Raw genomic sequence first — 67,660 nt, 5'->3', positions numbered from 1 at the left:
AGTCCGCGATTTTGCGAGTGTTCGCGAGTCCGCGATTTCGGGAGTGTTCGCGAGTCCGCGATTTCGCGAGTGTTCGCGAGTCCGCGATTTCGCGAGTGTTCGCGAGTCCGCGATTTCGGGAGTGTTCGCGAGTCCGCGATTTCGGGAGTGTTCGCGAGTCCGCGATTTCGGGAGTGTTCGCGAGTCCGCGATTTCGGGAGTGTTCGCGAGTCCGCGATTTCGGGAGTGTTCGCGAGTCCGCGATTTCGGGAGTGTTCGCGAGTCCGCGATTTCGCGAGTGTTCGCGAGTCCGCGATTTCGCGAGTGTTCGCCAATCCGCGATTTCGCGGGTCTTCGCGAGTCCGCGATTTCGGGAGTTTTTGCGAGTACGCGAGTCCGCGATTTCGGGAGTGTTCGCGAGTCCGCGATTTCGGGAGTGTTCGCGAGTCCGCGATTTTGCGAGTGTTCGCGAGTCCGCGATTTCGGGAGTGTTCGCGAGTCCGCGATTTCGCGAGTGTTCGCGAGTCCGCGATTTCGCGAGTGTTCGCGAGTCCGCGATTTCGGGAGTGTTCGCGAGTCCGCGATTTCGGGAGTGTTCGCGAGTCCGCGATTTCGGGAGTGTTCGCGAGTCCGCGATTTCGGGAGTGTTCGCGAGTCCGCGATTTCGGGAGTGTTCGCGAGTCCGCGATTTCGGGAGTGTTCGCGAGTCCGCGATTTCGCGAGTGTTCGCGAGTCCGCGATTTCGCGAGTGTTCGCCAATCCGCGATTTCGCGGGTCTTCGCGAGTCCGCGATTTCGGGAGTATTCGCGAGTCCGCGATTTCGCGAGTGTTTGCGAGTCCGCGATTTCGCCTGTGTTCGCGAGTCCGCGATTTCGGAAGTGTTCGCGAGTCCGCCATTTCGCGAGTGTTTGCGAGTACGCGAGTCCGCGATTTCGGGAGTTTTCGCGAGTCCGCGATTTCGGGAGTGTTCGCGAGTCCGCGATTTCGCGGGTTGTCGCGAGTCCGCGATTTCGGGAGTGTTCGCGAGTCCGCGATTTCGCGAGTCCGCGATTTCGCGAGAGTTCGCGAGTCCGCGATTTCGCGAGAGTTCGCGAGTCCTCGATTTCGCGGGTGTTCGCGTGTCCGCGATTTCGCGAGTGTTTGCGAGTCCGCGATTTCGCGATTGTTCGCGAGTCCGCGATTTCGGGAGTGTTCGCGAGTCCGCGATTTCGCGAGTGTTCGCGAGTCCGCGATTTCGCGAGTGTTCACAAGTCCGCGATTTCGCGGGTGTTCGCGAGTCCGCGATTTCGGTAGTGTTTGCGAGTCCGCGATTTCGCGAGTCCGTGATTTCGGGAGTCTTCGCGAGTCCGCGAATTCGGGAGTGTTCGCGATTCCGCGATTTCGCGGGTCCGCGATTTCGCGAGTGTTCGCGAGTCCGCGATTTCGGGAGTGTTCGCGAGTCCGCGATTTCGGGAGTGTTCGCGAGTCCGCGATTTCGCGGGTGTTCGCGAGTCCGCGATTTCGCGGGTGTTCGCGAGTCCGCGATTTCGCGAGTGTTCGCGAGTCCGCGATTTCGCGAGTCCGTGATTTCCCGAGTGTTCGCGAGTCCGCGATTTCGCGATTGTTCGCGAGTCCGCGATTTCGGGAGTTTTCGCGAGTCCGCGATTTCCCGAGTGTTTTCGAGTACGCGAGTCCGCGATTTCGGGAGTGTTCGCGAGTCCGCGATTTCGGGAGTGTTCGCGAGTCCGCGATTTCGTGAGTCCGCGATTTCGCGAGTGTTCGCGAGTCCGCGATTTCGCTGGTGTTCGCGAGTCCGCGATTTCGCGAGTGTTTGCGAGTCCGCGATATCGCGATTGTTCGCGAGTCCGCGATTTCGGGATGTTCGCGAGTCCGCGATTTCGCGAGTGTTCGCGAATCCGCGATTGATTTCGAGGGTTTTCGCGAGTCCGCGATTTCGGTAGTGTTCGCGAGTCCGCGAATTCGCGAGTGTTTGCGAGTCCGCGATTTCGCCTGTGTTCGCGAGTCCGCGATTTCGGGAGTGTTCGCGAGTCCGCGATTTCGCGAGTGTTTGCGAGTACGCGAGTCCGCGATTTCGGGAGTTTTCGCGAGTCCGCGATTTCGGGAGTGTTCGCGAGTCCGCGATTTCGCGAGTGTTTGCGAGTCCGCGATTTCGCCTGTGTTCGCGAGTCCGCGATTTCGGGAGTGTTCGCGAGTCCGCGATTTCGCGAGAGTTCGCGAGTCCTCGATTTCGCGGGTGTTCGCGAGTCCGCGATTTCGGGATTGTTCGCGAGTCCGCGATTTCGCGAGTGTTCGCGAGTCCGCGATTTCGCGATTGTTCGCGAGTCCGCGATTTCGCGATTGTTCGCGAGTCCGCGATTTAGGGAGTGTTCGCGAGTCCGCGATTTCGCGAGTGTTCGCGAGTCCGCGATTTCGGGAGTGTTCGCGAGTCCGTTATTTCGCGAGTGTTCACAATTCCGCGATTTCGCGGATGTTCGCGAGTCCGCGATTTCGCGATTGTTCGCGAGTCCGCGATTTCGGGATGTTCGCGAGTCCGCGATTTCGCGAGTGTTTGCGAGTCCGCGATTTCGCCTGTGTTCGCGAGTCCGCGATTTCGGGAGTGTTCGCGAGTCCGCGACTTCGCGAGTGTTTGCGAGTCCGCGATTTCGGGAGTTTTCGCGAGTCCGCGATTTCGGGAGTGTTCGCGAGTCCGCGATTTCGCGAGTGTTTGCGAGTCCGCGATTTCGCCTGTGTTCGCGAGACCGCGATTTCGGGAGTGTTCGCGAGTCCGTTATTTCGCGAGTGTTCACAAGTCCGCGATTTCGCGGGTGTTCGCGAGTCCGCGATTTCGGGAGTGTTCGCGAGTCCGCGATTTCGCGAGTGTTCGCGAATCCGCGATTTCGCGAGTGTTCGCGAGTCCGCGATTTCGGGAGTGTTCGCGAGTCCGCCATTTCGCGAGTGTTTGCGAGTCCGCGATTTCGCGAGTGTTTGCGAGTCCGCGATTTCGGGAGTGTTCGCGAGTCCGCGATTTCGCGAGTGTTTGCGAGTACGCGAGTCCGCGATTTCGGGAGTGTTCGCGAGTCCGCGATTTCGGGAGTGTTCGCGTGTCCGCGATTTCGGGAGTGTTCGCGAGTCCGCGATTCCGTGAGTCCGCGATTTCGCGAGTGTTCGCGAGTCCGCGATTTCGCTGGTGTTCGCGAGTCCGCGATTTCGCGAGTGTTTGCGAGTCCGCGATATCGCGATTGTTCGCGAGTCCGCGATTTCGGGATGTTCGCGAATCCGCGATTTCGCGAGTGTACGCGAATCCGCGATTTCGAGGGTTTTCGCGAGTCCGCGATTTCGGGAGTGTTCGCGAGTCCGAGATTTCGCGAGTGTTTGCGAGTCCGCGATTTCGCCTGTGTTCGCGAGTCCGCGATTTCGGGAGTGTTCGCGAGTCCGCGATTTCGGGAGTGTTCGCGAGTCCGCGATTTCGGGAGTGTTCGCGAGTCCGCGATTTCGGGAGTGTTCGCGAGTCCGCGATTTCGCGAGTGTTCGCCAATCCGCGATTTCGCGGGTCTTCGCGAGTCCGCGATTACGGGAGTATTCGCGAGTCCGCGATTTCGGGAGTGTTTGCGAGTCCGCGATTTCGCGAGTGTTCGCGAATCCGCGATTTCGCGAGTGTTCGCGAGTCCGCGATTTCGGGAGTGTTCGCGAGTCCGCCATTTCGCGAGTGTTTGCGAGTCCGCCATTTCGCGAGTGTTTGCGAGTCCGCGATTTCGCGAGTGTTTGCGAGTCCGCGATTTCGGGAGTGTTCGCGAGTCCGCGATTTCGCGAGTGTTTGCGAGTACGCGAGTCCGCGATTTCGGGAGTGTTCGCGAGTCCGCGATTTCGGGAGTGTTCGCGAGTCCGCGATTTCGGGAGTGTTCGCGAGTCCGCGATTCCGTGAGTCCGCGATTTCGCGAGTGTTCGCGAGTCCGCGATTTCGCTGGTGTTCGCGAGTCCGCGATTTCGCGAGTGTTTGCGAGTCCGCGATTTCGAGGGTTTTCGCGAGTCCGCGATTTCGGGAGTGTTCGCGAGTCCGCGATTTCGCGAGTGTTTGCGAGTCCGCGATTTCGCCTGTGTTCGCGAGTCCGCGATTTCGGGAGTGTTCGCGAGTCCGCGATTTCGCGAGTGTTCGCGAGTCCGCGATTTCGGGAGTGTTCGCGAGTCCGCGATTTCGCGAGTGTTCGCGAGTCCGCGATTTCGCGAGTGTTCGCCAATCCGCGATTTCGCGGGTCTTCGCGAGTCCGCGATTTCGGGAGTATTCGCGAGTCCGCGATTTCGCGAGTGTTTGCGAGTCCGCGATTTCGCCTGTGTTCGCGAGTCCGCGATTTCGGAAGTGTTCGCGAGTCAGCCATTTCGCGAGTGTTTGCGAGTACGCGAGTCCGCGATTTCGGGAGTTTTCGCGAGTCCGCGATTTCGGGAGTGTTCGCGAGTCCGCGATTTCGCGGGTTGTCGCGAGTCCGCGATTTCGGGAGTGTTCGCGAGTCCGCGATTTCGCGAGTCCGCGATTTCGCGAGAGTTCGCGAGTCCTCGATTTCGCGGGTGTTCGCGTGTCCGCGATTTCGCGAGTGTTTGCGAGTCCGCGATTTCGCGATTGTTCCCGAGTCCGCGATTTCGCGGGTTGTCGCGACTCCGCTATTTCGGGAGTGTTCGCGAGTCCGCGATTTCGCGAGTCCGCGATTTCGCGAGTGTTCGCGAGTCCGCGATTTCGCGAGTGTTCACAAGTCCGCGATTTCGCGGGTGTTCGCGAGTCCGCCATTTCGGTAGTGTTTGCGAGTCCGCGGTTTCGCGAGTCCGTGATTTCGGGAGTCTTCGCGAGTCCGCGATTTCGCGGATGTTCGCGAGTCCGCGAATTCGCGGGTCCGCGATTTCGGGAGTGTTCGCGAGTCCGCGATTTCGGGAGTGTTCGCGAGTCCGCGATTTCGGGAGTGTTCGCGTGTCCGCGATTTCGGGAGTGTTCGCGAGTCCGCGATTTCGCGGGTGTTCGCGAGTCCGCGATTTCGCGGGTGTTCGCGAGTCCGCGATTTCGCGAGTGTTCGCGAGTCCGCGATTTCGCGAGTCCGTGATTTCCCGAGTGTTCGCGAGTCCGCGATTTCGCGATTGTTCGCGAGTCCGCGATTTCGGGAGTTTTCGCGAGTCCGCGATTTCCCGAGTGTTTGCGAGTCCGCGATTTCGCGATTGTTCGCCAGTCCGCGATTTCGGGAGTGTTCGCGAGTCCGCGATTTCGGGAGTGTTCGCGAGTCCGCGATTTCGCGAGTGTTTGCGAGTCCGCGATTTCGCCTGTGTTCGCGAGTCCGCGATTTCGGGAGTGTTCGCGAGTCCGCGATTTCGCGAGTGTTTGCGAGTACGCGTGTCCGCGATTTCGGGAGTTTTCGCGAGTCCGCGATTTCGGGAGTGTTCGCGAGTCCGCGATTTCGCGAGTGTTTGCGAGTCCGCGATTTCGCTTGTGTTCGCGAGTCCGCGATTTCGGGAGTGTTCGCGAGTCCGCGATTTCGCGAGAGTTCGCGAGTCCTCGATTTCGCGGGTGTTCGCGTGTCCGCGATTTCGCGAGTGTTTGCGAGTCCGCGATTTCGCGATTGTTCGCGAGTCCGCGATTTCGGGAGTTTTTGCGAGTACGCGAGTCCGCGATTTCGGGAGTGTTCTCGAGTCCGCGATTTCGGGAGTGTTCGCGAGTCCGCGATTTTGCGAGTGTTCGCGAGTCCGCGATTTCGGGAGTGTTCGCGAGTCCGCGATTTCGCGAGTGTTCGCGAGTCCGCGATTTCGGGAGTGTTCGCGAGTCCGCGATTTCGGGAGTGTTCGCGAGTCCGCGATTTCGGGAGTGTTCGCGAGTCCGCGATTTCGGGAGTGTTCGCGAGTCCGCGATTTCGGGAGTGTTCGCGAGTCCGCGATTTCGGGAGTGTTCGCGAGTCCGCGATTTCGCGAGTGTTCGCGAGTCCGCGATTTCGCGAGTGTTCGCGAGTCCGCGATTTCGCGAGTGTTCGCCAATCCGCGATTTCGCGGGTCTTCGCGAGTCCGCGATTTCGGGAGTATTCGCGAGTCCGCGATTTCGCGAGTGTTTGCGAGTCCGCGATTTCGCCTGTGTTCGCGAGTCCGCGATTTCGGAAGTGTTCGCGAGTCCGCCATTTCGCGAGTGTTTGCGAGTACGCGAGTCCGCGATTTCGGGAGTTTTCGCGAGTCCGCGATTTCGGGAGTGTTCGCGAGTCCGCGATTTCGCGGGTTGTCGCGAGTCCGCGATTTCGGGAGTGTTCGCGAGTCCGCGATTTCGCGAGTCCGCGATTTCGCGAGAGTTCGCGAGTCCGCGATTTCGCGAGAGTTCGCGAGTCCTCGATTTCGCGGGTGTTCGCGTGTCCGCGATTTCGCGAGTGTTTGCGAGTCCGCGATTTCGCGATTGTTCGCGAGTCCGCGATTTCGCGGGTTGTCGCGACTCCGCGATTTCGGGAGTGTTCGCGAGTCCGCGATTTCGCGAGTGTTCGCGAGTCCGCGATTTCGCGAGTGTTCACAAGTCCGCGATTTCGCGGGTGTTCGCGAGTCCGCGATTTCGGTAGTGTTTGCGAGTCCGCGATTTCGCGAGTCCGTGATTTCGGGAGTCTTCGCGAGTCCGCGAATTCGGGAGTGTTCGCGATTCCGCGATTTCGCGGGTCCGCGATTTCGCGAGTGTTCGCGAGTCCGCGATTTCGGGAGTGTTCGCGAGTCCGCGATTTCGGGAGTGTTCGCGAGTCCGCGATTTCGCGGGTGTTCGCGAGTCCGCGATTTCGCGGGTGTTCGCGAGTCCGCGATTTCGCGAGTGTTCGCGAGTCCGCGATTTCGCGGGTGTTCGCGAGTCCGCGATTTCGCGGGTGTTCGCGAGTCCGCGATTTCGCGAGTGTTCGCGAGTCCGCGATTTCGCGAGTCCGTGATTTCCCGAGTGTTCGCGAGTCCGCGATTTCGCGATTGTTCGCGAGTCCGCGATTTCGGGAGTTTTCGCGAGTCCGCGATTTCCCGAGTGTTTTCGAGTACGCGAGTCCGCGATTTCGGGAGTGTTCGCGAGTCCGCGATTTCGGGAGTGTTCGCGAGTCCGCGATTTCGTGAGTCCGCGATTTCGCGAGTGTTCGCGAGTCCGCGATTTCGCTGGTGTTCGCGAGTCCGCGATTTCGCGAGTGTTTGCGAGTCCGCGATATCGCGATTGTTCGCGAGTCCGCGATTTCGGGATGTTCGCGAGTCCGCGATTTCGCGAGTGTTCGCGAATCCGCGATTGATTTCGAGGGTTTTCGCGAGTCCGCGATTTCGGTAGTGTTCGCGAGTCCGCGAATTCGCGAGTGTTTGCGAGTCCGCGATTTCGCCTGTGTTCGCGAGTCCGCGATTTCGGGAGTGTTCGCGAGTCCGCGATTTCGCGAGTGTTTGCGAGTACGCGAGTCCGCGATTTCGGGAGTTTTCGCGAGTCCGCGATTTCGGGAGTGTTCGCGAGTCCGCGATTTCGCGAGTGTTTGCGAGTCCGCGATTTCGCCTGTGTTCGCGAGTCCGCGATTTCGGGAGTGTTCGCGAGTCCGCGATTTCGCGAGAGTTCGCGAGTCCTCGATTTCGCGGGTGTTCGCGAGTCCGCGATTTCGGGATTGTTCGCGAGTCCGCGATTTCGCGAGTGTTCGCGAGTCCGCGATTTCGCGATTGTTCGCGAGTCCGCGATTTCGCGATTGTTCGCGAGTCCGCGATTTAGGGAGTGTTCGCGAGTCCGCGATTTCGCGAGTGTTCGCGAGTCCGCGATTTCGGGAGTGTTCGCGAGTCCGCGATTTCGCGAGTGTTCACAATTCCGCGATTTCGCGGATGTTCGCGAGTCCGCGATTTCGCGATTGTTCGCGAGTCCGCGATTACGGGATGTTCGCGAGTCCGCGATTTCGCGAGTGTTTGCGAGTCCGCGATTTCGCCTGTGTTCGCGAGTCCGCGATTTCGGGAGTGTTCGCGAGTCCGCGACTTCGCGAGTGTTTGCGAGTCCGCGATTTCGGGAGTTTTCGCGAGTCCGCGATTTCGGGAGTGTTCGCGAGTCCGCGATTTCGCGAGTGTTTGCGAGTCCGCGATTTCGCCTGTGTTCGCGAGTCCGCGATTTCGGGAGTCCGCGATTTCGCGAGTGTTCGCGAGTCCGCGATTTCGCTGGTGTTCGCGAGTCCGCGATTTCGCGAGTGTTTGCGAGTCCGCGATATCGCGATTGTTCGCGAGTCCGCGATTTCGGGATGTTCGCGAGTCCGCGATTTCGCGAGTGTTCGCGAATCCGCGATTGATTTCGAGGGTTTTCGCGAGTCCGCGATTTCGGTAGTGTTCGCGAGTCCGCGAATTCGCGAGTGTTTGCGAGTCCGCGATTTCGCCTGTGTTCGCGAGTCCGCGATTTCGGGAGTGTTCGCGAGTCCGCGATTTCGCGAGTGTTTGCGAGTACGCGAGTCCGCGATTTCGGGAGTTTTCGCGAGTCCGCGATTTCGGGAGTGTTCGCGAGTCCGCGATTTCGCGAGTGTTTGCGAGTCCGCGATTTCGCCTGTGTTCGCGAGTCCGCGATTTCGGGAGTGTTCGCGAGTCCGCGATTTCGCGAGAGTTCGCGAGTCCTCGATTTCGCGGGTGTTCGCGAGTCCGCGATTTCGGGATTGTTCGCGAGTCCGCGATTTCGCGAGTGTTCGCGAGTCCGCGATTTCGCGATTGTTCGCGAGTCCGCGATTTCGCGATTGTTCGCGAGTCCGCGATTTAGGGAGTGTTCGCGAGTCCGCGATTTCGCGAGTGTTCGCGAGTCCGCGATTTCGGGAGTGTTCGCGAGTCCGCTATTTCGCGAGTGTTCACAATTCCGCGATTTCGCGGATGTTCGCGAGTCCGCGATTTCGCGATTGTTCGCGAGTCCGCGATTTCGGGATGTTCGCGAGTCCGCGATTTCGCGAGTGTTTGCGAGTCCGCGATTTCGCCTGTGTTCGCGAGTCCGCGATTTCGGGAGTGTTCGCGAGTCCGCGACTTCGCGAGTGTTTGCGAGTCCGCGATTTCGGGAGTTTTCGCGAGTCCGCGATTTCGGGAGTGTTCGCGAGTCCGCGATTTCGCGAGTGTTTGCGAGTCCGCGATTTCGCCTGTGTTCGCGAGACCGCGATTTCGGGAGTGTTCGCGAGTCCGTTATTTCGCGAGTGTTCACAAGTCCGCGATTTCGCGGGTGTTCGCGAGTCCGCGATTTCGGGAGTGTTCGCGAGTCCGCGATTTCGCGAGTGTTCGCGAATCCGCGATTTCGCGAGTGTTCGCGAGTCCGCGATTTCGGGAGTGTTCGCGAGTCCGCCATTTCGCGAGTGTTTGCGAGTCCGCGATTTCGCGAGTGTTTGCGAGTCCGCGATTTCGGGAGTGTTCGCGAGTCCGCGATTTCGCGAGTGTTTGCGAGTACGCGAGTCCGCGATTTCGGGAGTGTTCGCGAGTCCGCGATTTCGGGAGTGTTCGCGAGTCCGCGATTTCGGGAGTGTTCGCGAGTCCGCGATTCCGTGAGTCCGCGATTTCGCGAGTGTTCGCGAGTCCGCGATTTCGCTGGTGTTCGCGAGTCCGCGATTTCGCTGGTGTTCGCGAGTCCGCGATTTCGCGAGTGTTTGCGAGTCCGCGATATCGCGATTGTTCGCGAGTCCGCGATTTCGGGATGTTCGCGAATCCGCGATTTCGCGAGTGTACGCGAATCCGCGATTTCGAGGGTTTTCGCGAGTCCGCGATTTCGGGAGTGTTCGCGAGTCCGAGATTTCGCGAGTGTTTGCGAGTCCGCGATTTCGCCTGTGTTCGCGAGTCCGCGATTTCGGGAGTGTTCGCGAGTCCGCGATTTCGGGAGTGTTCGCGAGTCCGCGATTTCGGGAGTGTTAGCGAGTCCGCGATTTCGGGAGTGTTCGCGAGTCCGCGATTTCGCGAGTGTTCGCCAATCCGCGATTTCGCGGGTCTTCGCGAGTCCGCGATTACGGGAGTATTCGCGAGTCCGCGATTTCGGGAGTGTTTGCGAGTCCGCGATTTCGCGAGTGTTCGCGAATCCGCGATTTCGCGAGTGTTCGCGAGTCCGCGATTTCGGGAGTGTTCGCGAGTCCGCCATTTCGCGAGTGTTTGCGAGTCCGCCAATTCGCGAGTGTTTGCGAGTCCGCGATTTCGCGAGTGTTTGCGAGTCCGCGATTTCGGGAGTGTTCGCGAGTCCGCGATTTCGCGAGTGTTTGCGAGTACGCGAGTCCGCGATTTCGGGAGTGTTCGCGAGTCCGCGATTTCGGGAGTGTTCGCGAGTCCGCGATTTCGGGAGTGTTCGCGAGTCCGCGATTCCGTGAGTCCGCGATTTCGCGAGTGTTCGCGAGTCCGCGATTTCGCTGGTGTTCGCGAGTCCGCGATTTCGCGAGTGTTTGCGAGTCCGCGATTTCGAGGGTTTTCGCGAGTCCGCGATTTCGGGAGTGTTCGCGAGTCCGCGATTTCGCGAGTGTTTGCGAGTCCGCGATTTCGCCTGTGTTCGCGAGTCCGCGATTTCGGGAGTGTTCGCGAGTCCGCGATTTCGCGAGTGTTCGCGAGTCCGCGATTTCGGGAGTGTTCGCGAGTCCGCGATTTCGGGAGTGTTCGCGAGTCCGCGATTTCGCGAGTGTTCGCCAATCCGCGATTTCGCGGGTCTTCGCGAGTCCGCGATTTCGGGAGTATTCGCGAGTCCGCGATTTCGGGAGTGTTTGCGAGTCCGCGATTTCGCCTGTGTTCGCGAGTCCGCGATTTCGGAAGTGTTCGCGAGTCCGCCATTTCGCGAGTGTTTGCGAGTACGCGAGTCCGCGATTTCGGGAGTTTTCGCGAGTCCGCGATTTCGGGAGTGTTCGCGAGTCCGCGATTTCGGGAGTGTTCGCGAGTCCGCGATTTCGCGGGTGTTCGCGAGTCCGCGATTTCGCGGGTGTTCGCGAGTCCGCGATTTCGCGAGTGTTCGCGAGTCCACGATTTCGCGAGTCCGTGATTTCCCGAGTGTTCGCGAGTCCACGATTTCGCGATTGTTCGCGAGTCCGCGATTTCGGGAGTTTTCGCGAGTCCGCGATTTCCCGAGTGTTTGCGAGTCCGCGATTTCGCGATTGTTCGCCAGTCCGCGATTTCGGGAGTGTTCGCGAGTCCGCGATTTCGGGAGTGTTCGCGAGTCCGCGATTTCGCGAGTGTTTGCGAGTCCGCGATTTCGCCTGTGTTCGCGAGTCCGCGATTTCGGGAGTGTTCGCGAGTCCGCGATTTCGCGAGTGTTTGCGAGTACGCGTGTCCGCGATTTCGGGAGTTTTCGCGAGTCCGCGATTTCGGGAGTGTTCGCGAGTCCGCGATTTCGCGAGTGTTTGCGAGTCCGCGATTTCGCCTGTGTTCGCGAGTCCGCGATTTCGGGAGTGTTCGCGAGTCCGCGATTTCGCGAGAGTTCGCGAGTCCTCGATTTCGCGGGTGTTCGCGTGTCCGCGATTTCGCGAGTGTTTGCGAGTCCGCGATTTCGCGATTGTTCGCGAGTCCGCGATTTCGGGATTGTTCGCGAGTCCGCGATTTCGCGAGTGTTCGCGAGTCCGCGATTTCGCGATTGTTCGCGAGTCCGCGATTTCGCGATTGTTCGCGAGTCCGCGATTTAGGGAGTGTTCGCGAGTCCGCGATTTCGCGAGTGTTCGCGAGTCCGCGATTTCGGGAGTGTTCGCGAGTCCGTTATTTCGCGAGTGTTCACAAGTCCGCGATTTCGCGGATGTTCGCGAGTCCGCGATTTCGCGATTGTTCGCGAGTCCGCGATTTCGGGATGTTCGCGAGTCCGCGATTTCGCGAGTGTTTGCGAGTCCGCGATTTCGCCTGTGTTCGCGAGTCCGCGATTTCGGGAGTGTTCGCGAGTCCGCGATTTCGGGAGTGTTCGCGAGTCCGCGATTTCGCGAGTGTTTGCGAGTCCGCGATTTCGGGAGTTTTCGCGAGTCCGCGATTTCGGGAGTGTTCGCGAGTCCGCGATTTCGCGAGTGTTTGCGAGTCCGCGATTTCGCCTGTGTTCGCGAGACCGCGATTTCGGGAGTGTTCGCGAGTCCGCGATTTCGCGAGTGTTTGCGAGTACGCGAGTCCGTTATTTCGCGAGTGTTCACAGGTCCGCGATTTCGCGGGTGTTCGCGAGTCCGCGATTTCCGGAGTGTTCGCAAGTCCGCGATTTCGCGAGTGTTCGCGAATCCGCGATTTCGCGAGTGTTCGCGAATCCGCGATTTCGCGAGTGTTCTTGAGTCCGCGATTTCGGGAGTGTTCGCGAGTCCGCGATTTCGCGAGTGTTTGCGAGTCCGCGATTTCGCGAGTGTTTGCGAGTCCGCGATTTCGCCTGTGTTCGCGAGTCTGCGATTTCGGGAGTGTTCGCGAGTCCGCGATTTCGCGAGTGTTTGCGAGTCCGCGATTTCGGGAGTTTTCGCGAGTCCGCGATTTCGCGAGTGTTTGCGAGTCCGCGATTTCGCCTGTGTTCGCGAGTCCGCGATTTCGGGAGTGTTCGCGAGTCCGCGATTTCGCGATTGTTCGCGAGTCCGCGATTTAGGGAGTGTTCGCGAGTCCGCGATTTCGCGAGTGTTCGCGAGTCCGCGATTTCGGGAGTGTTCGCGAGTCCGCGATTTCGCGAGAGTTCGCGAGTCCTCGATTTCGCGGGTGTTCGCGTGTCCGCGATTTCGCGAGTGTTTGCGAGTCCGCGATTTCGCGATTGTTCGCGAGTCCGCGATTTCGGGAGTTTTTGCGAGTACGCGAGTCCGCGATTTCGGGAGTGTTCGCGAGTCCGCGATTTCGGGAGTGTTCGCGAGTCCGCGATTTTGCGAGTGTTCGCGAGTCCGCGATTTCGGGAGTGTTCGCGAGTCCGCGATTTCGCGAGTGTTCGCGAGTCCGCGATTTCGCGAGTGTTCGCGAGTCCGCGATTTCGGGAGTGTTCGCGAGTCCGCGATTTCGGGAGTGTTCGCGAGTCCGCGATTTCGGGAGTGTTCGCGAGTCCGCGATTTCGGGAGTGTTCGCGAGTCCGCGATTTCGCGAGTGTTCGCGAGTCCGCGATTTCGCGAGTGTTCGCCAATCCGCGATTTCGCGGGTCTTCGCGAGTCCGCGATTTCGGGAGTATTCGCGAGTCCGCGATTTCGCGAGTGTTTGCGAGTCCGCGATTTCGCCTGTGTTCGCGAGTCCGCGATTTCGGAAGTGTTCGCGAGTCCGCCATTTCGCGAGTGTTTGCGAGTACGCGAGTCCGCGATTTCGGGAGTTTTCGCGAGTCCGCGATTTCGGGAGTTTTCGCGAGTCCGCGATTTCGGGAGTGTTCGCGAGTCCGCGATTTCGGGAGTTTTCGCGAGTCCGCGATTTCGGGAGTGTTCGCGAGTCCGCGATTTCGCGAGTGTTTGCGAGTCCGCGATTTCGCCTCTGTTCGCGAGTCCGCGATTTCGGGAGTGTTCGCGAGTCCGCGATTTCGCGAGAGTTCGCGAGTCCTCGATTTCGCGGGTGTTCGCGAGTCCGCGATTTCGGGATTGTTCGCGAGTCCGCGATTTCGCGAGTGTTCGCGAGTCCGCGATTTCGCGATTGTTCGCGAGTCCGCGATTTCGCGATTGTTCGCGAGTCCGCGATTTAGGGAGTGTTCGCGAGTCCGCGATTTCGCGAGTGTTCGCGAGTCCGCGATTTCGGGAGTGTTCGCGAGTCCGTTATTTCGCCAGTGTTCACAATTCCGCGATTTCGCGGATGTTCGCGAGTCCGCGATTTCGCGATTGTTCGCGAGTCCGCGATTTCGGGATGTTCGCGAGTCCGCGATTTCGCGAGTGTTTGCGAGTCCGCGATTTCGCCTGTGTTCGCGAGTCCGCGATTTCGGGAGTGTTCGCGAGTCCGCGACTTCGCGAGTGTTTGCGAGTCCGCGATTTCGGGAGTTTTCGCGAGTCCGCGATTTCGGGAGTGTTCGCGAGTCCGCGATTTCGCGAGTGTTTGCGAGTCCGCGATTTCGCCTGTGTTCGCGAGACCGCGATTTCGGGAGTGTTCGCGAGTCCGCGATTTCGCGAGTGTTTGCGAGTACGCGAGTCCGTTATTTCGCGAGTGTTCACAAGTCCGCAATTTCGCGGGTGTTCGCGAGTCCGCGATTTCGGGAGTGTTCGCGAGTCCGCGATTTCGCGAGTGTTCGCGAATCCGCGATTTCGCGAGTGTTCGCGAGTCCGCGATTTCGGGAGTGTTCGCGAGTCCGCGATTTCGCGAGTGTTTGCGAGTCCGCGATTTCGCGAGTGTTTGCGAGTCCGCGATTTCGGGAGTGTTCGCGAGTCCGCGATTTCGCGAGTGTTTGCGAGTACGCGAGTCCGCGATTTCGGGAGTGTTCGCGAGTCCGCGATTTCGGGAGTGTTCGCGAGTCCGCGATTCCGTGAGTCCGCGATTTCGCGAGTGTTCGCGAGTCCGCGATTTCGCTGGTGTTCGCGAGTCCGCGATTTCGCGAGTGTTTGCGAGTCCGCGATATCGCGATTGTTCGCGAGTCCGCGATTTCGGGATGTTCGCGAATCCGCGATTTCGCGAGTGTACGCGAATCCGCGATTTCGAGGGTTTTCGCGAGTCCGCGATTTCGGGAGTGTTCGCGAGTCCGCGATTTCGCGAGTGTTTGCGAGTCCGCGATTTCGCCTGTGTTCGCGAGTCCGCGATTTCGGGAGTGTTCGCGAGACCGCGATTTCGGGAGTGTTCGCGAGTCCGCGATTTCGGGAGTGTTCGCGAGTCCGCGATTTCGGGAGTGTTCGCGAGTCCGCGATTTCGCGAGTGTTCGCCAATCCGCGATTTCGCGGGTCTTCGCGAGTCCGCGATTACGGGAGTATTCGCGAGTCCGCGATTTCGGGAGTGTTTGCGAGTCCGCGATTTCGCGAGTGTTCGCGAATCCGCGATTTCGCGAGTGTTCGCGAGTCCGCGATTTCGGGAGTGTTCGCGAGTCCGCGATTTCGCGAGTGTTTGCGAGTCCGCGATTTCGCGAGTGTTTGCGAGTCCGCGATTTCGGGAGTGTTCGCGAGTCCGCGATTTCGCGAGTGTTTGCGAGTACGCGAGTCCGCGATTTCGGGAGTGTTCGCGAGTCCGCGATTTCGCGAGTGTTTGCGAGTACGCGAGTCCGCGATTTCGGGAGTGTTCGCGAGTCCGCGATTTCGCGAGTGTTTGCGAGTACGCGAGTCCGCGATTTCGGGAGTGTTCGCGAGTCCGCGATTTCGGGAGTGTTCGCGAGTCCGCGATTTCGGGAGTGTTCGCGAGTCCGCGATTCCGTGAGTCCGCGATTTCGCGAGTGTTCGCGAGTCCGCGATTTCGCTGGTGTTCGCGAGTCGGCGATTTCGCGAGTGGTTGCGAGTCCGCGATTTCGAGGGTTTTCGCGAGTCCGCGATTTCGGGAGTGTTCGCGAGTCCGCGATTTCGCGAGTGTTTGCGAGTCCGCGATTTCGCCTGTGTTCGCGAGTCCGCGATTTCGGGAGTGTTCGCGAGTCCGCGATTTCGCGAGTGTTCGCGAGTCCGCGATTTCGGGAGTGTTTGCGAGTCCGCGATTTCGGGAGTGTTCGCGAGTCCGCGATTTCGCGAGTGTTCGCCAATCCGCGATTTCGCGGGTCTTCGCGAGTCCGCGATTTCGGGAGTATTCGCGAGTCCGCGATTTCGGGAGTGTTTGCGAGTCCGCGATTTCGCCTGTGTTCGCGAGTCCGCGATTTCGGAAGTGTTCGCGAGTCCACGATTTCGCGAGTGTTTGCGAGTACGCGAGTCCGCGATTTCGGGAGTTTTCGCGAGTCCGCGATTTCGGGAGTGTTCGCGAGTCCGCGATTTCGGGAGTGTTCGCGAGTCCGCGATTTCGCGGGTGTTCGCGAGTCCGCGATTTCGCGGGTGTTCGCGAGTCCGCGATTTCGCGAGTGTTCGCGAGTCCACGATTTCGCGAGTCCGTGATTTCCCGAGTGTTCGCGAGTCCACGATTTCGCGATTGTTCGCGAGTCCGCGATTTCGGGAGTTTTCGCGAGTCCGCGATTTCCCGAGTGTTTGCGAGTCCGCGATTTCGCGATTGTTCGCCAGTCCGCGATTTCGGGAGTGTTCGCGAGTCCGCGATTTCGGGAGTGTTCGCGAGTCCGCGATTTCGCGAGTGTTTGCGAGTCCGCGATTTCGCCTGTGTTCGCGAGTCCGCGATTTCGGGAGTGTTCGCGAGTCCGCGATTTCGCGAGTGTTTGCGAGTACGCGTGTCCGCGATTTCGGGAGTTTTCGCGAGTCCGCGATTTCGGGAGTGTTCGCGAGTCCGCGATTTCGCGAGTGTTTGCGAGTCCGCGATTTCGCCTGTGTTCGCGAGTCCGCGATTTCGGAAGTGTTCGCGAGTCCGCGATTTCGCGAGAGTTCGCGAGTCCTCGATTTCGCGGGTGTTCGCGTGTCCGCGATTTCGCGAGTGTTTGCGAGTCCGCGATTTCGCGATTGTTCGCGAGTCCGCGATTTCGGGATTGTTCGCGAGTCCGCGATTTCGCGAGTGTTCGCGAGTCCGCGATTTCGCGATTGTTCGCGAGTCCGCGATTTCGCGATTGTTCGCGAGTCCGCGATTTAGGGAGTGTTCGCGAGTCCGCGATTTCGCGAGTGTTCGCGAGTCCGCGATTTCGGGAGTGTTCGCGAGTCCGTTATTTCGCGAGTGTTCACAAGTCCGCGATTTCGCGGATGTTCGCCAGTCCGCGATTTCGCGATTGTTCGCGAGTCCGCGATTTCGGGATGTTCGCGAGTCCGCGATTTCGCGAGTGTTTGCGAGTCCGCGATTTCGCCTGTGTTCGCGAGTCCGCGATTTCGGGAGTGTTCGCGAGTCCGCGATTTCGGGAGTGTTCGCGAGTCCGCGATTTCGCGAGTGTTTGCGAGTCCGCGATTTTGGGAGTTTTCGCGAGTCCGCGATTTCGGGAGTGTTTGCGAGTACGCGAGTCCGTTATTTCGCGAGTGTTCACAGGTCCGCGATTTCGCGGGTGTTCGCGAGTCCGCGATTTCGCGAGTCCGTGATTTCCCGAGTGTTCGCGAGTCCGCGATTTCGCGATTGTTCGCGAGTCCGCGATTTCGGGAGTTTTCGCGAGTCCGCGATTTCGGGAGTCCGCGATTTCGCGAGTGTTCGCGAATCCACGATTTCGTGGGTGTTCGCGAGTCCGCGATTTCGGGAGTGTTTGCGAGTACGCGAGTCCGCGATTTCGCGAGTGTTTGCGAGTCCGCGATTTCGCGATTGTTCGCGAGTCCGCGATTTCGCGATTGTTCGCGAGACCGCGATTTCGGAAGTGTTCGTGAGTCCGCGATTTCGCGAGTGTTTGCGAGTCCGCGATTTCGCGGGTGTTCGCGAGTCCGCGATTTCGCGGGTGTTCGCGAGTCCGCGATTTCGCGAGTCCGTGATTTCCCGAGTGTTCGCGAGTCCGCGATTTCGGGAGTGTTCGCGAGTCCGCGATTTCGGAAGTGTTCGTGAGTCCGCGATTTCGCGAGTGTTTGCGAGTCCGCGATTTCGGGAGTGTTCGCGAGTCCGCGATTTCGCAAGTCCGCGATTTCGGGAGTGTTCGCGAGTCCGCGATTTCGCGAGTGTTTGCGAGTCCGCGATTTCGCGGGTGTTCGCGAGTCCGCGATTTCGCGAGTGTTCCCAAGTCCGCGATTTCGCGGGTGTTCGCGAGTCCGCGATTTCGCGAGTGTTCGCGAGTCCGCGATTTCAGGAGTGTTCGCGAGTCCGCGATTTCGGGAGTGTTCGCGAGTCCGCGATTTCGGGATTGTTCGCGAGTCCGCGATTTCGCGAGTGTTCGCGAGTCCGCGATTTCGCGATTGTTCGCGAGTCCGCGATTTCGCGATTGTTCGCGAGTCCGCGATTTAGGGAGTGTTCGCGAGTCCGCGATTTCGCGAGTGTTCGCGAGTCCGCGATTTCGGGAGTGTTCGCGAGTCCGTTATTTCGCGAGTGTTCACAAGTCCGCGATTTCGCGGATGTTCGCCAGTCCGCGATTTCGCGATTGTTCGCGAGTCCGCGATTTCGGGATGTTCGCGAGTCCGCGATTTCGCGAGTGTTTGCGAGTCCGCGATTTCGCCTGTGTTCGCGAGTCCGCGATTTCGGGAGTGTTCGCGAGTCCGCGATTTCGGGAGTGTTCGCGAGTCCGCGATTTCGCGAGTGTTTGCGAGTCCGCGATTTTGGGAGTTTTCGCGAGTCCGCGATTTCGGGAGTGTTCGCGAGTCCGCGATTTCGCGAGTGTTTGCGAGTCCGCGATTTCGGAAGTGTTCGTGAGTCCGCGATTTCGCGAGTGTTTGCGAGTCCGCGATTTCGCGGGTGTTCGCGAGTCCGCGATTTCGCGAGTCCGTGATTTCCCGAGTGTTCGCGAGTCCGCGATTTCGGGAGTGTTCGCGAGTCCGCGATTTCCCGAGTCCGCGATTTCGCGAGTCCGCTATTTCGCGAGTGTTCGCGAGTCCGCGATTTCGGGAGTCTTCGCGAGTCCGCGATTTCGCGGATGTTCGCGAGTCCGCGAATTCGGGAGTGTTCGCGATTCCGCGATTTCGCGAGTGTTCGCGAGTCCGCGATTTCGGGAGTTTTCGCGAGTCCGCGATTTCGCGAGTGTTTGCGAGTCCGCGATTTCGCGGGTGTTCGCGAGTCCGCGATTTCGCGGGTGTTCGCGAGTCCGCGATTTCGCGAGTGTTCGCGAGTCCGCGATTTTGCGAGTCCGTGATTTCCAGAGTGTTCGCGAGTCCGCGATTTCGCGATTGTTCGCGAGTCCGCGATTTCGGGAGTTTTCGCGAGTCCGCGATTTCGCGGGTGTTCGCGAGTACGCGATTTCGCGAGTCCGTGATTTCCCGAGTGTTCGCGAGTCCGCGATTTCGGGAGTTTTCGCGAGTCCGCGATTTCGGGAGTTTTCGCGAGTCCGTTATTTCGCGAGTGTTCCCAAGTCCGCGATTTCGCGGGTGTTCCCGAGTCCGCGATTTCGCGAGTGTTCGCGAGTCCGCGATTTCAGGAGTGTTCGCGAGTCCGCGATTTCGCGGATGTTCGCGAGTCCGCGATTTCGGGAGTTTTCGCGAGTCCGCGATTTCGCGGGTGTTCGCGAGTACGCGATTTCGCGAGTCCGTGATTTCCCGAGTGTTCGCGAGTCCGCGATTTCGGGAGTTTTCGCGAGTCCGCGATTTCGGGAGTTTTCGCGAGTCCGTTATTTCGCGAGTGTTCCCAAGTCCGCGATTTCGCGGGTGTTCCCGAGTCCGCGATTTCGCGAGTGTTCGCGAGTCCGCGATTTCAGGAGTGTTCGCGAGTCCGCGATTTCGGGAGTGTTTGCGAGTCCGCGATTTCGGTAGTGTTTGCGAGTCCGCGATTTCGCGAGTCCGTGATTTCGGGAGTCTTCGCGAGTCCGCGATTTCGCGGATGTTCGCGAGTCCGCGATTTCGGGAGTGTTCGCGAGTCCGCGATTTCGGGAGTATTCGCGAGTCCGCAATTTCGCGAGTGTTTGCGAGTCCACGATTTCGCCTGTGTTCGCGAGTCCGCGATTTCGGAAGTGTTCGCGATTCCGCGATTTCGCGGGTGTTCGCGAGTCCGCGATTTCGCGGGTGTTCGCGAGTCCGCGATTTCGCGAGTGTTCCCAAGTCCGCGATTTCGCGGGTGTTCGCGAGTCCGCGATTTCGCGAGTGTTCGCGAGTCCGCGATTTCAGGAGTGTTCGCGAGTCCGCGATTTCGGGAGTGTTCGCGAGTCCGCGATTTCGCGAGTCCGCGATTTCGCGAGTGTTCGCGAGTCCGCGATTTCGCGGGTGTTCGCGAGTCCGCGATTTCGCGAGTGTTTGCGATTCCACGTTTTCGCCTGTGTTCGCGAGTCCGCGATTTCGGAAGTGTTCGTGAGTCCGCGATTTCGCGAGTGTTTGCGAGTCCGCGATTTCGCGGGTGTTCGCGAGTCCGCGATTTCGCGGGTGTTCGCGAGTCCGCGATTTCGCGAGTCCGTGATTTCCCGAGTGTTCGCGAGTCCGCGATTTCGGGAGTGTTCGCGAGTCTGCGATTTCGCGAGTGTTCGCGAGTCCGCGATTTCGCGAGTCCGCGATTTCCCGAGTGTTCGCGAGTCCGCGATTTCGCGATTGTTCGCGAGTCCGCGATTTCGGGAGTTTTCGCGAGTCCGCGATTTCGCGGGTGTTCGCGAGTCCGCGATTTCGCGAGTCCGTGATTTCCCGAGTGTTCGCGAGTCCGCGATTTCGCGATTGTTCGCGAGTCCGCGATTTCGGGAGTTTTCGCGAGTCCGCGATTTCGGGAGTCCGCGATTTCGCGAGTGTTCGCGAATCCACGATTTCGTGGGTGTTCGCGAGTCCGCGATTTCGGGAGTGTTTGCGAGTACGCGAGTCCGCGATTTCGCGAGTGTTTGCGAGTCCGCGATTTCGCGATTGTTCGCGAGTCCGCGATTTCGCGATTGTTCGCGAGACCGCGATTTCGGAAGTGTTCGTGAGTCCGCGATTTCGCGAGTGTTTGCGAGTCCGCGATTTCGCGGGTGTTCGCGAGTCCGCGATTTCGCGGGTGTTCGCGAGTCCGCGATTTCGCGAGTCCGTGATTTCCCGAGTGTTCGCGAGTCCGCGATTTCGGGAGTGTTCGCGAGTCCGCGATTTCGGAAGTGTTCGTGAGTCCGCGATTTCGCGAGTGTTTGCGAGTCCGCGATTTCGGGAGTGTTCGCGAGTCCGCGATTTCGCAAGTCCGCGATTTCGGGAGTGTTCGCGAGTCTGCGATTTCGCGAGTGTTTGCGAGTCCGCGATTTCGCGGGTGTTCGCGAGTCCGCGATTTCGCGAGTGTTCCCAAGTCCGCGATTTCGCGGGTGTTCGCGAGTCCGCGATTTCGCGAGTGTTCGCGAGTCCGCGATTTCAGGAGTGTTCGCGAGTCCGCGATTTCGGGAGTGTTCGCGAGTCCGCGATTTCGGGATTGTTCGCGAGTCCGCGATTTCGCGAGTGTTCGCGAGTCCGCGATTTCGCGATTGTTCGCGAGTCCGCGATTTCGCGATTGTTCGCGAGTCCGCGATTTAGGGAGTGTTCGCGAGTCCGCGATTTCGCGAGTGTTCGCGAGTCCGCGATTTCGGGAGTGTTCGCGAGTCCGTTATTTCGCGAGTGTTCACAAGTCCGCGATTTCGCGGATGTTCGCCAGTCCGCGATTTCGCGATTGTTCGCGAGTCCGCGATTTCGGGATGTTCGCGAGTCCGCGATTTCGCGAGTGTTTGCGAGTCCGCGATTTCGCCTGTGTTCGCGAGTCCGCGATTTCGGGAGTGTTCGCGAGTCCGCGATTTCGGGAGTGTTCGCGAGTCCGCGATTTCGCGAGTGTTTGCGAGTCCGCGATTTTGGGAGTTTTCGCGAGTCCGCGATTTCGGGAGTGTTCGCGAGTCCGCGATTTCGCGAGTGTTTGCGAGTCCGCGATTTCGCCTGTGTTCGCGAGACCGCGATTTCGGGAGTGTTCGCGAGTCCGCGATTTCGCGGGTGTTCGCGAGTCCGCGATTTCGCGAGTCCGCGATTTCGGGAGTGTTCGCGAGTCCGCGATTTCGCGAGTGTTCGCGAGTCCGCGATTTCGGGAGTGTTCGCGAGTCCGCGATTTCGCGAGTGTTCGCGAGTCCTCGATTTAGCGAGTCCGCGATTTCGCGGGTGTTCGCGAGTCCGCGATTTCGGGAGTGTTTGCGAGTCCGCGATTTCGGGAGTGTTCTCGAGTCCGCGATTTCACGGGTGTTCGCGAGTCCGCGATTTCGCGAGTGTTCGCGAGTCCGCTATTTCGCGAGTCCGCGATTTCACGGGTGTTCGCGAGTCCGCGATTTCGCGGGTGTTCGCGAGTCCGCGATTTCGCGAGTGTTGGCGAGTCCGCGATTTCGGGAGTGTTTGCGAGTCCGCGATTTCGCCTGTGTTCGCGAGTCCGCGATTTCGGGAGTGTTCGCGAGTCCGCGATTTCGGGAGTGTTCGCGAGTCCGCGATTTCGCGAGTGTTTGCGAGTCCGCGATTTTGGGAGTTTTCGCGAGTCCGCGATTTCGGGAGTGTTTGCGAGTACGCGAGTCCGTTATTTCGCGAGTGTTCACAGGTCCGCGATTTCGCGAGTGTTTGCGAGTACGCGAGTCCGTTATTTCGCGAGTGTTCACAGGTCCGCGATTTCGCGGGTGTTCGCGAGTCCGCGATTTCCGGAGTGTTCGCAAGTCCGCGATTTCGCGAGTGTTCGCGAATCCGCGATTTCGCGAGTGTTCTTGAGTCCGCGATTTCGGGAGTGTTCGCGAGTCCGCGATTTCGCGAGTGTTTGCGAGTCCGCGATTTCGCGAGTGTTTGCGAGTCCGCGATTTCGCGAGTGTTTGCGAGTCCGCGATTTCGCCTGTGTTCGCGAGTCTGCGATTTCGGGAGTGTTCGCGAGTCCGCGATTTCGCGAGTGTTTGCGAGTCCGCGATTTCGGGAGTTTTCGCGAGTCCGCGATTTCGGGAGTTTTCGCGAGTCCGCGATTTCGCGAGTGTTTGCGAGTCCGCGATTTCGCCTGTGTTCGCGAGTCCGCGATTTCGGGAGTGTTCGCGAGTCCGCGATTTCGCGATTGTTCGCGAGTCCGCGATTTAGGGAGTGTTCGCGAGTCCGCGATTTCGCGAGTGTTCGCGAGTCCGCGATTTCGGGAGTGTTCGCGAGTCCGCGATTTCGCGAGAGTTCGCGAGTCCTCGATTTCGCGGGTGTTCGCGTGTCCGCGATTTCGCGAGTGTTTGCGAGTCCGCGATTTCGCGATTGTTCGCGAGTCCGCGATTTCGGGAGTTTTTGCGAGTACGCGAGTCCGCGATTTCGGGAGTGTTCGCGAGTCCGCGATTTCGGGAGTGTTCGCGAGTCCGCGATTTTGCGAGTGTTCGCGAGTCCGCGATTTCGGGAGTGTTCGCGAGTCCGCGATTTCGCGAGTGTTCGCGAGTCCGCGATTTCGCGAGTGTTCGCGAGTCCGCGATTTCGGGAGTGTTCGCGAGTCCGCGATTTCGGGAGTGTTCGCGAGTCCGCGATTTCGGGAGTGTTCGCGAGTCCGCGATTTCGGGAGTGTTCGCGAGTCCGCGATTTCGCGAGTGTTCGCGAGTCCGCGATTTCGCGAGTGTTCGCCAATCCGCGATTTCGCGGGTCTTCGCGAGTCCGCGATTTCGGGAGTATTCGCGAGTCCGCGAATTCGCGAGTGTTTGCGAGTCCGCGATTTCGCCTGTGTTCGCGAGTCCGCGATTTCGGAAGTGTTCGCGAGTCCGCCATTTCGCGAGTGTTTGCGAGTACGCGAGTCCGCGATTTCGGGAGTTTTCGCGAGTCCGCGATTTCGGGAGTGTTCGCGAGTCCGCGATTTCGGGAGTTTTCGCGAGTCCGCGATTTCGGGAGTGTTCGCGAGTCCGCGATTTCGCGAGTGTTTGCGAGTCCGCGATTTCGCCTCTGTTCGCGAGTCCGCGATTTCGGGAGTGTTCGCGAGTCCGCGATTTCGCGAGAGTTCGCGAGTCCTCGATTTCGCGGGTGTTCGCGAGTCCGCGATTTCGGGATTGTTCGCGAGTCCGCGATTTCGCGAGTGTTCGCGAGTCCGCGATTTCGCGATTGTTCGCGAGTCCGCGATTTCGCGATTGTTCGCGAGTCCGCGATTTAGGGAGTGTTCGCGAGTCCGCGATTTCGCGAGTGTTCGCGAGTCCGCGATTTCGGGAGTGTTCGCGAGTCCGTTATTTCGCCAGTGTTCACAATTCCGCGATTTCGCGGATGTTCGCGAGTCCGCGATTTCGCGATTGTTCGCGAGTCCGCGATTTCGGGATGTTCGCGAGTCCGCGATTTCGCGAGTGTTTGCGAGTCCGCGATTTCGCCTGTGTTCGCGAGTCCGCGATTTCGGGAGTGTTCGCGAGTCCGCGACTTCGCGAGTGTTTGCGAGTCCGCGATTTCGGGAGTTTTCGCGAGTCCGCGATTTCGGGAGTGTTCGCGAGTCCGCGATTTCGCGAGTGTTTGCGAGTCCGCGATTTCGCCTGTGTTCGCGAGACCGCGATTTCGGGAGTGTTCGCGAGTCCGCGATTTCGCGAGTGTTTGCGAGTACGCGAGTCCGTTATTTCGCGAGTGTTCACAAGTCCGCAATTTCGCGGGTGTTCGCGAGTCCGCGATTTCGGGAGTGTTCGCGAGTCCGCGATTTCGCGAGTGTTCGCGAATCCGCGATTTCGCGAGTGTTCGCGAGTCCGCGATTTCGGGAGTGTTCGCGAGTCCGCGATTTCGCGAGTGTTTGCGAGTCCGCGATTTCGCGAGTGTTCGCGAGTCCGCGATTTCGGGAGTGTTCGCGAGTCCGCGATTTCGCGAGTGTTTGCGAGTACGCGAGTCCGCGATTTCGGGAGTGTTCGCGAGTCCGCGATTCCGTGAGTCCGCGATTTCGCGAGTGTTCGCGAGTCCGCGATTTCGCTGGTGTTCGCGAGTCCGCGATTTCGCGAGTGTTTGCGAGTCCGCGATATCGCGATTGTTCGCGAGTCCGCGATTTCGGGATGTTCGCGAATCCGCGATTTCGCGAGTGTACGCGAATCCGCGATTTCGAGGGTTTTCGCGAGTCCGCGATTTCGGGAGTGTTCGCGAGTCCGCGATTTCGCGAGTGTTTGCGAGTCCGCGATTTCGCCTGTGTTCGCGAGTCCGCGATTTCGGGAGTGTTCGCGAGTCCGCGATTTCGGGAGTGTTCGCGAGTCCGCGATTTCGGGAGTGTTCGCGAGTCCGCGATTTCGGGAGTGTTCGCGAGTCCGCGATTTCGCGAGTGTTCGCCAATCCGCGATTTCGCGGGTCTTCGCGAGTCCGCGATTACGGGAGTATTCGCGAGTCCGCGATTTCGGGAGTGTTTGCGAGTCCGCGATTTCGCGAGTGTTCGCGAATCCGCGATTTCGCGAGTGTTCGCGAGTCCGCGATTTCGGGAGTGTTCGCGAGTTCGCGATTTCGCGAGTGTTTGCGAGTCCGCGATTTCGCGAGTGTTTGCGAGTCCGCGATTTCGGGAGTGTTCGCGAGTCCGCGATTTCGCGAGTGTTTGCGAGTACGCGAGTCCGCGATTTCGGGAGTGTTCGCGAGTCCGCGATTTCGGGAGTGTTCGCGAGTCCGTTATTTCGCGAGTGTTCACAAGTCCGCGATTTCGCGGATGTTCGCCAGTCCGCGATTTCGCGATTGTTCGCGAGTCCGCGATTTCGGGATGTTCGCGAGTCCGCGATTTCGCGAGTGTTTGCGAGTCCGCGATTTCGCCTGTGTTCGCGAGTCCGCGATTTCGGGAGTGTTCGCGAGTCCGCGATTTCGGGAGTGTTCGCGAGTCCGCGATTTCGCGAGTGTTTGCGAGTCCGCGATTTTGGGAGTTTTCGCGAGTCCGCGATTTCGGGAGTGTTCGCGAGTCCGCGATTTCGCGAGTGTTTGCGAGTCCGCGATTTCGCCTGTGTTCGCGAGACCGCGATTTCGGGAGTGTTCGCGAGTCCGCGATTTCGCGAGTGTTTGCGAGTACGCGAGTCCGTTATTTCGCGAGTGTTCACAGGTCCGCGATTTCGCGGGTGTTCGCGAGTCCGCGATTTCCGGAGTGTTCGCAAGTCCGCGATTTCGCGAGTGTTCGCGAATCCGCGATTTCGCGAGTGTTCTTGAGTCCGCGATTTCGGGAGTGTTCGCGAGTCCGCGATTTCGCGAGTGTTTGCGAGTCCGCGATTTCGCGAGTGTTTGCGAGTCCGCGATTTCGCGAGTGTTTGCGAGTCCGCGATTTCGCCTGTGTTCGCGAGTCTGCGATTTCGGGAGTGTTCGCGAGTCTGCGATTTCGCGAGTGTTTGCGAGTCCGCGATTTCGGGAGTTTTCGCGAGTCCGCGATTTCGCGAGTGTTTGCGAGTCCGCGATTTCGCCTGTGTTCGCGAGTCCGCGATTTCGGGAGTGTTCGCGAGTCCGCGATTTCGCGATTGTTCGCGAGTCCGCGATTTAGGGAGTGTTCGCGAGTCCGCGATTTCGCGAGTGTTCGCGAGTCCGCGATTTCGGGAGTGTTCGCGAGTCCGCGATTTCGCGAGAGTTCGCGAGTCCTCGATTTCGCGGGTGTTCGCGTGTCCGCGATTTCGCGAGTGTTTGCGAGTCCGCGATTTCGCGATTGTTCGCGAGTCCGCGATTTCGGGAGTTTTTGCGAGTACGCGAGTCCGCGATTTCGGGAGTGTTCGCGAGTCCGCGATTTCGGGAGTGTTCGCGAGTCCGCGATTTTGCGAGTGTTCGCGAGTCCGCGATTTCGCCTGTGTTCGCGAGTCCGCGATTTCGGGAGTGTTCGCGAGTCCGCGATTTCGCGAGAGTTCGCGAGTCCTCGATTTCGCGGGTGTTCGCGTGTCCGCGATTTCGCGAGTGTTTGCGAGTCCGCGATTTCGCGATTGTTCGCGAGTCCGCGATTTCGGGATTGTTCGCGAGTCCGCGATTTCGCGAGTGTTCGCGAGTCCGCGATTTCGCGATTGTTCGCGAGTCCGCGATTTCGCGATTGTTCGCGAGTCCGCGATTTAGGGAGTGTTCGCGAGTCCGCGATTTCGCGAGTGTTCGCGAGTCCGCGATTTCGGGAGTGTTCGCGAGTCCGTTATTTCGCGAGTGTTCACAAGTCCGCGATTTCGCGGATGTTCGCCAGTCCGCGATTTCGCGATTGTTCGCGAGTCCGCGATTTCGGGATGTTCGCGAGTCCGCGATTTCGCGAGTGTTTGCGAGTCCGCGATTTCGCCTGTGTTCGCGAGTCCGCGATTTCGGGCGTGTTCGCGAGTCCGCGATTTCGGGAGTGTTCGCGAGTCCGCGATTTCGCGAGTGTTTGCGAGTCCGCGATTTTGGGAGTTTTCGCGAGTCCGCGATTTCGGGAGTGTTCGCGAGTCCGCGATTTCGCGAGTGTTTGCGAGTCCGCGATTTCGCCTGTGTTCGCGAGACCGCGATTTCGGGAGTGTTCGCGAGTCCGCGATTTCGCGAGTGTTTGCGAGTACGCGAGTCCGTTATTTCGCGAGTGTTCACAGGTCCGCGATTTCGCGGGTGTTCGCGAGTCCGCGATTTCCGGAGTGTTCGCAAGTCCGCGATTTCGCGAGTGTTCGCGAATCCGCGATTTCGCGAGTGTTCTTGAGTCCGCGATTTCGGGAGTGTTCGCGAGTCCGCGATTTCGCGAGTGTTTGCGAGTCCGCGATTTCGCGAGTGTTTGCGAGTCCGCGATTTCGCGAGTGTTTGCGAGTCCGCGATTTCGCCTGTGTTCGCGAGTCTGCGATTTCGGGAGTGTTCGCGAGTCCGCGATTTCGCGAGTGTTTGCGAGTCCGCGATTTCGGGAGTTTTCGCGAGTCCGCGATTTCGGGAGTTTTCGCGAGTCCGCGATTTCGCGAGTGTTTGCGAGTCCGCGATTTCGCCTGTGTTCGCGAGTCCGCGATTTCGGGAGTGTTCGCGAGTCCGCGATTTCGCGATTGTTCGCGAGTCCGCGATTTAGGGAGTGTTCGCGAGTCCGCGATTTCGCGAGTGTTCGCGAGTCCGCGATTTCGGGAGTGTTCGCGAGTCCGCGATTTCGCGAGAGTTCGCGAGTCCTCGATTTCGCGGGTGTTCGCGTGTCCGCGATTTCGCGAGTGTTTGCGAGTCCGCGATTTCGCGATTGTTCGCGAGTCCGCGATTTCGGGAGTTTTTGCGAGTACGCGAGTCCGCGATTTCGGGAGTGTTCGCGAGTCCGCGATTTCGGGAGTGTTCGCGAGTCCGCGATTTTGCGAGTGTTCGCGAGTCCGCGATTTCGGGAGTGTTCGCGAGTCCGCGATTTCGCGAGTGTTCGCGAGTCCGCGATTTCGCGAGTGTTCGCGAGTCCGCGATTTCGGGAGTGTTCGCGAGTCCGCGATTTCGGGAGTGTTCGCGAGTCCGCGATTTCGGGAGTGTTCGCGAGTCCGCGATTTCGGGAGTGTTCGCGAGTCCGCGATTTCGCGAGTGTTCGCGAGTCCGCGATTTCGCGAGTGTTCGCCAATCCGCGATTTCGCGGGTCTTCGCGAGTCCGCGATTTCGGGAGTATTCGCGAGTCCGCGAATTCGCGAGTGTTTGCGAGTCCGCGATTTCGCCTGTGTTCGCGAGTCCGCGATTTCGGAAGTGTTCGCGAGTCCGCCATTTCGCGAGTGTTTGCGAGTACGCGAGTCCGCGATTTCGGGAGTTTTCGCGAGTCCGCGATTTCGGGAGTGTTCGCGAGTCCGCGATTTCGGGAGTTTTCGCGAGTCCGCGATTTCGGGAGTGTTCGCGAGTCCGCGATTTCGCGAGTGTTTGCGAGTCCGCGATTTCGCCTCTGTTCGCGAGTCCGCGATTTCGGGAGTGTTCGCGAGTCCGCGATTTCGCGAGAGTTCGCGAGTCCTCGATTTCGCGGGTGTTCGCGAGTCCGCGATTTCGGGATTGTTCGCGAGTGTTCGCGAGTCCGCGATTTCGCGATTGTTCGCGAGTCCGCGATTTCGCGATTGTTCGCGAGTCCGCGATTTAGGGAGTGTTCGCGAGTCCGCGATTTCGCGAGTGTTCGCGAGTCCGCGATTTCGGGAGTGTTCGCGAGTCCGTTATTTCGCCAGTGTTCACAATTCCGCGATTTCGCGGATGTTCGCGAGTCCGCGATTTCGCGGGTGTTCGCGAGTCCGCGATTTCGCGAGTGTTCGCGAGTGTTCGCCAGTCCGCAATTTTGCGAGTGTTCGTGAGTCCGCGATTTCGGGATTGTTCGCGAGTCCGCGATATAGGGAGTGTTCGCGAGTCCGCGATTTCGCGAGTGTTCGTGAGTCCGCGATTTCGCGATTTTTCGCGAGTCCGCGATTTCGGAAGTGTTCGCGAGTCCGCGATTTGGCGAGTGTTCGCGAGTCCGCGATTTTGCGAGTGTTCGCGAGTCCGCGATTTCGGGATTGTTCGCCAGTCCGCGATTTCGCGAGTGTTCGCGAGTCCGCAATTTCGCGAGTGTTCGCGAGTCCACGATTTCGCGAGTGTTCGCGAGTCCGCGATTTCGGGAGTGTTCGCGAGTCCGCGATTTCGCGAGTGTTTGCGAGTCCGCGATTTCGCGGGTGTTCGCGAGTCCGCGATTTCGCGGGTGTTCGCGAGTCCGCGATTTCGCGAGTCCGTGATTTCCCGAGTGTTCGCGAGTCCGCGATTTCGGGAGTGTTCGCGAGTCTGCGATTTCGCGAGTGTTCGCGAGTCCGCGATTTCGCGAGTCCGTGATTTCCCGAGTGTTCGCGAGTCCGCGATTTCGCGATTGTTCGCGAGTCCGCGATTTCGGGAGTTTTCGCGAGTCCGCGATTTCGCGGGTGTTCGCGAGTCCGCGATTTCGCGAGTCCGTGATTTCCCGAGTGTTCGCGAGTCCGCGATTTCGCGATTGTTCGCGAGTCCGCGATTTCGGGAGTTTTCGCGAGTCCGCGATTTCGGGAGTCCGCGATTTCGCGAGTGTTCGCGAATCCACGATTTCGTGGGTGTTCGCGAGTCCGCGATTTCGGGAGTGTGTGCGAGTACGCGAGTCCGCGATTTCGCGAGTGTTTGCGAGTCCGCGATTTCGCGAGTGTTCGCGAGTCCGCGATTTCGGGAGTGTTCGCGAGTCCGCGATTTTGGGAGTGTTCGCGAGTCCGCGATTTCGGGAGTGTTCGCGAGTCCGCGATTTCGGGAGTGTTCGCGAGTCCGCGATTTCGCGAGTGTTCGCGAGTCCGCGATTTCGCGAGTGTTCGCCAATCCGCGATTTCGCGGGTCTTCGCGAGTCCGCGATTTCGGGAGTATTCGCGAGTCCGCGAATTCGCGATTGTTCGCGAGACCGCGATTTCGGAAGTGTTCGTGAGTCCGCGATTTCGCGAGTGTTTGCGAGTCCGCGATTTCGCAAGTCCGCGATTTCGGGAGTGTTCGCGAGTCCGCGATTTCGCGAGTGTTTGCGAGTCCGCGATTTCGCGGGTGTTCGCGAGTCCGCGATTTCGCGAGTGTTCCCAAGTCCGCGATTTCGCGGGTGTTCGCGAGTCCGCGATTTCGCGAGTGTTCGCGAGTCCGCGATTTCGCGAGTGTTCCCAAGTCCGCGATTTCGCGGGTGTTCGCGAGTCCGCGATTTCGCGAGTGTTCGCGAGTCCGTTATTTCGCGAGTGTTCACAAGTCCGCGATTTCGCGGATGTTCGCCAGTCCGCGATTTCGCGATTGTTCGCGAGTCCGCGATTTTGCGAGTCCGCGATTTCGCGAGTGTTCGCGAGTCCACGATTTCGCGAGTGTTCGCGAGTCCGCGATTTCGGGAGTGTTCGCGAGTCCGCGATTTCGCGAGTGTTCGCGAGTCCGCGATTTCGCGGGTGTTCGCGATTTCGGGATTGTTCGCCAGTCCGCGATTTCGCGAGTGTTCGCGAGTCCGCGATTTTGCGAGTGTTCGCGAGTCCGCGATTTCGCTAGTCCGCGATTTCGCGGGTGTTCGCGAGTCCGCGATTTCGTGGGTGTTCGCGAGTCCGCGATTTCGCGAGTCCGTGATTTCCCGAGTGTTCGCGAGTCCGCGATTTCGGGAGTGTTCGCGAGTCCGCGATTTCGGAAGTGTTCGTGAGTCCGCGATTTCGCGAGTGTTTGCGAGTCCGCGATTTCGGGAGTGTTCGCGAGTCCGCGATTTCGCAAGTCCGCGATTTCGGGAGTGTTCGCGAGTCCGCGATTTCGCGAGTGTTTGCGAGTCCGCGATTTCGCGGGTGTTCGCGAGTCCGCGATTTCGCGGGTGTTCGCGAGTCTGCGATTTCGCGAGTGTTCGCGAGTCCGCGATTTCGCGAGTCCGTGATTTCCCGAGTGTTCGCGAGTCCGCGATTTCGCGATTGTTCGCGAGTCCGCGATTTCGGGAGTTTTCGCGAGTCCGCGATTTCGCGGGTGTTCGCGAGTCCGCGATTTCGCGAGTCCGTGATTTCCCGAGTGTTCGCGAGTCCGCGATTTCGCGATTGTTCGCGAGTCCGCGATTTCGGGAGTTTTCGCGAGTCCGCGATTTCGGGAGTCCGCGATTTCGCGAGTGTTCGCGAATCCACGATTTCGTGGGTGTTCGCGAGTCCGCGATTTCGGGAGTGTTTGCGAGTACGCGAGTCCGCGATTTCGCGAGTGTTTGCGAGTCCGCGATTTCGCGATTGTTCGCGAGTCCGCGATTTCGCGATTGTTCGCGAGACCGCGATTTCGGAAGTGTTCGTGAGTCCGCGATTTCGCGAGTGTTTGCGAGTCCGCGATTTCGCAAGTCCGCGATTTCGGGAGTGTTCGCGAGTCCGCGATTTCGCGAGTGTTTGCGAGTCCGCGATTTCGCGGGTGTTCGCGAGTCCGCGATTTCGCGAGTGTTCCCAAGTCCGCGATTTCGCGGGTGTTCGCGAGTCCGCGATTTCGCGAGTGTTCGCGAGTCCGCGATTTCAGGAGTGTTCGCGAGTCCGCGATTTCGGGAGTGTTCGCGAGTCCGCGATTTCGCGAGTCCGCGATTTCGCGAGTGTTCGCGAGTCCGCGATTTCGCGGGTGTTCCCGAGTCCGCGATTTCGCGAGTGTTCGCGAGTCCGCGATTTCAGGAGTGTTCGCGAGTCCGCGATTTCGCGGATGTTCGCGAGTACGCGATTTCGCGGGTGTTCGCGAGTCCGCGATTTCGCGAGTGTTCCCAAGTCCGCGATTTCGCGGGTGTTCGCGAGTCCGCGATTTCGCGAGTGTTCGCGAGTCCGTTATTTCGCGAGTGTTCACAAGTCCGCGATTTCGCGGATGTTCGCCAGTCCGCGATTTCGCGATTGTTCGCGAGTCCGCGATTTCGGGATGTTCGCGAGTCCGCGATTTCGCGAGTGTTCGCGAGTCCGCGATTTCGCGGGTGTTCGCGAGTCCGCGATTTCGGGAGTGTTCGCGAGTCCGTTATTTCGCGAGTGTTCACAAGTCCGCGATTTCGCGGATGTTCGCCAGTCCGCGATTTCGCGATTGTTCGCGAGTCCGCGATTTCGGGATGTTCGCGAGTCCGCGATTTCGCGAGTGTTTGCGAGTCCGCGATTTCGCCTGTGTTCGCGAGTCCGCGATTTCGGGAGTGTTCGCGAGTCCGCGATTTCGGGAGTGTTCGCGAGTGTTCGCGAGTCCGCGATTTCGCGATTGTTCGCGAGTCCGCGATTTCGGGATGTTCGCGAGTCCGCGATTTCGGGATTGTTCGCGAGTGTTCGCGAGTCCGCGATTTCGCGATTGTTCGCGAGTCCGCGATTTCGCGAGTGTTTGCGAGTCCGCGATTTCGCCTGTGTTCGCGAGACCGCGATTTCGGGAGTGTTCGCGAGTCCGCGATTTCGCGAGTGTTTGCGAGTACGCGAGTCCGTTATTTCGCGAGTGTTCACAAGTCCGCAATTTCGCGGGTGTTCGCGAGTCCGCGATTTCGGGAGTGTTCGCGAGTCCGCGATTTCGCGAGTGTTCGCGAATCCGCGATTTCGCGAGTGTTCGCGAGTCCGCGATTTCGGGAGTATTCGCGAGTCCGCGATTTCGCGAGTGTTCGCGAGTCCGCGATTTCGGGAGTGTTCGCGAGTCCGTTATTTCGCGAGTGTTCACAATTCCGCGATTTCGCGGATGTTCGCGAGTCCGCGATTTCGCGATTGTTCGCGAGTCCGCGATTTCGGGATGTTCGCGAGTCCGCGATTTCGCGAGTGTTTGCGAGTCCGCGATTTCGCCTGTGTTCGCGAGTCCGCGATTTCGGGAGTGTTCGCGAGTCCGCGACTTCGCGAGTGTTTGCGAGTCCGCGATTTCGGGAGTTTTCGCGAGTCCGCGATTTCGGGAGTGTTCGCGAGTCCGCGATTTCGCGAGTGTTTGCGAGTCCGCGATTTCGCCTGTGTTCGCGAGACCGCGATTTCGGGAGTGTTCGCGAGTCCGCGATTTCGCGAGTGTTTGCGAGTACGCGAGTCCGTTATTTCGCGAGTGTTCACAAGTCCGCAATTTCGCGGGTGTTCGCGAGTCCGCGATTTCGGGAGTGTTCGCGAGTCCGCGATTTCGCGAGTGTTCGCGAATCCGCGATTTCGCGAGTGTTCGCGAGTCCGCGATTTCGGGAGTGTTCGCGAGTCCGCGATTTCGCGAGTGTTTGCGAGTCCGCGATTTCGCGAGTGTTTGCGAGTCCGCGATTTCGGGAGTGTTCGCGAGTCCGCGATTTCGCGAGTGTTTGCGAGTACGCGAGTCCGCGATTTCGGGAGTGTTCGCGAGTCCGCGATTCCGTGAGTCCGCGATTTCGCGAGTGTTCGCGAGTCCGCGATTTCGCTGGTGTTCGCGAGTCCGCGATTTCGCGAGTGTTTGCGAGTCCGCGATATCGCGATTGTTCGCGAGTCCGCGATTTCGGGATGTTCGCGAATCCGCGATTTCGCGAGTGTACGCGAATCCGCGATTTCGAGGGTTTTCGCGAGTCCGCGATTTCGGGAGTGTTCGCGAGTCCGCGATTTCGCGAGTGTTTGCGAGTCCGCGATTTCGCCTGTGTTCGCGAGTCCGCGATTTCGGGAGTGTTCGCGAGTCCGCGATTTCGGGAGTGTTCGCGAGTCCGCGATTTCGGGAGTGTTCGCGAGTCCGCGATTTCGGGAGTGTTCGCGAGTCCGCGATTTCGCGAGTGTTCGCCAATCCGCGATTTCGCGGGTCTTCGCGAGTCCGCGATTACGGGAGTATTCGCGAGTCCGCGATTTCGGGAGTGTTTGCGAGTCCGCGATTTCGCGAGTGTTCGCGAATCCGCGATTTCGCGAGTGTTCGCGAGTCCGCGATTTCGGGAGTGTTCGCGAGTTCGCGATTTCGCGAGTGTTTGCGAGTCCGCGATTTCGCGAGTGTTTGCGAGTCCGCGATTTCGGGAGTGTTCGCGAGTCCGCGATTTCGCGAGTGTTTGCGAGTACGCGAGTCCGCGATTTCGGGAGTGTTCGCGAGTCCGCGATTTCGGGAGTGTTCGCGAGTCCGTTATTTCGCGAGTGTTCACAAGTCCGCGATTTCGCGGATGTTCGCCAGTCCGCGATTTCGCGATTGTTCGCGAGTCCGCGATTTCGGGATGTTCGCGAGTCCGCGATTTCGCGAGTGTTTGCGAGTCCGCGATTTCGCCTGTGTTCGCGAGTCCGCGATTTCGGGAGTGTTCGCGAGTCCGCGATTTCGGGAGTGTTCGCGAGTCCGCGATTTCGCGAGTGTTTGCGAGTCCGCGATTTTGGGAGTTTTCGCGAGTCCGCGATTTCGGGAGTGTTCGCGAGTCCGCGATTTCGCGAGTGTTTGCGAGTCCGCGATTTCGCCTGTGTTCGCGAGACCGCGATTTCGGGAGTGTTCGCGAGTCCGCGATTTCGCGAGTGTTTGCGAGTACGCGAGTCCGTTATTTCGCGAGTGTTCACAGGTCCGCGATTTCGCGGGTGTTCGCGAGTCCGCGATTTCCGGAGTGTTCGCAAGTCCGCGATTTCGCGAGTGTTCGCGAATCCGCGATTTCGCGAGTGTTCTTGAGTCCGCGATTTCGGGAGTGTTCGCGAGTCCGCGATTTCGCGAGTGTTTGCGAGTCCGCGATTTCGCGAGTGTTTGCGAGTCCGCGATTTCGCGAGTGTTTGCGAGTCCGCGATTTCGCCTGTGTTCGCGAGTCTGCGATTTCGGGAGTGTTCGCGAGTCTGCGATTTCGCGAGTGTTTGCGAGTCCGCGATTTCGGGAGTTTTCGCGAGTCCGCGATTTCGCGAGTGTTTGCGAGTCCGCGATTTCGCCTGTGTTCGCGAGTCCGCGATTTCGGGAGTGTTCGCGAGTCCGCGATTTCGCGATTGTTCGCGAGTCCGCGATTTAGGGAGTGTTCGCGAGTCCGCGATTTCGCGAGTGTTCGCGAGTCCGCGATTTCGGGAGTGTTCGCGAGTCCGCGATTTCGCGAGAGTTCGCGAGTCCTCGATTTCGCGGGTGTTCGCGTGTCCGCGATTTCGCGAGTGTTTGCGAGTCCGCGATTTCGCGATTGTTCGCGAGTCCGCGATTTCGGGAGTTTTTGCGAGTACGCGAGTCCGCGATTTCGGGAGTGTTCGCGAGTCCGCGATTTCGGGAGTGTTCGCGAGTCCGCGATTTTGCGAGTGTTCGCGAGTCCGCGATTTCGCCTGTGTTCGCGAGTCCGCGATTTCGGGAGTGTTCGCGAGTCCGCGATTTCGCGAGAGTTCGCGAGTCCTCGATTTCGCGGGTGTTCGCGTGTCCGCGATTTCGCGAGTGTTTGCGAGTCCGCGATTTCGCGATTGTTCGCGAGTCCGCGATTTCGGGATTGTTCGCGAGTCCGCGATTTCGCGAGTGTTCGCGAGTCCGCGATTTCGCGATTGTTCGCGAGTCCGCGATTTCGCGATTGTTCGCGAGTCCGCGATTTAGGGAGTGTTCGCGAGTCCGCGATTTCGCGAGTGTTCGCGAGTCCGCGATTTCGGGAGTGTTCGCGAGTCCGTAATTTCGCGAGTGTTCACAAGTCCGCGATTTCGCGGATGTTCGCCAGTCCGCGATTTCGCGATTGTTCGCGAGTCCGCGATTTCGGGATGTTCGCGAGTCCGCGATTTCGCGAGTGTTTGCGAGACCGCGATTTCGGAAGTGTTCGTGAGTCCGCGATTTCGCGAGTGTTTGCGAGTCCGCGATTTCGCAAGTCCGCGATTTCGGGAGTGTTCGCGAGTCCGCGATTTCGCGAGTGTTTGCGAGTCCGCGATTTCGCGGGTGTTCGCGAGTCCGCGATTTCGCGAGTGTTCCCAAGTCCGCGATTTCGCGGGTGTTCGCGAGTCCGCGATTTCGCGAGTGTTCGCGAGTCCGCGATTTCGCGAGTGTTCCCAAGTCCGCGATTTCGCGGATGTTCGCCAGTCCGCGATTTCGCGATTGTTCGCGAGTCCGCGATTTTGCGAGTCCGCGATTTCGCGAGTGTTCGCGAGTCCGTTATTTCGCGAGTGTTCACAAGTCCGCGATTTCGCGGATGTTCGCCAGTCCGCGATTTCGCGATTGTTCGCGAGTCCGCGATTTTGCGAGTCCGCGATTTCGCGAGTGTTCGCGAGTCCACGATTTCGCGAGTGTTCGCGAGTCCGCGATTTCGGGAGTGTTCGCGAGTCCGCGATTTCGCGAGTGTTCGCGAGTCCGCGATTTCGCGGGTGTTCGCGATTTCGGGATTGTTCGCCAGTCCGCGATTTCGCGAGTGTTCGCGAGTCCGCGATTTTGCGAGTGTTCGCGAGTCCGCGATTTCGCTAGTCCGCGATTTCGCGGGTGTTCGCGAGTCCGCGATTTCGTGGGTGTTCGCGAGTCCGCGATTTCGCGAGTCCGTGATTTCCCGAGTGTTCGCGAGTCCGCGATTTCGGGAGTGTTCGCGAGTCCGCGATTTCGGAAGTGTTCGTGAGTCCGCGATTTCGCGAGTGTTTGCGAGTCCGCGATTTCGGGAGTGTTCGCGAGTCCGCGATTTCGCAAGTCCGCGATTTCGGGAGTGTTCGCGAGTCCGCGATTTCGCGAGTGTTTGCGAGTCCGCGATTTCGCGGGTGTTCGCGAGTCCGCGATTTCGCGGGTGTTCGCGAGTCTGCGATTTCGCGAGTGTTCGCGAGTCCGCGATTTCGCGAGTCCGTGATTTCCCGAGTGTTCGCGAGTCCGCGATTTCGCGATTGTTCGCGAGTCCGCGATTTCGGGAGTTTTCGCGAGTCCGCGATTTCGCGGGTGTTCGCGAGTCCGCGATTTCGCGAGTCCGTGATTTCCCGAGTGTTCGCGAGTCCGCGATTTCGCGATTGTTCGCGAGTCCGCGATTTCGGGAGTTTTCGCGAGTCCGCGATTTCGGGAGTCCGCGATTTCGCGAGTGTTCGCGAATCCACGATTTCGTGGGTGTTCGCGAGTCCGCGATTTCGGGAGTGTTTGCGAGTACGCGAGTCCGCGATTTCGCGAGTGTTTGCGAGTCCGCGATTTCGCGATTGTTCGCGAGTCCGCGATTTCGCGATTGTTCGCGAGACCGCGATTTCGGAAGTGTTCGTGAGTCCGCGATTTCGCGAGTGTTTGCGAGTCCGCGATTTCGCAAGTCCGCGATTTCGGGAGTGTTCGCGAGTCCGCGATTTCGCGAGTGTTTGCGAGTCCGCGATTTCGCGGGTGTTCGCGAGTCCGCGATTTCGCGAGTGTTCCCAAGTCCGCGATTTCGCGGGTGTTCGCGAGTCCGCGATTTCGCGAGTGTTCGCGAGTCCGCGATTTCAGGAGTGTTCGCGAGTCCGCGATTTCGGGAGTGTTCGCGAGTCCGCGATTTCGCGAGTCCGCGATTTCGCGAGTGTTCGCGAGTCCGCGATTTCGCGGGTGTTCCCGAGTCCGCGATTTCGCGAGTGTTCGCGAGTCCGCGATTTCAGGAGTGTTCGCGAGTCCGCGATTTCGCGGATGTTCGCGAGTACGCGATTTCGCGGGTGTTCGCGAGTCCGCGATTTCGCGAGTGTTCCCAAGTCCGCGATTTCGCGGGTGTTCGCGAGTCCGCGATTTCGCGAGTGTTCGCGAGTCCGTTATTTCGCGAGTGTTCACAAGTCCGCGATTTCGCGGATGTTCGCCAGTCCGCGATTTCGCGATTGTTCGCGAGTCCGCGATTTCGGGATGTTCGCGAGTCCGCGATTTCGCGAGTGTTCGCGAGTCCGCGATTTCGCGGGTGTTCGCGAGTCCGCGATTTCGGGAGTGTTCGCGAGTCCGTTATTTCGCGAGTGTTCACAAGTCCGCGATTTCGCGGATGTTCGCCAGTCCGCGATTTCGCGATTGTTCGCGAGTCCGCGATTTCGGGATGTTCGCGAGTCCGCGATTTCGCGAGTGTTTGCGAGTCCGCGATTTCGCCTGTGTTCGCGAGTCCGCGATTTCGGGAGTGTTCGCGAGTCCGCGATTTCGGGAGTGTTCGCGAGTCCGCGATTTCGCGAGTGTTTGCGAGTCCGCGATTTTGGGAGTTTTCGCGAGTCCGCGATTTCGGGAGTGTTCGCGAGTCCGCGATTTCGCGAGTGTTTGCGAGTCCGCGATTTCGCCTGTGTTCGCGAGACCGCGATTTCGGGAGTGTTCGCGAGTCCGCGATTTCGCGAGTGTTTGCGAGTACGCGAGTCCGTTATTTCGCGAGTGTTCACAGGTCCGCGATTTCGCGGGTGTTCGCGAGTCCGCGATTTCCGGAGTGTTCGCAAGTCCGCGATTTCGCGAGTGTTCGCGAATCCGCGATTTCGCGAGTGTTCTTGAGTCCGCGATTTCGGGAGTGTTCGCGAGTCCGCGATTTCGCGAGTGTTTGCGATTCCGCGATTTCGCGAGTGTTTGCGAGTCCGCGATTTCGCGAGTGTTTGCGAGTCCGCGATTTCGCCTGTGTTCGCGAGTCTGCGATTTCGGGAGTGTTCGCGAGTCCGCGATTTCGCGAGTGTTTGCGAGTCCGCGATTTCGGGAGTTTTCGCGAGTCCGCGATTTCGGGAGTTTTCGCGAGTCCGCGATTTCGCGAGTGTTTGCGAGTCCGCGATTTCGCCTGTGTTCGCGAGTCCGCGATTTCGGGAGTGTTCGCGAGTCCGCGATTTCGCGATTGTTCGCGAGTCCGCGATTTAGGGAGTGTTCGCGAGTCCGCGATTTCGCGAGTGTTCGCGAGTCCGCGATTTCGGGAGTGTTCGCGAGTCCGCGATTTCGCGAGAGTTCGCGAGTCCTCGATTTCGCGGGTGTTCGCGTGTCCGCGATTTCGCGAGTGTTTGCGAGTCCGCGATTTCGCGATTGTTCGCGAGTCCGCGATTTCGGGAGTTTTTGCGAGTACGCGAGTCCGCGATTTCGGGAGTGTTCGCGAGTCCGCGATTTCGGGAGTGTTCGCGAGTCCGCGATTTTGCGAGTGTTCGCGAGTCCGCGATTTCGCCTGTGTTCGCGAGTCCGCGATTTCGGGAGTGTTCGCGAGTCCGCGATTTCGCGAGAGTTCGCGAGTCCTCGATTTCGCGGGTGTTCGCGTGTCCGCGATTTCGCGAGTGTTTGCGAGTCCGCGATTTCGCGATTGTTCGCGAGTCCGCGATTTCGGGATTGTTCGCGAGTCCGCGATTTCGCGAGTGTTCGCGAGTCCGCGATTTCGCGATTGTTCGCGAGTCCGCGATTTCGCGATTGTTCGCGAGTCCGCGATTTAGGGAGTGTTCGCGAGTCCGCGATTTCGCGAGTGTTCGCGAGTCCGCGATTTCGGGAGTGTTCGCGAGTCCGTTATTTCGCGAGTGTTCACAAGTCCGCGATTTCGCGGATGTTCGCCAGTCCGCGATTTCGCGATTGTTCGCGAGTCCGCGATTTCGGGATGTTCGCGAGTCCGCGATTTCGCGAGTGTTTGCGAGTCCGCGATTTCGCCTGTGTTCGCGAGTCCGCGATTTCGGGAGTGTTCGCGAGTCCGCGATTTCGGGAGTGTTCGCGAGTCCGCGATTTCGCGAGTGTTTGCGAGTCCGCGATTTTGGGAGTTTTCGCGAGTCCGCGATTTCGGGAGTGTTCGCGAGTCCGCGATTTCGCGAGTGTTTGCGAGTCCGCGATTTCGCCTGTGTTCGCGAGACCGCGATTTCGGGAGTGTTCGCGAGTCCGCGATTTCGCGAGTGTTTGCGAGTACGCGAGTCCGTTATTTCGCGAGTGTTCACAGGTCCGCGATTTCGCGGGTGTTCGCGAGTCCGCGATTTCCGGAGTGTTCGCAAGTCCGCGATTTCGCGAGTGTTCGCGAATCCGCGATTTCGCGAGTGTTCTTGAGTCCGCGATTTCGGGAGTGTTCGCGAGTCCGCGATTTCGCGAGTGTTTGCGAGTCCGCGATTTCGCGAGTGTTTGCGAGTCCGCGATTTCGCGAGTGTTTGCGAGTCCGCGATTTCGCCTGTGTTCGCGAGTCTGCGATTTCGGGAGTGTTCGCGAGTCCGCGATTTCGCGAGTGTTTGCGAGTCCGCGATTTCGGGAGTTTTCGCGAGTCCGCGATTTCGGGAGTTTTCGCGAGTCCGCGATTTCGCGAGTGTTTGCGAGTCCGCGATTTCGCCTGTGTTCGCGAGTCCGCGATTTCGGGAGTGTTCGCGAGTCCGCGATTTCGCGATTGTTCGCGAGTCCGCGATTTCGCGGGTGTTCGCGAGTCCGCGATTTCGCGAGTGTTCCCAAGTCCGCGATTTCGCGGGTGTTCGCGAGTCCGCGATTTCGCGAGTGTTCGCGAGTCCGTTATTTCGCGAGTGTTCACAAGTCCGCGATTTCGCGGATGTTCGCCAGTCCGCGATTTCGCGATTGTTCGCGAGTCCGCGATTTCGGGATGTTCGCGAGTCCGCGATTTCGCGAGTGTTCGCGAGTCCGCGATTTCGCGGATGTTCGCGAGTCCGCGATTTCGGAAGTGTTCGTGAGTCCGCGATTTCGCGAGTGTTTGCGAGTCCGCGATTTCGCGGGTGTTCGCGAGTCCGCGATTTCGCGAGTCCGTGATTTCCCGAGTGTTCGCGAGTCCGCGATTTCGGGAGTGTTCGCGAGTCCGCGATTTCCCGAGTCCGCGATTTCGCGAGTCCGCTATTTCGCGAGTGTTCGCGAGTCCGCGATTTCGGGAGTCTTCGCGAGTCCGCGATTTCGCGGATGTTCGCGAGTCCGCGAATTCGGGAGTGTTCGCGATTCCGCGATTTCGCGAGTGTTCGCGAGTCCGCGATTTCGGGAGTTTTCGCGAGTCCGCGATTTCGCGAGTGTTTGCGAGTCCGCGATTTCGCGGGTGTTCGCGAGTCCGCGATTTCGCGGGTGTTCGCGAGTCCGCGATTTCGCGAGTGTTCGCGAGTCCGCGATTTTGCGAGTCCGTGATTTCCCGAGTGTTCGCGAGTCCGCGATTTCGCGATTGTTCGCGAGTCCGCGATTTCGGGAGTTTTCGCGAGTCCGCGATTTCGCGGGTGTTCGCGAGTACGCGATTTCGCGAGTCCGTGATTTCCCGAGTGTTCGCGAGTCCGCGATTTCGGGAGTTTTCGCGAGTCCGCGATTTCGGGAGTTTTCGCGAGTCCGTTATTTCGCGAGTGTTCCCAAGTCCGCGATTTCGCGGGTGTTCCCGAGTCCGCGATTTCGCGAGTGTTCGCGAGTCCGCGATTTCAGGAGTGTTCGCGAGTCCGCGATTTCGCGGATGTTCGCGAGTACGCGATTTCGCGGGTGTTCGCGAGTCCGCGATTTCGCGAGTGTTCCCAAGTCCGCGATTTCGCGGGTGTTCGCGAGTCCGCGATTTCGCGAGTGTTCGCGAGTCCGTTATTTCGCGAGTGTTCACAAGTCCGCGATTTCGCGGATGTTCGCCAGTCCGCGATTTCGCGATTGTTCGCGAGTCCGCGATTTCGGGATGTTCGCGAGTCCGCGATTTCGCGAGTGTTCGCGAGTCCGCGATTTCGCGGGTGTTCGCGAGTCCGCGATTTCGCGAGTGTTTGCGAGTCCGCGATTTCGCCTGTGTTCGCGAGTCCGCGATTTCGGGAGTGTTCGCGAGTCCGCGATTTCGCGATTGTTCGCGAGTCCGCGATTTAGGGAGTGTTCGCGAGTCCGCGATTTCGCGAGTGTTCGCGAGTCCGCGATTTCGGGAGTGTTCGCGAGTCCGCGATTTCGCGAGAGTTCGCGAGTCCTCGATTTCGCGGGTGTTCGCGAGTCCGCGATTTCGGGAGTGTTCGCGAGTCCGTTATTTCGCGAGTGTTCACAAGTCCGCGATTTCGCGGATGTTCGCAAGTCCGCGATTTCGCGATTGTTCGCGAGTCCGCGATTTCGGGATGTTCGCGAGTCCGCGATTTCGCGAGTGTTTGCGAGTCCGCGATTTCGCCTGTGTTCGCGAGTCCGCGATTTCGGGAGTGTTCGCGAGTCCGCGATTTCGGGAGTGTTCGCGAGTCCGCGATTTCGCGAGTGTTTGCGAGTCCGCGATTTTGGGAGTTTTCGCGAGTCCGCGATTTCGGGAGTGTTCGCGAGTCCGCGATTTCGCGAGTGTTTGCGAGTCCGCGATTTCGCCTGTGTTCGCGAGACCGCGATTTCGGGAGTGTTCGCGAGTCCGCGATTTCGCGAGTGTTTGCGAGTACGCGAGTCCGTTATTTCGCGAGTGTTCACAGGTCCGCGATTTCGCGGGTGTTCGCGAGTCCGCGATTTCCGGAGTGTTCGCAAGTCCGCGATTTCGCGGGTGTTCGCGAGTCCGCGATTTCCGGAGTGTTCGCGAGTCCGCGATTTCGCGGGTGTTCGCGAGTCCGCGATTTCGCGAGTGTTCCCAAGTCCGCGATTTCGCGGGTGTTCGCGAGTCCGCGATTTCGCGAGTGTTCGCGAGTCCGTTATTTCGCGAGTGTTCACAAGTCCGCGATTTCGCGGATGTTCGCCAGTCCGCGATTTCGCGATTGTTCGCGAGTCCGCGATTTCGGGATGTTCGCGAGTCCGCGATTTCGCGAGTGTTCGCGAGTCCGCGATTTCGCGGATGTTCGCGAGTCCGCGATTTCGGAAGTGTTCGTGAGTCCGCGATTTCGCGAGTGTTTGCGAGTCCGCGATTTCGCGGGTGTTCGCGAGTCCGCGATTTCGCGAGTCCGTGATTTCCCGAGTGTTCGCGAGTCCGCGATTTCGGGAGTGTTCGCGAGTCCGCGATTTCCCGAGTCCGCGATTTCGCGAGTCCGCTATTTCGCGAGTGTTCGCGAGTCCGCGATTTCGGGAGTCTTCGCGAGTCCGCGATTTCGCGGATGTTCGCGAGTCCGCGAATTCGGGAGTGTTCGCGATTCCGCGATTTCGCGAGTGTTCGCGAGTCCGCGATTTCGGGAGTTTTCGCGAGTCCGCGATTTCGCGAGTGTTTGCGAGTCCGCGATTTCGCGGGTGTTCGCGAGTCCGCGATTTCGCGGGTGTTCGCGAGTCCGCGATTTCGCGAGTGTTCGCGAGTCCGCGATTTTGCGAGTCCGTGATTTCCCGAGTGTTCGCGAGTCCGCGATTTCGCGATTGTTCGCGAGTCCGCGATTTCGGGAGTTTTCGCGAGTCCGCGATTTCGCGGGTGTTCGCGAGTACGCGATTTCGCGAGTCCGTGATTTCCCGAGTGTTCGCGAGTCCGCGATTTCGGGAGTTTTCGCGAGTCCGCGATTTCGGGAGTTTTCGCGAGTCCGTTATTTCGCGAGTGTTCCCAAGTCCGCGATTTCGCGGGTGTTCCCGAGTCCGCGATTTCGCGAGTGTTCGCGAGTCCGCGATTTCAGGAGTGTTCGCGAGTCCGCGATTTCGCGGATGTTCGCGAGTACGCGATTTCGCGGGTGTTCGCGAGTCCGCGATTTCGCGAGTGTTCCCAAGTCCGCGATTTCGCGGGTGTTCGCGAGTCCGCGATTTCGCGAGTGTTCGCGAGTCCGTTATTTCGCGAGTGTTCACAAGTCCGCGATTTCGCGGATGTTCGCCAGTCCGCGATTTCGCGATTGTTCGCGAGTCCGCGATTTCGGGATGTTCGCGAGTCCGCGATTTCGCGAGTGTTCGCGAGTCCGCGATTTCGCGGGTGTTCGCGAGTCCGCGATTTCGGGAGTGTTCGCGAGTCCGTTATTTCGCGAGTGTTCACAAGTCCGCGATTTCGCGGATGTTCGCCAGTCCGCGATTTCGCGATTGTTCGCGAGTCCGCGATTTCGGGATGTTCGCGAGTCCGCGATTTCGCGAGTGTTTGCGAGTCCGCGATTTCGCCTGTGTTCGCGAGTCCGCGATTTCGGGAGTGTTCGCGAGTCCGCGATTTCGGGAGTGTTCGCGAGTCCGCGATTTCGCGAGTGTTTGCGAGTCCGCGATTTTGGGAGTTTTCGCGAGTCCGCGATTTCGGGAGTGTTCGCGAGTCCGCGATTTCGCGAGTGTTTGCGAGTCCGCGATTTCGCCTGTGTTCGCGAGACCGCGATTTCGGGAGTGTTCGCGAGTCCGCGATTTCGCGAGTGTTTGCGAGTACGCGAGTCCGTTATTTCGCGAGTGTTCACAGGTCCGCGATTTCGCGGGTGTTCGCGAGTCCGCGATTTCCGGAGTGTTCGCAAGTCCGCGATTTCGCGAGTGTTCGCGAATCCGCGATTTCGCGAGTGTTCTTGAGTCCGCGATTTCGGGAGTGTTCGCGAGTCCGCGATTTCGCGAGTGTTTGCGAGTCCGCGATTTCGCGAGTGTTTGCGAGTCCGCGATTTCGCGAGTGTTTGCGAGTCCGCGATTTCGCCTGTGTTCGCGAGTCTGCGATTTCGGGAGTGTTCGCGAGTCCGCGATTTCGCGAGTGTTTGCGAGTCCGCGATTTCGGGAGTTTTCGCGAGTCCGCGATTTCGGGAGTTTTCGCGAGTCCGCGATTTCGCGAGTGTTTGCGAGTCCGCGATTTCGCCTGTGTTCGCGAGTCCGCGATTTCGGGAGTGTTCGCGAGTCCGCGATTTCGCGATTGTTCGCGAGTCCGCGATTTAGGGAGTGTTCGCGAGTCCGCGATTTCGCGAGTGTTCGCGAGTCCGCGATTTCGGGAGTGTTCGCGAGTCCGCGATTTCGCGAGAGTTCGCGAGTCCTCGATTTCGCGGGTGTTCGCGTGTCCGCGATTTCGCGAGTGTTTGCGAGTCCGCGATTTCGCGATTGTTCGCGAGTCCGCGATTTCGGGAGTTTTTGCGAGTACGCGAGTCCGCGATTTCGGGAGTGTTCGCGAGTCCGCGATTTCGGGAGTGTTCGCGAGTCCGCGATTTTGCGAGTGTTCGCGAGTCCGCGATTTCGCCTGTGTTCGCGAGTCCGCGATTTCGGGAGTGTTCGCGAGTCCGCGATTTCGCGAGAGTTCGCGAGTCCTCGATTTCGCGGGTGTTCGCGTGTCCGCGATTTCGCGAGTGTTTGCGAGTCCGCGATTTCGCGATTGTTCGCGAGTCCGCGATTTCGGGATTGTTCGCGATTCCGCGATTTCGCGAGTGTTCGCGAGTCCGCGATTTCGCGATTGTTCGCGAGTCCGCGATTTCGCGATTGTTCGCGAGTCCGCGATTTAGGGAGTGTTCGCGAGTCCGCGATTTCGCGAGTGTTCACAATTCCGCGATTTCGCGGATGTTCGCCAGTCCGCGATTTCGCGATTGTTCGCGAGTCCGCGATTTCGGGATGTTCGCGAGTCCGCGATTTCGCGAGTGTTTGCGAGTCCGCGATTTCGCCTGTGTTCGCGAGTCCGCGATTTCGGGAGTGTTCGCGAGTCCGCGATTTCGGGAGTGTTCGCGAGTCCGCGATTTCGCGAGTGTTTGCGAGTCCGCGATTTTGGGAGTTTTCGCGAGTCCGCGATTTCGGGAGTGTTCGCGAGTCCGCGATTTCGCGAGTGTTTGCGAGTCCGCGATTTCGCCTGTGTTCGCGAGACCGCGATTTCGGGAGTGTTCGCGAGTCCGCGATTTCGCGAGTGTTTGCGAGTACGCGAGTCCGTTATTTCGCGAGTGTTCACAGGTCCGCGATTTCGCGGGTGTTCGCGAGTCCGCGATTTCCGGAGTGTTCGCAAGTCCGCGATTTCGCGAGTGTTCGCGAATCCGCGATTTCGCGAGTGTTCTTGAGTCCGCGATTTCGGGAGTGTTCGCGAGTCCGCGATTTCGCGAGTGTTTGCGAGTCCGCGATTTCGCGAGTGTTTGCGAGTCCGCGATTTCGCGAGTGTTTGCGAGTCCGCGATTTCGCCTGTGTTCGCGAGTCTGCGATTTCGGGAGTGTTCGCGAGTCCGCGATTTCGCGAGTGTTTGCGAGTCCGCGATTTCGGGAGTTTTCGCGAGTCCGCGATTTCGGGAGTTTTCGCGAGTCCGCGATTTCGCGAGTGTTTGCGAGTCCGCGATTTCGCCTGTGTTCGCGAGTCCGCGATTTCGGGAGTGTTCGCGAGTCCGCGATTTCGCGATTGTTCGCGAGTCCGCGATTTAGGGAGTGTTCGCGAGTCCGCGATTTCGCGAGTGTTCGCGAGTCCGCGATTTCGGGAGTGTTCGCGAGTCCGCGATTTCGCGAGAGTTCGCGAGTCCTCGATTTCGCGGGTGTTCGCGTGTCCGCGATTTCGCGAGTGTTTGCGAGTCCGCGATTTCGCGATTGTTCGCGAGTCCGCGATTTCGGGAGTTTTTGCGAGTACGCGAGTCCGCGATTTCGGGAGTGTTCGCGAGTCCGCGATTTCGGGAGTGTTCGCGAGTCCGCGATTTTGCGAGTGTTCGCGAGTCCGCGATTTCGGGAGTGTTCGCGAGTCCGCGATTTCGCGAGTGTTCGCGAGTCCGCGATTTCGCGAGTGTTCGCGAGTCCGCGATTTCGGGAGTGTTCGCGAGTCCGCGATTTCGGGAGTGTTCGCGAGTCCGCGATTTCGGGAGTGTTCGCGAGTCCGCGATTTCGGGAGTGTTCGCGAGTCCGCGATTTCGCGAGTGTTCGCGAGTCCGCGATTTCGCGAGTGTTCGCCAATCCGCGATTTCGCGGGTCTTCGCGAGTCCGCGATTTCGGGAGTATTCGCGAGTCCGCGAATTCGCGAGTGTTTGCGAGTCCGCGATTTCGCCTGTGTTCGCGAGTCCGCGATTTCGGAAGTGTTCGCGAGTCCGCCATTTCGCGAGTGTTTGCGAGTACGCGAGTCCGCGATTTCGGGAGTTTTCGCGAGTCCGCGATTTCGGGAGTGTTCGCGAGTCCGCGATTTCGGGAGTTTTCGCGAGTCCGCGATTTCGGGAGTGTTCGCGAGTCCGCGATTTCGCGAGTGTTTGCGAGTCCGCGATTTCGCCTCTGTTCGCGAGTCCGCGATTTCGGGAGTGTTCGCGAGTCCGCGATTTCGCGAGAGTTCGCGAGTCCGCGATTTCGGGAGTGTTCGCGAGTCCGCGATTTCGGGAGTTTTCGCGAGTCCGCGATTTCGGGAGTGTTCGCGAGTCCGCGATTTCGCGAGTGTTTGCGAGTCCGCGATTTCGCCTCTGTTCGCGAGTCCGCGATTTCGGGAGTGTTCGCGAGTCCGCGATTTCGCGAGAGTTCGCGAGTCCTCGATTTCGCGGGTGTTCGCGAGTCCGCGATTTCGGGATTGTTCGCGAGTCCGCGATTTCGCGAGTGTTCGCGAGTCCGCGATTTCGCGATTGTTCGCGAGTCCGCGATTTCGCGATTGTTCGCGAGTCCGCGATTTAGGGAGTGTTCGCGAGTCCGCGATTTCGCGAGTGTTCGCGAGTCCGCGATTTCGGGAGTGTTCGCGAGTCCGTTATTTCGCCAGTGTTCACAATTCCGCGATTTCGCGGATGTTCGCGAGTCCGCGATTTCGCGATTGTTCGCGAGTCCGCGATTTCGGGATGTTCGCGAGTCCGCGATTTCGCGAGTGTTTGCGAGTCCGCGATTTCGCCTGTGTTCGCGAGTCCGCGATTTCGGGAGTGTTCGCGAGTCCGCGACTTCGCGAGTGTTTGCGAGTCCGCGATTTCGGGAGTTTTCGCGAGTCCGCGATTTCGGGAGTGTTCGCGAGTCCGCGATTTCGCGAGTGTTTGCGAGTCCGCGATTTCGCCTGTGTTCGCGAGACCGCGATTTCGGGAGTGTTCGCGAGTCCGCGATTTCGCGAGTGTTTGCGAGTACGCGAGTCCGTTATTTCGCGAGTGTTCACAAGTCCGCAATTTCGCGGGTGTTCGCGAGTCCGCGATTTCGGGAGTGTTCGCGAGTCCGCGATTTCGCGAGTGTTCGCGAATCCGCGATTTCGCGAGTGTTCGCGAGTCCGCGATTTCGGGAGTGTTCGCGAGTCCGCGATTTCGCGAGTGTTCGCGAGTCCGCGATTTCGGGAGTGTTCGCGAGTCCGTTATTTCGCGAGTGTTCACAATTCCGCGATTTCGCGGATGTTCGCGAGTCCGCGATTTCGCGATTGTTCGCGAGTCCGCGATTTCGGGATGTTCGCGAGTCCGCGATTTCGCGAGTGTTTGCGAGTCCGCGATTTCGCCTGTGTTCGCGAGTCCGCGATTTCGGGAGTGTTCGCGAGTCCGCGACTTCGCGAGTGTTTGCGAGTCCGCGATTTCGGGAGTTTTCGCGAGTCCGCGATTTCGGGAGTGTTCGCGAGTCCGCGATTTCGCGAGTGTTTGCGAGTCCGCGATTTCGCCTGTGTTCGCGAGACCGCGATTTCGGGAGTGTTCGCGAGTCCGCGATTTCGCGAGTGTTTGCGAGTACGCGAGTCCGTTATTTCGCGAGTGTTCACAAGTCCGCAATTTCGCGGGTGTTCGCGAGTCCGCGATTTCGGGAGTGTTCGCGAGTCCGCGATTTCGCGAGTGTTCGCGAATCCGCGATTTCGCGAGTGTTCGCGAGTCCGCGATTTCGGGAGTGTTCGCGAGTCCGCGATTTCGCGAGTGTTTGCGAGTCCGCGATTTCGCGAGTGTTTGCGAGTCCGCGATTTCGGGAGTGTTCGCGAGTCCGCGATTTCGCGAGTGTTTGCGAGTACGCGAGTCCGCGATTTCGGGAGTGTTCGCGAGTCCGCGATTCCGTGAGTCCGCGATTTCGCGAGTGTTCGCGAGTCCGCGATTTCGCTGGTGTTCGCGAGTCCGCGATTTCGCGAGTGTTTGCGAGTCCGCGATATCGCGATTGTTCGCGAGTCCGCGATTTCGGGATGTTCGCGAATCCGCGATTTCGCGAGTGTACGCGAATCCGCGATTTCGAGGGTTTTCGCGAGTCCGCGATTTCGGGAGTGTTCGCGAGTCCGCGATTTCGCGAGTGTTTGCGAGTCCGCGATTTCGCCTGTGTTCGCGAGTCCGCGATTTCGGGAGTGTTCGCGAGTCCGCGATTTCGGGAGTGTTCGCGAGTCCGCGATTTCGGGAGTGTTCGCGAGTCCGCGATTTCGGGAGTGTTCGCGAGTCCGCGATTTCGCGAGTGTTCGCCAATCCGCGATTTCGCGGGTCTTCGCGAGTCCGCGATTACGGGAGTATTCGCGAGTCCGCGATTTCGGGAGTGTTTGCGAGTCCGCGATTTCGCGAGTGTTCGTGAATCCGCGATTTCGCGAGTGTTCGCGAGTCCGCGATTTCGGGAGTGTTCGCGAGTCCGCGATTTCGCGAGTGTTTGCGAGTCCGCGATTTCGCGAGTGTTTGCGAGTCCGCGATTTCGGGAGTGTTCGCGAGTCCGCGATTTCGCGAGTGTTTGCGAGTACGCGAGTCCGCGATTTCGGGAGTGTTCGCGAGTCCGCGATTTCGGGAGTGTTCGCGAGTCCGTTATTTCGCGAGTGTTCACAAGTCCGCGATTTCGCGGATGTTCGCCAGTCCGCGATTTCGCGATTGTTCGCGAGTCCGCGATTTCGGGATGTTCGCGAGTCCGCGATTTCGCGAGTGTTTGCGAGTCCGCGATTTCGCCTGTGTTCGCGAGTCCGCGATTTCGGGAGTGTTCGCGAGTCCGCGATTTCGGGAGTGTTCGCGAGTCCGCGATTTCGCGAGTGTTTGCGAGTCCGCGATTTTGGGAGTTTTCGCGAGTCCGCGATTTCGGGAGTGTTCGCGAGTCCGCGATTTCGCGAGTGTTTGCGAGTCCGCGATTTCGCCTGTGTTCGCGAGACCGCGATTTCGGGAGTGTTCGCGAGTCCGCGATTTCGCGAGTGTTTGCGAGTACGCGAGTCCGTTATTTCGCGAGTGTTCACAGGTCCGCGATTTCGCGGGTGTTCGCGAGTCCGCGATTTCCGGAGTGTTCGCAAGTCCGCGATTTCGCGAGTGTTCGCGAATCCGCGATTTCGCGAGTGTTCTTGAGTCCGCGATTTCGGGAGTGTTCGCGAGTCCGCGATTTCGCGAGTGTTTGCGAGTCCGCGATTTCGCGAGTGTTTGCGAGTCCGCGATTTCGCGAGTGTTTGCGAGTCCGCGATTTCGCCTGTGTTCGCGAGTCTGCGATTTCGGGAGTGTTCGCGAGTCCGCGATTTCGCGAGTGTTTGCGAGTCCGCGATTTCGGGAGTTTTCGCGAGTCCGCGATTTCGGGAGTTTTCGCGAGTCCGCGATTTCGCGAGTGTTTGCGAGTCCGCGATTTCGCCTGTGTTCGCGAGTCCGCGATTTCGGGAGTGTTCGCGAGTCCGCGATTTCGCGATTGTTCGCGAGTCCGCGATTTAGGGAGTGTTCGCGAGTCCGCGATTTCGCGAGTGTTCGCGAGTCCGCGATTTCGGGAGTGTTCGCGAGTCCGCGATTTCGCGAGAGTTCGCGAGTCCTCGATTTCGCGGGTGTTCGCGTGTCCGCGATTTCGCGAGTGTTTGCGAGTCCGCGATTTCGCGATTGTTCGCGAGTCCGCGATTTCGGGAGTTTTTGCGAGTACGCGAGTCCGCGATTTCGGGAGTGTTCGCGAGTCCGCGATTTCGGGAGTGTTCGCGAGTCCGCGTTTTTGCGAGTGTTCGCGAGTCCGCGATTTCGGGAGTGTTCGCGAGTCCGCGATTTCGCGAGTGTTCGCGAGTCCGCGATTTCGCGAGTGTTCGCGAGTCCGCGATTTCGGGAGTGTTCGCGAGTCCGCGATTTCGGGAGTGTTCGCGAGTCCGCGATTTCGGGAGTGTTCGCGAGTCCGCGATTTCGGGAGTGTTCGCGAGTCCGCGATTTCGCGAGTGTTCGCGAGTCCGCGATTTCGCGAGTGTTCGCCAATCCGCGATTTCGCGGGTCTTCGCGAGTCCGCGATTTCGGGAGTATTCGCGAGTCCGCGAATTCGCGAGTGTTTGCGAGTCCGCGATTTCGCCTGTGTTCGCGAGTCCGCGATTTCGGAAGTGTTCGCGAGTCCGCCATTTCGCGAGTGTTTGCGAGTACGCGAGTCCGCGATTTCGGGAGTTTTCGCGAGTCCGCGATTTCGGGAGTGTTCGCGAGTCCGCGATTTCGGGAGTTTTCGCGAGTCCGCCATTTCGGGAGTGTTCGCGAGTCCGCGATTTCGCGAGTGTTTGCGAGTCCGCGATTTCGCCTCTGTTCGCGAGTCCGCGATTTCGGGAGTGTTCGCGAGTCCGCGATTTCGCGAGAGTTCGCGAGTCCTCGATTTCGCGGGTGTTCGCGAGTCCGCGATTTCGGGATTGTTCGCGAGTCCGCGATTTCGCGAGTGTTCGCGAGTCCGCGATTTCGCGATTGTTCGCGAGTCCGCGATTTCGCGATTGTTCGCGAGTCCGCGATTTAGGGAGTGTTCGCGAGTCCGCGATTTCGCGAGTGTTCGCGAGTCCGCGATTTCGGGAGAGTTCGCGAGTCCGTTATTTCGCCAGTGTTCACAATTCCGCGATTTCGCGGATGTTCGCGAGTCCGCGATTTCGCGATTGTTCGCGAGTCCGCGATTTCGGGATGTTCGCGAGTCCGCGATTTCGCGAGTGTTTGCGAGTCCGCGATTTCGCCTGTGTTCGCGAGTCCGCGATTTCGGGAGTGTTCGCGAGTCCGCGACTTCGCGAGTGTTTGCGAGTCCGCGATTTCGGGAGTTTTCGCGAGTCCGCGATTTCGGGAGTGTTCGCGAGTCCGCGATTTCGCGAGTGTTTGCGAGTCCGCGATTTCGCCTGTGTTCGCGAGACCGCGATTTCGGGAGTGTTCGCGAGTCCGCGATTTCGCGAGTGTTTGCGAGTACGCGAGTCCGTTATTTCGCGAGTGTTCACAAGTCCGCAATTTCGCGGGTGTTCGCGAGTCCGCGATTTCGCGAGTGTTTGCGAGTCCGCGATTTCGCCTGTGTTCGCGAGACCGCGATTTCGGGAGTGTTCGCGAGTCCGCGATTTCGCGAGTGTTTGCGAGTACGCGAGTCCGCGATTTCGGGAGTGTTCGCGAGTCCGCGATTCCGTGAGTCCGCGATTTCGCGAGTGTTCGCGAGTCCGCGATTTCGCTGGTGTTCGCGAGTCCGCGATTTCGCGAGTGTTTGCGAGTCCGCGATATCGCGATTGTTCGCGAGTCCGCGATTTCGGGATGTTCGCGAATCCGCGATTTCGCGAGTGTACGCGAATCCGCGATTTCGAGGGTTTTCGCGAGTCCGCGATTTCGGGAGTGTTCGCGAGTCCGCGATTTCGCGAGTGTTTGCGAGTCCGCGATTTCGCCTGTGTTCGCGAGTCCGCGATTTCGGGAGTGTTCGCGAGTCCGCGATTTCGGGAGTGTTCGCGAGTCCGCGATTTCGGGAGTGTTCGCGAGTCCGCGATTTCGGGAGTGTTCGCGAGTCCGCGATTTCGCGAGTGTTCGCCAATCCGCGATTTCGCGGGTCTTCGCGAGTCCGCGATTACGGGAGTATTCGCGAGTCCGCGATTTCGGGAGTGTTTGCGAGTCCGCGATTTCGCGAGTGTTCGCGAATCCGCGATTTCGCGAGTGTTCGCGAGTCCGCGATTTCGGGAGTGTTCGCGAGTCCGCGATTTCGCGAGTGTTTGCGAGTCCGCGATTTCGCGAGTGTTTGCGAGTCCGCGATTTCGGGAGTGTTCGCGAGTCCGCGATTTCGTGAGTGTTTGCGAGTACGCGAGTCCGCGATTTCGGGAGTGTTCGCGAGTCCGCGATTTCGGGAGTGTTCGCGAGTCCGCGATTTCGGGAGTGTTCGCGAGTCCACGATTCCGTGAGTCCGCGATTTCGCGAGTGTTCGCGAGTCCGCGATTTCGCTGGTGTTCGCGAGTCCGCGATTTCGCGAGTGTTTGCGAGTCCGCGATATCGCGATTGTTCGCGAGTCCGCGATTTCGGGATGTTCGCGAATCCGCGATTTCGCGAGTGTACGCGAATCCGCGATTTCGAGGGTTTTCGCGAGTCCGCGATTTCGGGAGTGTTCGCGAGTCCGCGATTTCGCGAGTGTTTGCGAGTCCGCGATTTCGCCTGTGTTCGCGAGTCCGCGATTTCGGGAGTGTTCGCGAGTCCGCGATTTCGGGAGTGTTCGCGAGTCCGCGATTTCGGGAGTGTTCGCGAGTCCGCGATTTCGGGAGTGTTCGCGAGTCCGCGATTTCGCGAGTGTTCGCCAATCCGCGATTTCGCGGGTCTTCGCGAGTCCGCGATTTCGGGAGTATTCGCGAGTCCGCGATTTCGGGAGTGTTTGCGAGTCCGCGATTTCGCCTGTGTTCGCGAGTCCGCGATTTCGGAAGTGTTCGCGAGTCCGCCATTTCGCGAGTGTTTGCGAGTACGCGAGTCCGCGATTTCGGGAGTTTTCGCGAGTCCGCGATTTCGGGAGTGTTCGCGAGTCCGCGATTTCGGGAGTGTTCGCGAGTCCGCGATTTCGCGAGTGTTCGCCAATCCGCGATTTCGCGGGTCTTCGCGAGTCCGCGATTACGGGAGTATTCGCGAGTCCGCGATTTCGGGAGTGTTTGCGAGTCCGCGATTTCGCGAGTGTTCGCGAATCCGCGATTTCGCGAGTGTTCGCGAGTCCGCGATTTCGGGAGTGTTCGCGAGTCCGCCATTTCGCGAGTGTTTGCGAGTCCGCGATTTCGCGAGTGTTTGCGAGTCCGCGATTTCGGGAGTGTTCGCGAGTCCGCGATTTCGCGAGTGTTTGCGAGTACGCGAGTCCGCGATTTCGGGAGTGTTCGCGAGTCCGCGATTTCGGGAGTGTTCGCGAGTCCGCGATTTCGGGAGTGTTCGCGAGTCCGCGATTCCGTGAGTCCGCGATTTCGCGAGTGTTCGCGAGTCCGCGATTTCGCTGGTGTTCGCGAGTCCGCGATTTCGCGAGTGTTTGCGAGTCCGCGATATCGCGATTGTTCGCGAGTCCGCGATTTCGGGATGTTCGCGAATCCGCGATTTCGCGAGTGTACGCGAATCCGCGATTTCGAGGGTTTTCGCGAGTCCGCGATTTCGGGAGTGTTCGCGAGTCCGCGATTTCGCGAGTGTTTGCGAGTCCGCGATTTCGCCTGTGTTCGCGAGTCCGCGATTTCGGGAGTGTTCGCGAATCCGCGATTTCGCGAGTGTACGCGAATCCGCGATTTCGAGGGTTTTCGCGAGTCCGCGATTTCGGGAGTGTTCGCGAGTCCGCGATTTCGCGAGTGTTTGCGAGTCCGCGATTTCGCCTGTGTTCGCGAGTCCGCGATTTCGGGAGTGTTCGCGAGTCCGCGATTTCGGGAGTGTTCGCGAGTCCGCGATTTCGGGAGTGTTCGCGAGTCCGCGATTTCGGGAGTGTTCGCGAGTCCGCGATTTCGCGAGTGTTCGCCAATCCGCGATTTCGCGGGTCTTCGCGAGTCCGCGATTACGGGAGTATTCGCGAGTCCGCGATTTCGGGAGTGTTTGCGAGTCCGCGATTTCGCGAGTGTTCGCGAATCCGCGATTTCGCGAGTGTTCGCGAGTCCGCGATTTCGGGAGTGTTCGCGAGTCCGCGATTTCGCGAGTGTTTGCGAGTCCGCGATTTCGCGAGTGTTTGCGAGTCCGCGATTTCGGGAGTGTTCGCGAGTCCGCGATTTCGTGAGTGTTTGCGAGTACGCGAGTCCGCGATTTCGGGAGTGTTCGCGAGTCCGCGATTTCGGGAGTGTTCGCGAGTCCGCGATTTCGGGAGTGTTCGCGAGTCCACGATTCCGTGAGTCCGCGATTTCGCGAGTGTTCGCGAGTCCGCGATTTCGCTGGTGTTCGCGAGTCCGCGATTTCGCGAGTGTTTGCGAGTCCGCGATATCGCGATTGTTCGCGAGTCCGCGATTTCGGGATGTTCGCGAATCCGCGATTTCGCGAGTGTACGCGAATCCGCGATTTCGAGGGTTTTCGCGAGTCCGCGATTTCGGGAGTGTTCGCGAGTCCGCGATTTCGCGAGTGTTTGCGAGTCCGCGATTTCGCCTGTGTTCGCGAGTCCGCGATTTCGGGAGTGTTCGCGAGTCCGCGATTTCGGGAGTGTTCGCGAGTCCGCGATTTCGGGAGTGTTCGCGAGTCCGCGATTTCGGGAGTGTTCGCGAGTCCGCGATTTCGCGAGTGTTCGCCAATCCGCGATTTCGCGGGTCTTCGCGAGTCCGCGATTTCGGGAGTATTCGCGAGTCCGCGATTTCGGGAGTGTTTGCGAGTCCGCGATTTCGCCTGTGTTCGCGAGTCCGCGATTTCGGAAGTGTTCGCGAGTCCGCCATTTCGCGAGTGTTTGCGAGTACGCGAGTCCGCGATTTCGGGAGTTTTCGCGAGTCCGCGATTTCGGGAGTGTTCGCGAGTCCGCGATTTCGGGAGTGTTCGCGAGTCCGCGATTTCGCGAGTGTTCGCCAATCCGCGATTTCGCGGGTCTTCGCGAGTCCGCGATTACGGGAGTATTCGCGAGTCCGCGATTTCGGGAGTGTTTGCGAGTCCGCGATTTCGCGAGTGTTCGCGAATCCGCGATTTCGCGAGTGTTCGCGAGTCCGCGATTTCGGGAGTGTTCGCGAGTCCGCCATTTCGCGAGTGTTTGCGAGTCCGCGATTTCGCGAGTGTTTGCGAGTCCGCGATTTCGGGAGTGTTCGCGAGTCCGCGATTTCGCGAGTGTTTGCGAGTACGCGAGTCCGCGATTTCGGGAGTGTTCGCGAGTCCGCGATTTCGGGAGTGTTCGCGAGTCCGCGATTTCGGGAGTGTTCGCGAGTCCGCGATTCCGTCAGTCCGCGATTTCGCGAGTGTTCGCGAGTCCGCGATTTCGCTGGTGTTCGCGAGTCCGCGATTTCGCGAGTGTTTGCGAGTCCGCGATATCGCGATTGTTCGCGAGTCCGCGATTTCGGGATGTTCGCGAATCCGCGATTTCGCGAGTGTACGCGAATCCGCGATTTCGAGGGTTTTCGCGAGTCCGCGATTTCGGGAGTGTTCGCGAGTCCGCGATTTCGCGAGTGTTTGCGAGTCCGCGATTTCGCCTGTGTTCGCGAGTCCGCGATTTCGGGAGTGTTCGCGAGTCCGCGATTTCGGGAGTGTTCGCGAGTCCGCGATTTCGGGAGTGTTCGCGAGTCCGCGATTTCGGGAGTGTTCGCGAGTCCGCGATTTCGCGAGTGTTCGCCAATCCGCGATTTCGCGGGTCTTCGCGAGTCCGCGATTTCGGGAGTATTCGCGAGTCCGCGATTTCGGGAGTGTTTGCGAGTCCGCGATTTCGCCTGTGTTCGCGAGTCCGCGATTTCGGAAGTGTTCGCGAGTCCGCCATTTCGCGAGTGTTTGCGAGTACGCGAGTCCGCGATTTCGGGAGTTTTCGCGAGTCCGCGATTTCGGGAGTGTTCGCGAGTCCGCGATTTCGGGAGTGTTCGCGAGTCCGCGATTTCGCGGGTGTTCGCGAGTCCGCGATTTCGCGGGTGTTCGCGAGTCCGCGATTTCGCGAGTGTTCGCGAGTCCACGATTTCGCGAGTCCGTGATTTCCCGAGTGTTCGCGAGTCCACGATTTCGCGATTGTTCGCGAGTCCGCGATTTCGGGAGTTTTCGCGAGTCCGCGATTTCCCGAGTGTTTGCGAGTCCGCGATTTCGCGATTGTTCGCCAGTCCGCGATTTCGGGAGTGTTCGCGAGTCCGCGATTTCGGGAGTGTTCGCGAGTCCGCGATTTCGCGAGTGTTTGCGAGTCCGCGATTTCGCCTGTGTTCGCGAGTCCGCGATTTCGGGAGTGTTCGCGAGTCCGCGATTTCGCGAGTGTTTGCGAGTACGCGTGTCCGCGATTTCGGGAGTTTTCGCGAGTCCGCGATTTCGCGAGTGTTTGCGAGTCCGCGATTTCGCCTGTGTTCGCGAGTCCGCGATTTCGGGAGTGTTCGCGAGTCCGCGATTTCGCGAGAGTTCGCGAGTCCTCGATTTCGCGGGTGTTCGCGTGTCCGCGATTTCGCGAGTGTTTGCGAGTCCGCGATTTCGCGAGTGTTTGCGAGTCCGCGATTTCGCCTGTGTTCGCGAGTCCGCGATTTCGGGAGTGTTCGCGAGTCCGCGATTTCGCGAGTGTTTGCGAGTACGCGAGTCCGCGATTTCGGGAGTTTTCGCGAGTCCGCGATTTCGGGAGTGTTCGCGAGTCCGCGATTTCGCGAGTGTTTGCGAGTCCGCGATTTCGCCTGTGTTCGCGAGTCCGCGATTTCGGGAGTGTTCGCGAGTCCGCGATTTCGCGAGAGTTCGCGAGTCCGCGATTTCGCGGGTGTTCGCGAGTCCGCGATTTCGGGATTGTTCGCGAGTCCGCGATTTCGCGAGTGTTCGCGAGTCCGCGATTTCGCGATTGTTCGCGAGTCCGCGATTTCGCGATTGTTCGCGAGTCCGCGATTTAGGGAGTGTTCGCGAGTCCGCGATTTCGCGAGTGTTCGCGAGTCCGCGATTTCGGGAGTGTTCGCGAGTCCGTTATTTCGCGAGTGTTCACAATTCCGCGATTTCGCGGATGTTCGCGAGTCCGCGATTTCGCGATTGTTCGCGAGTCCGCGATTTCGGGATGTTCGCGAGTCCGCGATTTCGCGAGTGTTTGCGAGTCCGCGATTTCGCCTGTGTTCGCGAGTCCGCGATTTCGGGAGTGTTCGCGAGTCCGCGACTTCGCGAGTGTTTGCGAGTCCGCGATTTCGGGAGTTTTCGCGAGTCCGCGATTTCGGGAGTGTTCGCGAGTCCGCGATTTCGCGAGTGTTTGCGAGTCCGCGATTTCGCCTGTGTTCGCGAGACCGCGATTTCGGGAGTGTTCGCGAGTCCGCGATTTCGCGAGTGTTTGCGAGTACGCGAGTCCGTTATTTCGCGAGTGTTCACAAGTCCGCGATTTCGCGGGTGTTCGCGAGTCCGCGATTTCGGGAGTGTTCGCGAGTCCGCGATTTCGCGAGTGTTCGCGAATCCGCGATTTCGCGAGTGTTCGCGAGTCCGCGATTTCGGGAGTGTTCGCGAGTCCGCCATTTCGCGAGTGTTTGCGAGTCCGCCATTTCGCGAGTGTTTGCGAGTCCGCGATTTCGGGAGTGTTCGCGAGTCCGCGATTTCGCGAGTGTTTGCGAGTACGCGAGTCCGCGATTTCGGGAGTGTTCGCGAGTCCGCGATTTCGGGAGTGTTCGCGAGTCCGCGATTCCGTGAGTCCGCGATTTCGCGAGTGTTCGCGAGTCCGCGATTTCGCTGGTGTTCGCGAGTCCGCGATTTCGCGAGTGTTTGCGAGTCCGCGATATCGCGATTGTTCGCGAGTCCGCGATTTCGGGAGTGTTCGCGAGTCCGCGATTTCGGGAGTGTTCGCGAGTCCGCGATTTCGCGAGTGTTTGCGAGTCCGCGATTTCGCCTGTGTTCGCGAGTCCGCGATTTCGGGAGTGTTCGCGAGTCCGCGATTTCGCGAGTGTTTGCGAGTCCCCGATTTCGCCTGTGTTCGCGAGTCCGCGATTTCGGGAGTGTTCGCGAGTCCGCGATTTCGGGAGTGTTCGCGAGTCCGCGATTTCGGGAGTGTTCGCGAGTCCGCGATTTCGGGAGTGTTCGCGAGTCCGCGATTTCGCGAGTGTTCGCCAATCCGCGATTTCGCGGGTCTTCGCGAGTCCGCGATTACGGGAGTATTCGCGAGTCCGCGATTTCGGGAGTGTTTGCGAGTCCGCGATTTCGCGAGTGTTTGCGAATCCGCGATTTCGCGAGTGTTCGCGAGTCCGCGATTTCGGGAGTGTTCGCGAGTCCGCCATTTCGCGAGTGTTTGCGAGTCCGCGATTTCGCGAGTGTTTGCGAGTCCGCGATTTCGGGAGTGTTCGCGAGTCCGCGATTTCGCGAGTGTTTGCGAGTACGCGAGTCCGCGATTTCGGGAGTGTTCGCGAGTCCGCGATTTCGGGAGTGTTCGCGAGTCCGCGATTTCGGGAGTGTTCGCGAGTCCGCGATTCCGTGAGTCCGCGATTTCGCGAGTGTTCGCGAGTCCGCGATTTCGCTGGTGTTCGCGAGTCCGCGATTTCGCGAGTGTTTGCGAGTCCGCGATATCGCGATTGTTCGCGAGTCCGCGATTTCGGGATGTACGCGAATCCGCGATTTCGAGGGTTTTCGCGAGTCCGCGATTTCGCGAGTGTTTGCGAGTACGCGAGTCCGTTATTTCGCGAGTGTTCACAAGTCCGCGATTTCGCGGGTGTTCGCCAGTCCGCGATTTCGGGAGTGTTCGCGAGTCCGCGATTTCGCGAGTGTTCGCGAATCCGCGATTTCGCGAGTGTTCGCGAGTCCGCGATTTCGGGAGTGTTCGCGAGTCCGCCATTTCGCGAGTGTTTGCGAGTCCGCCATTTCGCGAGTGTTTGCGAGTCCGCGATTTCGGGAGTGTTCGCGAGTCCGCGATTTCGCGAGTGTTTGCGAGTACGCGAGTCCGCGATTTCGGGAGTGTTCGCGAGTCCGCGATTTCGGGAGTGTTCGCGAGTCCGCGATTCCGTGAGTCCGCGATTTCGCGAGTGTTCGCGAGTCCGCGATTTCGCTGGTGTTCGCGAGTCCGCGATTTCGCGAGTGTTTGCGAGTCCGCGATATCGCGATTGTTCGCGAGTCCGTGATTTCGGGATGTTCGCGAATCCGCGATTTCGCGAGTGTACGCGAATCCGCGATTTCGAGGGTTTTCGCGAGTCCGCGATTTCGGGAGTGTTCGCGAGTCCGCGATTTCGCGAGTGTTTGCGAGTCCGCGATTTCGCCTGTGTTCGCGAGTCCGCGATTTCGGGAGTGTTCGCGAGTCCGCGATTTCGGGAGTGTTCGCGAGTCCGCGATTTCGGGAGTGTTCGCGAGTCCGCGATTTCGGGAGTGTTCGCGAGTCCGCGATTTCGCGAGTGTTCGCCAATCCGCGATTTCGCGGGTCTTCGCGAGTCCGCGATTACGGGAGTATTCGCGAGTCCGCGATTTCGGGAGTGTTTGCGAGTCCGCGATTTCGCGAGTGTTCGCGAGTCCGCCATTTCGCGAGTGTTTGCGAGTCCGCGATTTCGCGAGTGTTTGGCGAGTCCGCGATTTCGGGAGTGTTCGCGAGTCCGCGATTTCGCGAGTGTTTGCGAGTACGCGAGTCCGCGATTTCGGGAGTGTTCGCGAGTCCGCGATTTCGGGAGTGTTCGCGAGTCCGCGATTTCGGGAGTGTTCGCGAGTCCGCGATTCCGTGAGTCCGCGATTTCGCGAGTGTTCGCGAGTCCGCGATTTCGCTGGTGTTCGCGAGTCCGCGATTTCGCGAGTGTTTGCGAGTCCGCGATATCGCGATTGTTCGCGAGTCCGCGATTTCGGGATGTTCGCGAATCCGCGATTTCGCGAGTGTATGCGAATCCGCGATTTCGAGGGTTTTCGCGAGTCCGCGATTTCGGGAGTGTTCGCGAGTCCGCGATTTCGCGAGTGTTTGCGAGTCCGCGATTTCGCCTGTGTTCGCGAGTCCGCGATTTCGGGAGTGTTCGCGAGTCCGCGATTTCGGGAGTGTTCGCGAGTCCGCGATTTCGGGAGTGTTCGCGAGTCCGCGATTTCGGGAGTGTTCGCCAGTCCGCGATTTCGGGAGTGTTCGCGAGTCCGCGATTTCGGGAGTGTTCGCGAGTCCGCGATTTCGCGAGTGTTTGCGAGTCCGCGATTTCGCCTGTGTTCGCGAGTCCGCGATTTCGGGAGTGTTCGCGAGTCCGCGATTTCGCGAGTGTTTGCGAGTACGCGTGTCCGCGATTTCGGGAGTTTTCGCGAGTCCGCGATTTCGGGAGTGTTCGCGAGTCCGCGATTTCGCGAGTGTTTGCGAGTCCGCGATTTCGCCTGTGTTCGCGAGTCCGCGATTTCGGGAGTGTTCGCGAGTCCGCGATTTCGCGAGAGTTCGCGAGTCCTCGATTTCGCGGGTGTTCGCGTGTCCGCGATTTCGCGAGTGTTTGCGAGTCCGCGATTTCGCGATTGTTCGCGAGTCCGCGATTTCGGGATTGTTCGCGAGTCCGCGATTTCGCGAGTGTTCGCGAGTCCGCGATTTCGCGATTGTTCGCGAGTCCGCGATTTCGCGATTGTTCGCGAGTCCGCGATTTAGGGAGTGTTCGCGAGTCCGCGATTTCGCGAGTGTTCGCGAGTCCGCGATTTCGGGAGTGTTCGCGAGTCCGTTATTTCGCGAGTGTTCACAAGTCCGCGATTTCGCGGATGTTCGCGAGTCCGCGATTTCGCGATTGTTCGCGAGTCCGCGATTTCGGGATGTTCGCGAGTCCGCGATTTCGCGAGTGTTTGCGAGTCCGCGATTTCGCCTGTTTTCGCGAGTCCGCGATTTCGGGAGTATTCGCGAGTCCGCGATTTCGCGAGTGTTTGCGAGTCCGCGATTTCGGGAGTGTTCGCGAGTCCGCGATTTCGCGAGTGTTTGCGAGTCCGCGATTTCGCCTGTGTTCGCGAGACCGCGATTTCGGGAGTGTTCGCGAGTCCGCGATTTCGCGAGTGTTTGCGAGTACGCGAGTCCGTTATTTCGCGAGTGTTCACAGGTCCGCGATTTCGCGGGTGTTCGCGAGTCCGCGATTTCCAGAGTGTTCGCGAGTCCGCGATTTCGCGAGTGTTCGCGAATCCGCGATTTCGCGAGTGTTCTTGAGTCCGCGATTTCGGGAGTGTTCGCGAGTCCGCGATTTCGCGAGTGTTTGCGAGTCCGCGATTTCGCGAGTGTTTGCGAGTCCGCGATTTCGCGAGTGTTTGCGAGTCCGCGATTTCGCCTGTGTTCGCGAGTCCGCGATTTCGGGAGTGTTCGCGTGTCCGCGATTTCGCGAGTGTTTGCGAGTCCGCGATTTCGGGAGTTTTCGCGAGTCCGCGATTTCGGGAGTGTTCGCGAGTCCGCGATTTCGCGAGTGTTTGCGAGTCCGCGATTTCGCCTGTGTTCGCGAGTCCGCGATTTCGGGAGTGTTCGCGAGTCCGCGATTTCGCGATTGTTCGCGAGTCCGCGATTTAGGGAGTGTTCGCGAGTCCGCGATTTCGCGAGTGTTCGCGAGTCCGCGATTTCGGGAGTGTTCGCGAGTCCGTTATTTCGCTAGTGTTCACAAGTCCGCGATTTCGCGATTTCGCGATTTCGCGATATTTCGCGAGTCCGCGATTTCGGGATGTTCGCGAGTCCGCGATTTCGCGAGTGTTTGCGAGTCCGCGATTTCGCCTGTGTTCGCGAGTCCGCGATTTCGGGAGTGTTCGCGAGTCCTCGATTTCGCGAGTGTTTGCGAGTCCGCGATTTCGGGAGTTTTCGCGAGTCCGCGATTTCGGGAGTGTTCGCGAGTCCGCGATTTCGCGAGTGTTCGCGAATCCGCGATTTCGCGAGTGTTCGCGAGTCCGCGATTTCGCGAGTGTTTGCGAGTACGCGAGTCCGCGATTTCGGGAGTGTTCGCGAGTCCGCGATTTCGTGAGTGTTCGCGAGTCCGCGATTTCGCGAGTCCGTGATTTCCCGAGTGTTCGCGAGTCCGCGATTTCGCGATTTTTCGCGAGTCCGCGATTTCGGGAGTGTTCGCGAGTCCGCGATTTCGCGAGTGTTTGCGAGTACGCGAGTCCGCGATTTCGGGAGTTTTCGCCAGTCCGCGATTTCGGGAGTCCGCGATTTCGCGAGTGTTCGCGAATCCGCGATTTCGTGGGTGTTCGCGAGTCCGCGATTTCGGGAGTTTTTGCGAGTACGCGAGTCCGCGATTTCGGGAGTGTTCGCGAGTCCGCGATTTCGGGAGTGTTCGCGAGTCCGCGATTTCGCGAGTGTTCGCGAGTCCGCGATTTCGGGAGTGTTCGCGAGTCCGCGATTTTGCGAGTGTTCGCGAGTCCGCGATTTCGCGAGTGTTCGCGAGTCCGCGATTTCGGGAGTGTTCGCGAGTCCGCGATTTCGGGAGTGTTCGCGAGTCCGCGATTTCGGGAGTGTTCGCGAGTCCGCGATTTCGGGAGTGTTCGCGAGTCCGCGATTTCGGGAGTGTTCGCGAGTCCGCGATTTCGCGAGTGTTCGCGAGTCCGCGATTTCGCGGGTCTTCGCGAGTCCGCGATTTCGGGAGTATTCGCGAGTCCGCGATTTCGGGAGTATTCGCGAGTCCGCGATTTCGCGAGTATTCGCGAGTCCGCGATTTCGCGATTTCGGGAGTGTTCGCGAGTCCGCGATTTCGCGGGTTGTCGCGAGTCCGCGATTTCGGGAGTGTTCGCGAGTCCGCGATTTCGCGAGTCCGCGATTTCGCGAGAGTTCGCGAGTCCGCGATTTCGCGAGAGTTCGCGAGTCCTCGATTTCGCGGGTGTTCGCGTGTCCGCGATTTCGCGAGTGTTTGCGAGTCCGCGATTTCGCGATTGTTCGCGAGTCCGCGATTTCGCGGGTTGTCGCGACTCCGCGATTTCGGGAGTGTTCGCGAGTCCGCGATTTCGCGAGTCCGCGATTTCGCGAGTCCGCGATTTCGCGAGTGTTCGCGAGTCCGCGATTTCGCGAGTGTTCACAAGTCCGCGATTTCGCGGGTGTTCGCGAGTCCGCGATTTCGGTAGTGTTTGCGAGTCCGCGATTTCGCGAGTCCGTGATTTCGGGAGTCTTCGCGAGTCCGCGAATTCGGGAGTGTTCGCGATTCCGCGATTTCGCGGGTCTTCGCGAGTCCGCGATTACGGGAGTATTCGCGAGTCCGCGATTTCGGGAGTGTTTGCGAGTCCGCGATTTCGCGAGTGTTCGCGAGTCCGCCATTTCGCGAGTGTTTGCGAGTCCGCGATTTCGCGAGTGTTTGGCGAGTCCGCGATTTCGGGAGTGTTCGCGAGTCCGCGATTTCGCGAGTGTTTGCGAGTACGCGAGTCCGCGATTTCGGGAGTGTTCGCGAGTCCGCGATTTCGGGAGTGTTCGCGAGTCCGCGATTTCGGGAGTGTTCGCGAGTCCGCGATTCCGTGAGTCCGCGATTTCGCGAGTGTTCGCGAGTCCGCGATTTCGCTGGTGTTCGCGAGTCCGCGATTTCGCGAGTGTTTGCGAGTCCGCGATATCGCGATTGTTCGCGAGTCCGCGATTTCGGGATGTTCGCGAATCCGCGATTTCGCGAGTGTATGCGAATCCGCGATTTCGAGGGTTTTCGCGAGTCCGCGATTTCGGGAGTGTTCGCGAGTCCGCGATTTCGCGAGTGTTTGCGAGTCCGCGATTTCGCCTGTGTTCGCGAGTCCGCGATTTCGGGAGTGTTCGCGAGTCCGCGATTTCGGGAGTGTTCGCGAGTCCGCGATTTCGGGAGTGTTCGCGAGTCCGCGATTTCGGGAGTGTTCGCCAGTCCGCGATTTCGGGAGTGTTCGCGAGTCCGCGATTTCGGGAGTGTTCGCGAGTCCGCGATTTCGCGAGTGTTTGCGAGTCCGCGATTTCGCCTGTGTTCGCGAGTCCGCGATTTCGGGAGTGTTCGCGAGTCCGCGATTTCGCGAGTGTTTGCGAGTACGCGTGTCCGCGATTTCGGGAGTTTTCGCGAGTCCGCGATTTCGGGAGTGTTCGCGAGTCCGCGATTTCGCGAGTGTTTGCGAGTCCGCGATTTCGCCTGTGTTCGCGAGTCCGCGATTTCGGGAGTGTTCGCGAGTCCGCGATTTCGCGAGAGTTCGCGAGTCCTCGATTTCGCGGGTGTTCGCGTGTCCGCGATTTCGCGAGTGTTTGCGAGTCCGCGATTTCGCGATTGTTCGCGAGTCCGCGATTTCGGGATTGTTCGCGAGTCCGCGATTTCGCGAGTGTTCGCGAGTCCGCGATTTCGCGATTGTTCGCGAGTCCGCGATTTCGCGATTGTTCGCGAGTCCGCGATTTAGGGAGTGTTCGCGAGTCCGCGATTTCGCGAGTGTTCGCGAGTCCGCGATTTCGGGAGTGTTCGCGAGTCCGTTATTTCGCGAGTGTTCACAAGTCCGCGATTTCGCGGATGTTCGCGAGTCCGCGATTTCGCGATTGTTCGCGAGTCCGCGATTTCGGGATGTTCGCGAGTCCGCGATTTCGCGAGTGTTTGCGAGTCCGCGATTTCGCCTGTTTTCGCGAGTCCGCGATTTCGGGAGTATTCGCGAGTCCGCGATTTCGCGAGTGTTTGCGAGTCCGCGATTTCGGGAGTGTTCGCGAGTCCGCGATTTCGCGAGTGTTTGCGAGTCCGCGATTTCGCCTGTGTTCGCGAGACCGCGATTTCGGGAGTGTTCGCGAGTCCGCGATTTCGCGAGTGTTTGCGAGTACGCGAGTCCGTTATTTCGCGAGTGTTCACAGGTCCGCGATTTCGCGGGTGTTCGCGAGTCCGCGATTTCCAGAGTGTTCGCGAGTCCGCGATTTCGCGAGTGTTCGCGAATCCGCGATTTCGCGAGTGTTCTTGAGTCCGCGATTTCGGGAGTGTTCGCGAGTCCGCGATTTCGCGAGTGTTTGCGAGTCCGCGATTTCGCGAGTGTTTGCGAGTCCGCGATTTCGCGAGTGTTTGCGAGTCCGCGATTTCGCCTGTGTTCGCGAGTCCGCGATTTCGGGAGTGTTCGCGTGTCCGCGATTTCGCGAGTGTTTGCGAGTCCGCGATTTCGGGAGTTTTCGCGAGTCCGCGATTTCGGGAGTGTTCGCGAGTCCGCGATTTCGCGAGTGTTTGCGAGTCCGCGATTTCGCCTGTGTTCGCGAGTCCGCGATTTCGGGAGTGTTCGCGAGTCCGCGATTTCGCGATTGTTCGCGAGTCCGCGATTTAGGGAGTGTTCGCGAGTCCGCGATTTCGCGAGTGTTCGCGAGTCCGCGATTTCGGGAGTGTTCGCGAGTCCGTTATTTCGCTAGTGTTCACAAGTCCGCGATTTCGCGATTTCGCGATTTCGCGATATTTCGCGAGTCCGCGATTTCGGGATGTTCGCGAGTCCGCGATTTCGCGAGTGTTTGCGAGTCCGCGATTTCGCCTGTGTTCGCGAGTCCGCGATTTCGGGAGTGTTCGCGAGTCCTCGATTTCGCGAGTGTTTGCGAGTCCGCGATTTCGGGAGTTTTCGCGAGTCCGCGATTTCGGGAGTGTTCGCGAGTCCGCGATTTCGCGAGTGTTCGCGAATCCGCGATTTCGCGAGTGTTCGCGAGTCCGCGATTTCGCGAGTGTTTGCGAGTACGCGAGTCCGCGATTTCGGGAGTGTTCGCGAGTCCGCGATTTCGTGAGTGTTCGCGAGTCCGCGATTTCGCGAGTCCGTGATTTCCCGAGTGTTCGCGAGTCCGCGATTTCGCGATTTTTCGCGAGTCCGCGATTTCGGGAGTGTTCGCGAGTCCGCGATTTCGCGAGTGTTTGCGAGTACGCGAGTCCGCGATTTCGGGAGTTTTCGCCAGTCCGCGATTTCGGGAGTCCGCGATTTCGCGAGTGTTCGCGAGTACGCGAGTCCGTTATTTCGCGAGTGTTCACAGGTCCGCGATTTCGCGGGTGTTCGCGAGTCCGCGATTTCCAGAGTGTTCGCGAGTCCGCGATTTCGCGAGTGTTCGCGAATCCGCGATTTCGCGAGTGTTCTTGAGTCCGCGATTTCGGGAGTGTTCGCGAGTCCGCGATTTCGCGAGTGTTTGCGAGTCCGCGATTTCGCGAGTGTTTGCGAGTCCGCGATTTCGCGAGTGTTTGCGAGTCCGCGATTTCGCCTGTGTTCGCGAGTCCGCGATTTCGGGAGTGTTCGCGTGTCCGCGATTTCGCGAGTGTTTGCGAGTCCGCGATTTCGGGAGTTTTCGCGAGTCCGCGATTTCGGGAGTGTTCGCGAGTCCGCGATTTCGCGAGTGTTTGCGAGTCCGCGATTTCGCCTGTGTTCGCGAGTCCGCGATTTCGGGAGTGTTCGCGAGTCCGCGATTTCGCGATTGTTCGCGAGTCCGCGATTTAGGGAGTGTTCGCGAGTCCGCGATTTCGCGAGTGTTCGCGAGTCCGCGATTTCGGGAGTGTTCGCGAGTCCGTTATTTCGCTAGTGTTCACAAGTCCGCGATTTCGCGATTTCGCGATTTCGCGATATTTCGCGAGTCCGCGATTTCGGGATGTTCGCGAGTCCGCGATTTCGCGAGTGTTTGCGAGTCCGCGATTTCGCCTGTGTTCGCGAGTCCGCGATTTCGGGAGTGTTCGCGAGTCCTCGATTTCGCGAGTGTTTGCGAGTCCGCGATTTCGGGAGTTTTCGCGAGTCCGCGATTTCGGGAGTGTTCGCGAGTCCGCGATTTCGCGAGTGTTCGCGAATCCGCGATTTCGCGAGTGTTCGCGAGTCCGCGATTTCGCGAGTGTTTGCGAGTACGCGAGTCCGCGATTTCGGGAGTGTTCGCGAGTCCGCGATTTCGTGAGTGTTCGCGAGTCCGCGATTTCGCGAGTCCGTGATTTCCCGAGTGTTCGCGAGTCCGCGATTTCGCGATTTTTCGCGAGTCCGCGATTTCGGGAGTGTTCGCGAGTCCGCGATTTCGCGAGTGTTTGCGAGTACGCGAGTCCGCGATTTCGGGAGTTTTCGCCAGTCCGCGATTTCGGGAGTCCGCGATTTCGCGAGTGTTCGCGAATCCGCGATTTCGTGGGTGTTCGCGAGTCCGCGATTTCGGGAGTTTTTGCGAGTACGCGAGTCCGCGATTTCGGGAGTGTTCGCGAGTCCGCGATTTCGGGAGTGTTCGCGAGTCCGCGATTTCGCGAGTGTTCGCGAGTCCGCGATTTCGGGAGTGTTCGCGAGTCCGCGATTTCGCGAGTCCGTGATTTCCCGAGTGTTCGCGAGTCCGCGATTTCGCGATTGTTCGCGAGTCCGCGATTTCGGGAGTTTTCGCGAGTCCGCGATTTCCCGAGTGTTTGCGAGTACGCGAGTCCGCGATTTCGGGAGTGTTCGCGAGTCCGCGATTTCGGGAGTGTTCGCGAGTCCGCGATTTCGTGAGTCCGCGATTTCGCGAGTGTTCGCGAGTCCGCGATTTCGCTGGTGTTCGCGAGTCCGCGATTTCGCTAGTGTTTGCGAGTCCGCGATATCGCGATTGTTCGCGAGTCCGCGATTTCGGGATGTTCGCGAGTCCGCGATTTCGCGAGTGTTCGCGAATCCGCGATTTCGAGGGTTTTCGCGAGTCCGCGATTTCGGGAGTGTTCGCGAGTCCGCGATTTCGCGAGTGTTTGCGAGTCCGCGATTTCGCCTGTGTTCGCGAGTCCGCGATTTCGGGAGTGTTCGCGAGTCCGCGATTTCGCGAGTGTTTGCGAGTACGCGAGTCCGCGATTTCGGGAGTTTTCGCGAGTCCGCGATTTCGGGAGTGTTCGCGAGTCCGCGATTTCGCGAGTGTTTGCGAGTCCGCGATTTCGCCTGTGTTCGCGAGTCCGCGATTTCGGGAGTGTTCGCGAGTCCGCGATTTCGCGAGAGTTCGCGAGTCCTCGATTTCGCGGGTGTTCGCGAGTCCGCGATTTCGGGATTGTTCGCGAGTCCGCGATTTCGCGAGTGTTCGCGAGTCCGCGATTTCGCGATTGTTCGCGAGTCCGCGATTTCGCGATTGTTCGCGAGTCCGCGATTTAGGGAGTGTTCGAAAGTCCGCGATTTCGCGAGTGTTCGCGAGTCCGCGATTTCGGGAGTCTTCGCGAGTCCGTTATTTCGCGAGTGTTCACAAGTCCGCGATTTCGCGGATGTT

Source organism: Conger conger, chromosome 5 (assembly GCF_963514075.1).
Source record: "Conger conger chromosome 5, fConCon1.1, whole genome shotgun sequence".
Taxonomy (NCBI): Eukaryota; Metazoa; Chordata; class Actinopteri; order Anguilliformes; family Congridae; genus Conger; species Conger conger.
The sequence above is the reverse complement of the archived record's forward strand: the minus strand, read 5'-3'. Positions refer to the sequence as shown.